General features: G+C 43.2%; 10 non-coding genes across 10 annotated transcripts; 5 read left to right on the top strand and 5 right to left on the bottom strand.

The window, feature by feature from the left end:
• The first annotated feature begins 16,567 nt into the window (after positions 1-16,567).
• TRNAT-AGU (transfer RNA threonine (anticodon AGU)) lies at positions 16,568-16,641 on the top strand. The gene has a single exon. It is a non-coding gene; the product is annotated as a tRNA-Thr (tRNA).
• A 9,482-nt stretch (positions 16,642-26,123) lies between these two features.
• Positions 26,124-26,195, bottom strand: TRNAQ-CUG (transfer RNA glutamine (anticodon CUG)). Its single transcript has one exon. It is a non-coding gene; the product is annotated as a tRNA-Gln (tRNA).
• A 2,612-nt stretch (positions 26,196-28,807) lies between these two features.
• TRNAL-AAG (transfer RNA leucine (anticodon AAG)) lies at positions 28,808-28,889 on the top strand. Its single transcript has one exon. It is a non-coding gene; the product is annotated as a tRNA-Leu (tRNA).
• A 3,665-nt stretch (positions 28,890-32,554) lies between these two features.
• Positions 32,555-32,636, bottom strand: TRNAL-AAG (transfer RNA leucine (anticodon AAG)). The gene has a single exon. It is a non-coding gene; the product is annotated as a tRNA-Leu (tRNA).
• Positions 32,637-33,069: 433 nt separating this feature from the next.
• Positions 33,070-33,143, bottom strand: TRNAI-AAU (transfer RNA isoleucine (anticodon AAU)). Its single transcript has one exon. It is a non-coding gene; the product is annotated as a tRNA-Ile (tRNA).
• Positions 33,144-35,241: 2,098 nt separating this feature from the next.
• TRNAQ-CUG (transfer RNA glutamine (anticodon CUG)) lies at positions 35,242-35,313 on the top strand. Its single transcript has one exon. It is a non-coding gene; the product is annotated as a tRNA-Gln (tRNA).
• Positions 35,314-36,581: 1,268 nt separating this feature from the next.
• TRNAI-AAU (transfer RNA isoleucine (anticodon AAU)) lies at positions 36,582-36,655 on the bottom strand. Its single transcript has one exon. It is a non-coding gene; the product is annotated as a tRNA-Ile (tRNA).
• A 1,530-nt stretch (positions 36,656-38,185) lies between these two features.
• Positions 38,186-38,257, top strand: TRNAQ-CUG (transfer RNA glutamine (anticodon CUG)). Its single transcript has one exon. It is a non-coding gene; the product is annotated as a tRNA-Gln (tRNA).
• Positions 38,258-38,718: 461 nt separating this feature from the next.
• On the bottom strand, positions 38,719-38,800 carry TRNAL-AAG (transfer RNA leucine (anticodon AAG)). Its single transcript has one exon. It is a non-coding gene; the product is annotated as a tRNA-Leu (tRNA).
• Positions 38,801-47,519: 8,719 nt separating this feature from the next.
• TRNAQ-CUG (transfer RNA glutamine (anticodon CUG)) lies at positions 47,520-47,591 on the top strand. Its single transcript has one exon. It is a non-coding gene; the product is annotated as a tRNA-Gln (tRNA).
• Positions 47,592-72,089: the final 24,498 nt, after the last annotated feature.

Below are 72,089 nucleotides of genomic sequence, written 5' to 3'. Positions count from 1 at the left end.
TTTAATAATTTCTTGTGAGGGATTATTTGTTAGTTTCTTATACGTGATTTGATCAGATAATAGTTCCAGCATTTTTTTCTGATAGTCCACTGTGTCCAATACCACTACCACCCCTCCCTTATCTGACATTTTAATTGTAAGATCTGGCATATTTTGTAGCTCTCTTATAGCGTTACGTTTTTTTATAGATATATTCTTAGGGTTGTATTTATTATTAGTTTTTATTTCCTTGTTTAATTGTCTGAGTTCCCTTTCTATGTTTTCTTGAAATTTGTCCATACACTCAGATCTGGCCTGGATTGGATAATAGTAGGGATTTTTTGTAGTAAAATTCTTGGAAACAAGATCTTGTAGCGCAATTAGTGCTACTTGTTCTTTGAAGTCCATCTGTGAGTACTCATTATCCACCATAGGTGGTGCTACAGATCCTTCCTGACTTAATTCCTCTTCAGTATTTTGCTCCTGATAAAAATGTTTTCTGATGGTCAGGTTGCGGATAAATTTATTAGTGGTGGATAATGAGTACTCACAGATGGACTTCAAAGAACAAATAGCACTAATTGCGCTACAAGATCTCAGCTCAGATACATTGCTGGATAGTGACCGGGTGCATGTTTCCAAGAATTTTACTACAAAAAATCCCTACTATTATCCAATCCAGGCCAGATCTGAGTGTATGGACAAATTTCAAGAAAACATAGAAAGGGAACTCAGACAATTAAACAAGGAAATAAAAACTAATAATAAATACAACCCTAAGAATATATCTATAAAAAAACGTAACGCTATAAGAGAGCTACAAAATATGCCAGATCTTACAATTAAAATGTCAGATAAGGGAGGGGTGGTAGTGGTATTGGACACAGTGGACTATCAGAAAAAAATGCTGGAACTATTATCTGATCAAATCACGTATAAGAAACTAACAAATAATCCCTCACAAGAAATTATTAAAAAGAGAGATGTCATTATCAAGGAGGGATTCGATCTGGGGGTATTAACTAAAACACAAATGGAATATCTAATAGTTGAATGTCCAGTCACTCCTATAATATATGGGGTCCCTAAAATACATAAAAAAGAGGGGATTCCCCCAATGCGACCCATAGTATCTGGAATCGGGTCCTGCAATGAAAGACTCTGTCAATGGGTAGACTCTCTCCTCCAGCCACTTGTAAAACGTTCCCCTGGATATATAAAAGACTCTAAGGAGGTATTACGTATTTTTGATGGTAAGATATGGCAAAAAAATTATTCCTGGCTCTGCTGCGACGTTATATCTTTATATACATGCATCCCGCACGATCTAGCAATAAGAGCGATCCAATATCACCTTGTCAAATTCAGTCAGTATTCTGAGGATTTGATTGAATATCTGCTGATGGTAATACATTTTTTGCTCACTAGTAATTTTTTTGCATTTGATAATCAATTTTATATGCAGCAAGCTGGAGTGGCCATGGGTGCGAAATACTCTCCCTCCCTTCCTAATTTGGTTATGTCCTTCTGGGAGATGGAGTGCGTTTTTTCCGTGAACAATCCGTATTTGGAATATGTGGCGTGGTATGGCAGATACATTGATGATACGCTCATGATATGGGAGGGGGATGTGTCTGCCATACCGCGCTTCATGGAGTACCTGAATCAGAATGAGTACAATATTAGATTCACGCATAGGGCAGATAGCAAAAGTATATCATTTCTAGATCTGGAGCTCACGGGGCAAATAGATTCAAATATCGTCACCAGAACACATCACAAGCCAGTGAGGGGTAACACAATACTGCATGCCAAAAGCAGCCATAGCAGGCATACAATTAAATCAATTCCGGTGGGTGAGTTCACCAGGATTAAAAGGAATTGCAGCTCAGAAAAAGATCTCAAGGGTGAAATCGAGCAAATAGCAAATAAATTAACACATCGACAATACCCTCAATGGACAATTAATCGGGCCAAAAAAATAGTAGCAGGAAAAGATCGTAAAGAACTAGTTACAGCACAAAAGCATAGAAATTTACAAATGGAACAAAAGCCATACATATGCTTCCAATATAGCCCGCAGTTCGCTAGAATTAGAGATATTGTCAACAGATATTTACCTATTTTATATGAAGATCCGCAGCTGTATAACATACTAAATTCTGGCATTAATGTGGTGTCGAGAAGAGCCCCGACCATTGGTAATAAAATAGCCCCTAGCTTGTTCTGCTCCAAAAATAAATCCATCAGAACCTGGTTAAATTATCCAGGATTTTTCAGGTGTGGCACACGAAATTGTAGCACATGTAAATTCGCCAGTATTGAAAAGACATTTTATAATGCGGATGAAACTATCAAATTTGATATAAAGCAGTACATCAATTGTAATTCTTGCAATGTGGTATACAAAATCAAATGTATAGAGTGTAACCTGTCGTATGTGGGCTGTACGTCCAGAAAATTGAAAACACGCATTAGGGAACATTTATATGACATAGGTAACACTCAGAATAATGACAGGAATATATCAGCAGCATCCAAACATTTTGTTAGGCACCATGCACGCAGCACTGTCACTCTTCAGGTTCAGGGCATAGAACGGGTTAATACCCCTAGTCGGGGTGGTGACATTAGACGCCGGCTTCTCACACGAGAAGCATATTGGATTTTCCAATTGAACACCTGTGTCCCAACAGGATTGAATAAAAGACATGAAGTTATGTTACATTATTGCTGAATGTGATTTTAATCCTTTATTTTTGTTATGTTGTTACATATAGAACAATGATTTTAGATGAAAGGACCTGTCAAATTGCCATGTGACTCAAATGAATGATCTGGTTGGGTGAGCCTCCTTATAAGTAGGAGAAGCTGCCTGATCCAGGTATGGCTTTGATAAAGATCACTCCGATCGAAACGCGTAGCCGTTTATCTCTGTCATCCCAGGCACTTACCGGTGGGAGGTTGCACACCATGGACATTTGGATTTTTTATTTGGATACAATAAACGTCATGTTTTAAGGAGCTGGAATTCAACTTTTTTTTTCTTTTCTCTGATGCACAGTGCATAACCTCGACTCTCACTCCCCTCCTTCCCTCTTCTTCAGACTGTGCGGTGTCACGGCCGTGGCATGCTAGGGATCAGCTGACGGCGCACAGTCTAAAGAAGGCGGAGGGAAATGAGCGAGAGCCCGAGGGGAAGATATGCACTGCGCATGCCCATGGATCCCAGGCCCGCAGTGTGACTCAATCAGAAGACACTGCGAGGCGGGATCTCTGGCAGCGCGGCCGCACAGGCGCAGCCAGCCTGACACCAAATTATGTCAGAAGACAGGCAGCGCAAATAGGGCATGCCCAAGGGATAACAGAACAGCGCAAGCTCCGTGACAGCTTAAAACAACGCTGAGGAGGCAGCGCATGGCACCAAGGGGGTAGGAATGACGGCTGTGCTGCGTCACATTACGAAGGAAAGTCCCAGCTCCGGGACGGTATAACGGTATCAGTGAACACATTTTATAAGTGTTAAGTTCTGCGTGTGCAAGGAGCTAAAAAAAAAGAGCTACCTTTTCCTTGTGCAGCATTACTGCTGCACAAGATGGCTCTTTCAGTAACAAACGACGGGGGGGGGGGGCGAGGTTCCCTTACATTTAGGTTGTTGTGCCAGCGTGGCGGTCGCAGGACACATTGCCGGCTACACAGCTGGGCATCAGCTGACGTTACTGAAACCCAATAACACTGGGTCGTATGTTTTTACTGTGCAGCCTGCACTTCTGAGCCGCAACTGGCGGTGTTGGAGCCCAGGAATAGCAGTTCAGGTGGTAGAAAGATGAACACAGCAGGAGACCTGGATGACACCCAATTACTTAATCAGGCAGAGGAGTGGCAAATTCCTGTGAGATCCAGGCCTGGTTCATTTTCAGGAAAGTAAGCCGGTCAACGTTATCGGAGGATAGTCGCATGCGACGGTCTGTTAGTACACCACCTGCGGCACTAAAGACACGTTCCGATAAGACACTAGCCGCAGGGCAAGCCAGCACCTCCAATGCATACTGGCTTAGCTCTGGCCATGTATCCAGCTTAGAGACCCAAAACTTGAACGGGGAAGAGCCGTCTGGGAGTACAGTAAGAGGGCAAGCCATGTAGTCTGTCACCATCTGACGGAACCGTTGCCTCCTGCTGACTGGAGCTGCCGGTGATGGTGTAGACATTTGGGGCGGGCACACAAAAGTGTGCCAGAGTTGTGCCATACTGGGCTTGCCTTGGGCAGAGGCACTGCTTCTGCTCCCTCTTTGGGCAGAGCCTCCCCCACTGCCTCGACGCACTGAGCTGCTTTGTAAAGCACTAGCAGCACTCCTCTCAGTTGGACAGGAGAAGATGATGGAATTCACCAGTGTGTCGTGGTACTCCCGCAATTTACGCTCCCGGGTCAACGCAGGGATGAGGTTTTGGATGTTGTCCCGGTAGCGAGGATCGAGGAGGGTGAACACCCAATAATCAGGCATGTTGAGAATGTGGTCGATGCGGCGGTCGTTTCTCAGGCACTGCAGCATGAAATCCACCATGTGCTGCAGAGTGCCAACTGGCCCAGAAACGCTGTCCCCTGCTTGAGACATGATCTCTGCCCGCTCGTCATCACCCCACCCTCGCTGTACACACTGACCACTGGACAATTGTGTCGCTCCCTCCTCTGGACGGAGCTCTTCCTCCTCCATTGACTCCTCCTCATCCTCCTCACAAATTGGCCCCTGCGTACCCCTTTGTGAGGAACCACGTGGCGCTGACTCTCCAGAAGCTGATGGAAAAGGTGACTCCTCATCCTCCACCTCTTCCACCACATCATCCCTTAACCCTTGCAAAGTTTGCTGAAGCAGGCAGATAAGGGGGACAGTCATGCTGACTAGTGCATCATCTGCACTTGCCATCCGCGTGGAATAATCAAAAGGACGCAAAACCTGGCAGACGTCCTTCATAGTGGCCCACTCTGTGGTTGTGAAGTCTGATCGGCGCTGACTGCGACTTCTTTGCGCCTGATGCAGCTGGTACTCCATAACTGCTTGCTGCTGCTCACACAACCGCTCCAACATATGTAACGTGGAATTCCACCGGGTAGGTAGGTCACATATGATGCGGTGTTCCGGAAGGCGGAATCGGCGCTGCAGAGCAGCAATGCGGGATCTGGCCAAGCTGGAACGCTGCAAGTGAGCACACTCTAGGCGGACCTTGTGCAGCAGGGCATCAAGATCCGGATAGTCCCTCAGAAAACTCTGCACAACCAAATTGAGCACATGTGCCAGACATGGGATGTGAGTGAGGTTGCCAAGGGCCAAAGCTGCCACCAGATTTCGGCCATTGTCACACACTACCATGCCTGGCTGGAGATTCGCTGGCAGTAACCACACATCGCTCTCCTGCTTGATGGCATTCCAGAGCTCCTGCGCTGTGTGGCTTCGATGCCCCAATGAAACTAGTTTCAAGACGGCCTGCTGACGTTTGGCCACGGCTGTGCTCATGTCGGTCATAGGTAAACGTTCACGGGTCCATGTGGAGGTGGACTGTGACGGATCCTGCAGAGAGGAATCAGAGGAACTGGTGTAAGAGGAGGAGTCGATGCGTACAGACTGGATTCCTGCAATCCTTGGAGTGGGCAGGACACGTCCTGCGCCACTCGCACGATCTGTACCTGGCTCAACAACATTAACCCAATGGGCAGTGAGGGAAACATATCGCCCCTGTCCATGCTGACTGGTCCACGCATCGGTGGTGAGGTGGACCTTGCTACTGACGGCGTTCAGTAGCGCATGTTTTATGTTTGCCTCAACATGCCTGTGCAGGGCAGGGACAGCCTGCCTGCTGAAGTAAAAGCGGCTGGGCACCTTGTACTGTGGGACTGCCAATGCCATCAAGTCACGGAAGCTGTCAGTCTCCACCAGCCTGAACGAGAGCATTTCCAGGGACAACAGTTTGGCAATGCCTGCATTCAGAGCCTGTGCTCGGGGGTGGTTGGCCGAGAATGCCCGCCTTTTCTCCCATGCCTGTACTACCGATGGCTGTAGAGTAGACTGGGAGTGTGAGGATGACTGGGAAGGTGGTGCTGTGGGTGGAATTACACTAGGTCTCTGGACAACAGTGGAGGAAGAGGCAACACGAGATGAAGAGGTGGTAGCTGCCGCTGTTGGTTGGCCTACGTCTTCACTGTGTTTCTGTAACTCCACCGCGTGCCTGTTCCGCACATGTTTCCACATATTTGTGGTATTGAGGTTGCTGACACTTTTACCTCTTTTTACTTTCTGATGACACAGCTTGCATTTGACAAAACAAATGTCATCTGCAACTGTGTCAAAAAAGGACCAGGCACTGCAAGTCTTGGGAGCGCCCTTTTTGGCTTTGGAAAGAGACAGGCTCCTAACGGGTGCCAAAGTGGAGGCTACAGGCTCCGCAGTCTTCCCCCTCCCTCTCCCTCTTTGGCCCGTAAGGGGAAGCTCTTCCTCAGAGCTGCTCCCACCACCTTCCTGTTCCTCACGCCACGATGGGTCAAGGACCTCATCATCTCCACTACCCTCTGCCACCAACTGCTCCTCCTGGGTAGTCTCGGCAGCACAGTACGCATCAAAAAGCGGCACCTGAGTTTCATCATCAGATGCGTACTGCGCTGTGGTCACCGGAGGCACTGGCCCACCTGCCTCTTCAGAGTCAGAGAGATAAAGCTTTTGGGCATCACTGCACACTGCCTCTTCTTCCATTTCTCCAATGCTGCTTGGCTGGCCCCCTGTTTCTAAGCCAAGAGATTCAGAGAACAGAAGTAGAGACGGCTCCTGTCCTGGGCTCTCTGACTGCCTGGCCAATTTGGCAGGTGGTGAAGAGACAGATGGCTGCTCTCCAGTGCTCTGTGCCTGGGAGGATGTGGCACTAACTGAAGTCGATGCCGAGGCGTTAGCTGCCATCCACCCGACAACGGCTTCAATTTGGTCTTCACGTAGCAGCGGTGCACGGCGCTCTCCGACAAAGCTGCGCATGAAGGACTGTTCCCTGCTGAAACTGAGTGACGACGAGTCACCGGCGCCCGCAGCAGGCACAGAATCACCACGTCCTCTCCCTGCTCCTCTCCCTGCTCCGCGCCCACGCCCACGTGCCTTACTCCCTGCCCTCTTCATCTTGGTTGACAGATAAAGATAAGCAGAAAAGTACTAAGGCCTTAGTGTGCTTATTCCTGAAATGCTCCTCCTAACAGGTGTAAGAAACACTAATGTTGTAAATTGTGGACTAAACTTTATTATTTTTCAAATGTGGCCTACACAAGTGTTAAGTTGTGTTTGGTGAACTTAACTTTTTTTTTGGTGCAGATCGGGCTACAGAGCTAGTTTAAATCACATGGAGACCGTGTAGACAGCCGTAAACGGCGCTGCAAGGCCAAAAAACCCTCCTCTCGGTTATCCTATATAGTGTTTTTCCACTATTTAGCTGGATACGAGTGGAAAGACACTAATAGGAATTTTTTTTTTCAAATTTTAAACTGGCTGCACTATTTGAAAAAAAGGAAATTGTTTTTCAAGGTATGAGGCAGTAACGCACCCTGAGCTGAATCCAACCGGCTATGGCTGCACACAGACTACAGGGCGAGCTGCGCTCACACAGAGACCGTGCAGACAGCCGTAAACGGCGCTGCAAGGCCAACAAACCCTCCTCTAGGTTATCCTATATAGTGTTTTTCCACTATTTAGCTGGATACGAGTGGAAAGACACTAATAGGAATTTTTTTTTTCAAATTTTAAACAGGCTGCACTATTTGAAAAAAAGTAAAATTTTTCTCAAGGTATGAGGCAGTAACGAACCCTGAGCTGAATCCAACCGGCTATGGCTGCACACAGACTACAGGGCGAGCTGGGCTCACACGGAGACCGTGCAGACAGCCGTAAACGGTGCTGCAAGGCCAAAAAAACCTCCTCTAGGTTATCCTATATAGTGTTTTTCCACTATTTAGCTGGATACGAGTGGAAAGACACTAATAGGAATTTTTTTTTTCAAATTTTAAACTGGCTGCACTATTTGAAAAAAAGGAAATTGTTTTTCAAGGTATGAGGCAGTAACGCACCCTGAGCTGAATCCAACCGGCTATGGCTGCACACAGACTACAGGGCGAGCTGCGCTCACACAGAGACCGTGCAGACAGCCGTAAACGGCGCTGCAAGGCCAAAAAACCCTCCTCTAGGTTATCCTATATAGTGTTTTTCCACTATTTAGCTGGATACGAGTGGAAAGACACTAATAGGAATTTTTGTTTTTCAAATTTTAAACAGGCTGCACTATTTGAAAAAAAGTTAAATTTTTCTCTAGGTATGAGCCAGTAACGAACCCTGAGCTGAATCCAACCGGCTATGGCTGCACACAGACTACAGGGCGAGCTGGGCTCACACGGAGACCGTGCAGACAGCCGTAAACGGCGCTGCAAGGCCAAAAAAACCTCCTCTAGGTTATCCTATATAGTGTTTTTCCACTATTTAGCTGGATACGAGTGGAAAGACACTAATAGGAATTTTTTTTTTTTAAATTTTAAACAGGCTGCACTATTTGAAAAAAAGTAAAATTTTTCTCAAGGTATGAGCCAGTAACGAACCCTGAGCTGAATCCAACCGGCTATGGCTGCACACAGACTACAGGCCGAGCTGGGCTCACACGGAGACCGTGCAGACAGACGTAAACGGCGCTGCAAGGCCCAAAAACCCCCCTCTAGGTTATCCTATGTAGTGTTTTTCCACAATAGAGCTGGAGACTGGTGGAAAAACACTAATAGGAAATTTGAGAAAAAATGTGCAGCAGGCTGCACTAAGAGCAAAAAAGGACAACTGTGTGAGGCAGTGTGAACCCCCCCTGAGCTGAATACAACCGGGTATATGGCTGCACACAGACTACAGAGTGAGCTGCACACACACACACACACAGAGACCTTGCAGAACGCTGTTAAAACAGCGCTGCAAGGCAAGAGCAAGGTGAACAGGGAAGAACACACAGCGTTTTGCTAAATTAGCCTTTGGAAAGGAAAATAAAGCAATTAGCTAGCTCGACTGGCCCTCAGTTAGAACACAGCGTCCTGTCCCTAACTGAAATCACAGCAGAGTGAGCGCAAAATAGCGGCAGCGTTTTTTATAGTGCAGAGTGACATCATTTCAGCAGCCAATCCAAGCCTTGCCAGTACTTACATGCCCACCATGCTAAACAGGATGTGCCCACACTTCCAATCATTCCTCATTGGCTGCTGCGTTCAGTTTGAATTCTGGGAACTTCCGATTCCGGTATCCGATACGCGGGAAGTATCGGAATTCGGTATCGGAATTCCGATACCGCAAATATCGGCCGATACCCGATACTTGCGGTATCGGAATGCTCAACACTAATTACAAGTTTACATTTCCTAAGTATTAAAAACCAAATAATGGCACCATACAGTGCACAAACAATGCCAGAAAAATAATAATACCAACTTATACCAAACTAATGTACTAATTTACAATACCCAAATAATACCGACATGCAGTGTCCAAGTAAGCTGGTTCAATTAATAAAACATCCTCTCTCTTCTATCCTGGTTCATATAAAAATCCTTGCAGATTCCCTTGGATCTATCTGCACCATTCAACACTCTTCTTCACTATGCTCCTCTTTATTGGTCTCAACTAGTGATGAGCGAGTGTACTCATTGCTCGGGTTTTCCTGAGCACGCTCGGGTGACCTCCGAGTATTTTTTAGTGCTTGGAGATTTAGTTTTCATCGCCTCAGCTGGATGATTTACAGCTACTAGCCAGACTGAGTACATGTGGGGGTTGCCTGGTTGCTAGGGAATCCGAGCGTGCTCAGGAAAACCCGAGCAACTAGTATACTCACTCATCACTAGTCTCAACATCTACAACTTTAATTTCTACATCTCTCACTGTGGAGGACCCAACACATCCATGTGTACAGACAACCCATTCACAGATACACAATACCGGCAACAAATACACAACACAAAAGACTTCAAATGCACAATCCACAAAACAAATACACAATAAAACATCAAAAGGTAATGCACACAACAAATACACAATAGAAAACCAAAAAGTAAACAAACAAAAACACTAAACAGTGGAAAAATAATAGCACTATATATATCTCAAATAACACCAACTTCTAGTGCTCAAATAACATGTAGCAAAAATTCCCAACCAAACAATGCCAAATACAGGACTCAAACCAATATAAAGAGCCCAGATAATACAGAACAAAACCACTCTACAAGGCTAAAGGTACCGTCACACTAAGCGACGCTGCAGCGATACCGACAACGATGTTGTTTGGTCGCTGGAGAGCTGTCACACAGACAGCGGCCCTGCGCTTAGTAACCCGATGTTTACCCTGGTTACCAGTGAAGACATCGCTGGATCGGTGTCACACACGCCGATTCAGCGATGTCAGCGGGAGATCCAGCGACAAAATAAAGTTCTGGACTTTGTTCAGCGACCAACGATCTCCCAGCAGGGGCCTGATCGTTGGTCGCTGTCACACATAACGATTTCGTTAACGATATCGTTATGTGTGAAGGTACCTTAATACAGTAACAAAACACAGAGCACAAATAATAGCAATATACGGTGCTCAAAAAAAATGTACAAAAAAATAAAACAATCAGAGTCAGTTTATGCCAACACACAGTGCCCAAATAATATCAACCAAAATATTGCATCTTGACTAAAGAAATTGAAAAATACAAGTGCCTAATAAATGATTAATGAAGATTTCAAAAGTTCCATCACTTCATAAATCTGTCTTTGAACTTCTGTCATCCATTACCTTCTCGACACAGGGAAAACTCGGTATACTGACTGTACCATGATACAAGGTTATATAATTGTCTGGAACCTGAACATTTTTCCTAATAATTTGCATTCACATTGATGTGGATTGTGTCCAGTGTGGCCTGAAAACCCCGGAGTCCTATTTTTGTCTTGTAAACTATTTTTGGAAGAACCAAGAAGGGTCAATGTCACGGATACATCAGCAGGTTACATGGTGTAATGGTTAGCACTCTGGACTCTGAATCCAGCGATCCGAGTTCAAATCTCGGTGGGACCTTAATTTATTTTTGTTGATAATTTCTTGAATTTGCCAATCTTCAATTTCTTTTAACATCAGAAGGGAAGATTGGATCTTTCTACTGCTTTTAAGATTTCTGGGGAAATTTGAATGCATGAAATGTTTAATTGAAAATATTGTATGATGATGATAAGTAATAGTGATGAGCGACTATACGCATTTCTCGAGCACGCTCGGGGGTCCTCCGAGTATTTTTTAGTGCTCGGAGATTTAGTTTTTGTTGCCGCAGCTGCATGATTTGCATCTGTTAGCCAGCTTGAGTACATGTGGGGGTTGCCTGGTTGTTAGGGAATCCCCACATGTATTTATGCTGGCTAACAGATGTAAATCATGCAGCTGCGGCAAGAAAAACTAAATCTCTGAGCACTAAAAAATACTCAGAGGACCCCCGAGCGTGCTCGAGAAATCTCGAGTAACGAGTATATTCGCACATCACTAATAACTAAGTTACGGGAATCGAGAGACCATATAGAAAAATTGTACCGTATTCTAAAAAATCAGTTGACAGCACTTTGCAATACTTGGCTACGCTACCTGATATGTTTCTACAATATTTCACCTGCTGAAGTAGTAGGCCACCGTTGATTAAAATGAATGAAAAATACATGTGGCTAATAGATGATTAAGAAAATTCCAAAACCTTCCATCACTCTCTTACCCTCTTCTTTGCATCCCTGAACTTCTGTCGTCCTTTGCCTTCTTGACACAGAAACCTGTTTTAACTCCCAATTGTATTGAGAGGTTGTCCCATTGGTTGACCAAAAGGATTTGGATGACGAGACAGGAGTTAGAGCATCCGATCATGTTGTCACTTCCTTGGGCACCTGATCTGATGATAGTTTGACACTAAATCAAGGAAGGATACTGTCCTTCCCGTCCTGCTGGAAAAGGACTAGAAGGGCGAAAGGTCTCGCCCACATGGACGTATAAATCAGATGACTGCAGTCCGATCTCCCCGCATGCCGGCAAAGGAGGCAATAGAGGAATAACTTTCATGCCAGAGAATCAGAGCACAGTCATCAGACAGTCGGCTCTAGCTCTGACAGTGCTTGAGCGGAGTGTCATTTGCATAATCGGTCCGATTCTCTCTCATGATACAACATATGTTCGTGTAACCCCGGTCTAATAGTAATGACAGTTACCGTTACATGTGGAATACAAATGTACATGTCAGTATGAATTTTCCCATGATTCATTTAAACTAGACTAGCTCCTGTCAGCAGAACAGGTGTGTGTATGTCTGGGCCTCCCTCTGCTCATCCTGCCTCCATAGACCTAAATCGGCAGCAGATATATGATCTCTGTGAGCCAGAAGTGTTACTTATTTTGACCAAGATGATTGCCATTAGCAAATTTTTTAGAACAGATGAAAAGTTAAAGAAGTTTGGGGATTGGAAGAAGTGGCTCATAAGTGGATAGTGGATATAGCAGTTTAGTTGCTTAAAGGGACACTGTCACCTGAATTTGGAGGGAACAATCTTCAGCCATGGAGGCGGGGTTTTTGGGTGTTTGATTCACCCTTTCCTTACCCGCTGGCTGCATGCTGGCTGCAATATTGGATTGAAGTTCATTCTCTGTCCTCCGTAGTACACGCCTGCACAAGGTAATCTTGCCTTGCACAGGTGTGTCCTATGGAGGACAGAGAATGAACTCCAATCCAATATTGCAGCCAGCATGCAGCCAGCGGGTAAGGAAAGGGTGAATCAAACACCCAAAAACCCCGCCTCCATGGCTGAAGATTGTTCCCTCCAAATTCAGGTGACAGATTCCCTTTAAAGCCACATTCACACATTTAGTATTTGGTCAGTATTTTACATGAGTATTTGTAAGCCAAAGCCTGGAGTGGATGAGAAATGCAGAAGTGGTGACGTGTCACGGAGTTACCGCAACAGAGTGGAGCCAGAAGACCGCAGCGTCTGGTGGCTCTTACTCCACTGCTGAGAAGAAGGGCTTCTCCAGTGTATTAAACGTGTTTGTTTCTTTCAGCAGAACAGGGGTTAATCAGCCATGTTGGAAATTCCTGCATTAAGCTGTGCTCAGTTAACCACTCCTCTTCCCTATAAAAGCTTGGCTTGTTGGGCAGGTCCTTGTTTGAGTTAGCATTAGCTACATAGATCAGGAGTGAGAGGAGCTGGTGTGGAAAAGGGGAGCTTGTGGAGTTTATTAGCGACTGTTGCTTGGTTTGTACACTTGGAAATTCCTTATCCTTTCCCATCTTACTTTTCTCCCCTCCCAACACACCCTGGTGAATACCTCTGTTATATGTGAGTGTATATTTTGTGTGTGTGTCATTTTGTTTGTACCCTTGTCTTTGTCCCCTAGTATGTCAGGTCATTGTACAGCGGTACACAGTAGCGCCTCTCTTCCCTGGGTGGGGTTGTGGGACAGACATAGTGCTATTGTAGGAGATAAGGCAAGGGCAGAGTATCCCGGGGAACAGGGCGAGTTAGGGTGCCCCCTAGTGTTAGGGTCAGGAAAGATGCCCCCTTGTCCCAGGTCACTCGCCAGTTGAATTTTGACAACATGTTCCTATAATAATTTTCATCTGATTGTTCCGCTTCCAATCTTGGCTACAAATAATGATGAAAAATGCTGAATGTGTGAACGTACCTTAAGAAGATATATTCCAACTTATATCATATTCCACACAATACTGCTGTCTGAAGCCAACAACACCACTAAAGTCTCCTTGACTGGTTGATTTCAGCCAAGTTTGTCTCCATTTCTCCAGGGGATTAACTGGTCATAATTAGTGTTGAGCGCGAGTGCTCGCTATTTAAGTTTGCATCAGGTGTATTGGAATGCTCTGAGTATCACATTTGCTCAACTGACATGCTCGAGTCCCCGCTTCACATATTTTGCACCTGTAGACAGCCAAAAAGCATGAGGCGATTGCTCATGTATGGCAAGCAATCCCCGCATGTTTTTTTGGCTGTCTATCAGATGTGAAACATGCGGGGGAGGGATTCAAGCACCCGCGATACTTGGTGAGTACTCAAGCACCCGATGCAAACTCAAGCAGGGAATGCTTGCACTCAACACTAGTTCTAATATGTCTTCATGTAGGATTTTAGGGTGTTTTAAAGTGGATTTGTAGGGCAGTAGCCAAAACTGGATCTTTTTGCCACTTTTAAGATTTCTGGTGAAATTTGAATAAATAAGAGTTTCAGCAAATATCTTTATTTTCATGGCAAAGCACGCAGAACATTAGGCATTAGGAGTATACTTGATAAGTGCTAAATAAGGGTACCGTCACACAGTGCCATTTTGATCGCTACGACGGTACGATTCGTGACGTTCCAGCGATATCCATACGATATCGCTGTGTCTGACACGCAGCAGCGATCAGGGATCCTGCTGAGAATCGTACGTCGTAGCAGATCGTTTGGAACATTCTTTCGTCGCTGGATCTCCCGCTGTCATCGCTAGATCGGTGTGTGTGACACCGATCTAGCGATGCGTTCGCTTGTAACCAGGGTAAACATCGGGTTACTAAGCGCAGGGCCGCGCTTAGTAACCCGATGTTTACCCTGGTTACCAGCGTAAATGTAAAAAAAACCAAACAGTACATACTTACATTCAGGTGTCCGTCAGGTCCCTTGCCGTCTGCTTCCCGCACTCACTGACTGCTGGCCGTAAAGTGAAAGCAGAGCACAGCGGTGACGTCACCGCTGTGCTGTGCTTTCACTTTACGGCCGGCAGTCAGTGAGTGCGGGAAGCAGACGGCAAGGGACAGACACCGGAATGTAAGTATGTACTGTTTGTTTTTTTTTACGCTGGTAACCAGGGTAAACATCGGGTTACTAAGCGCGGTCCTGCGCTTAGTAACCCGATGTTTACCCTGGTTACCCGGGGACCTCGGCATCGTTGGTCGCTGGAGAGCTGTCTGTGTGACAGCTCTCCAGCGACCACACTACGACTTACCAACGATCACGGCCAGGTCGTATCGCTGGTCGTGATCATTGGTAAATCGTATAGTGTGACAGTACCCTAAGTCACCGGAGACAATAGTGATAAAACTAATGTGTACAAACTGGAGAGAGGAAAAAATACACTTAGAAGTGGTAAAACCCAAAGAGACTGGAGCCTAAGTCCAGCCGTAGTGGGCCACCACTAGTATAAAGATGGCTGGACCGCACATGACAGCACGTTCTATTGTGTCCCCCCATTTCCTTACAGATTGTATCTCGTGATCAGGACCCTCGCTCCTCCTGTAAGGGTACCGTCACACATAACGATATTGTTAATGATATCGTTGCTTTTTGTGACGTAGCAACGATATCGTTAACTAAATCGTTATGTGTGACAGCGACCAATGATCAGGCCCCTGCTGGGAGATCGTTGGTCGCTGGGGAAAGTCCAGCACTTTATTTTGTCGCTGGATCTCCCGCTGACATCGCTGAATTGGCGTGTGTGACACCGATCCAGCGATGTCTTCAATGGTAACCAGGGTAAACATCAGGTTACTAAGCGCAGGGCCGCGCTTAGTAACCCAATGTTTACCCTGGTTACCGTTGTAAATGTAAAAAAACAAAAAGTACATACTTACATTCCCGGTGTCTGGTTATGTCCCTCGCTTTCAGCTTCCCGCATTGACTGGTGAGCGCCGGCCAGCCGTAAAGCACGCTGTGCAGCGGTGACATCACCGCTGTACTTTCCGGCCGGCGCTCAGTCAGTGCGGGAAGCTGAAGGCGAGGGACCTGACCAGACACCGGGAATGTAAGTATGTAGTGTTTGTTTTTTTACATTTACAACGGTAACCAGGGTAAACATCGGGTTACTAAGCGCGGCCCTGCGCTTAGTAACCCGATGTTTACCCTGGTTACCCGGGGACTTCGGCATCGTTGGTCGCTGGAGAGCGGTCTGTGTGACAGCTCTCCAGCGACCAAACAGCGATGCTGCAGCGATTGACATCGTTGTTGGTATCGCTGCAGTGTCGCTTAGTGTGACGGTACCTTAACTGGTGAATTATCAGTTCCTCTGTACTGTCTTCATTGTCTGTACATGTCCCCTCTTAATTGTACAGTTCTGCAGAATATGTTGGTGCTAGATAAATAAAATAATATTATAATACAATGACTTTTTTCGCTACCCTAAAACACTTGAAAAAATGCAATAAGAGGCAATCAGAACATTGCATCTACCCCATATTGACAGATACGGGGGTATTTGCACTTTTGTTTTTCAGTTTTGCCTCACTTGGAATTTCTATTCTTAGTCTCCAGCGCTGCATGATAAAATAAATGGTGTCATTCTAATGTACAATTTGCAGAATATGTCGTGATATGGCTATTTCTACCAAAAAATCCTAAAGTTATGACTGTTTGAATAAGGGGAGGAGAAAAGAAAAGTGTAAAAATGGAAAATTGCCATAACGAGAAGAAGTGAAATATTGTCATCACCGCCACCGGATTTGAACCCACAGTCTCCTGTTATACGATTATTTATAAGTGCAGCAGTGTCTGGCGCTGTGGCTTAGTTGGTTAAAGCGCCTGTCTAGTAAACAGGAGATCCTGAGTTCGAATCTCAGCAGTGCCTTGTCCTTTTCTTACTTTTCCATTTTCTTCAAACAAGTAAAATGTTTTCATCCTAACCATTGGCCTTTGTTTATTTCATTTATTTTATTGGCTTTTGACTCGATTTTGAGCTATGGTGACTTGATGCATGATTACTCAGTAGGAAGACCGATCTTCTGCAAGGCTAGGTCCACCAGGTCTTCTTTTGATAGTTTCAAGCCATCGGGTTGCTCGTCTTCCTCTTCACTTCTGTAACCTATTCAAACACAACTTTAAAGAAGGAAAAGTTATTTGTAGAGGTACAGATGTCAGGGGTAGTTTTTTCATGAACAGTGAGACCTGCGGTCGTTTAACGCCTTGCTGGAGCTTCTACGCGTCCATCAAGTTTTCCGGCAGGTCTCACTGTTCATGAAAAAAACTTCCCTGACACCTGTACCTCTGCAAATATCAATGTAACCAATTTTATGGATTAAAACCACATCTTGCGAGAAGGATCGGGTGAGTGCTGTTTTTCATGTTACCTTTTCCTTCTATAAAATTGTGTTTGAATAGGTTATAGAAGTGAAGAGGAAGACGAGCAACCTGATGGCTTGAAACTATCAAGATAATGGTGGAGAAGACCCTGGAGGACATAGACTTGCACAAGATCAGTCTTCCTACAGAGTAATCATGCATCAAGTCACCAAGGATTTTATGGATTAAAACCCCATCTTGAAGGAAGGATCGGGCGAGTGCTGTTTTTCTTGTTCCTTTTTCCGATATAATACATGTTCTTTATGTATGCACCACCCAGAAGAGATCCGATGAGGCTATTTCTGGGGATTTGGGTTGAAATAACACACAGGACAAAAAAATTAACTTGGTGCCGGGAATAACCCTTCTCTTTATTTTTAACAAACAATTTTAAAGAAACAGACTCACTATTTCCTTATACTAATTGATTTTTAAGATAAATGTACACATCCAAATTGCAAATTTTACCAGTGCCTTTACTACAGCATCATGTACGTCTTTGGCTCGAGAAGACTGAATTTATTGCGACTGTCACATTCATATACTTTGGATATATATGTCCGACTCATTTGAATGATTCTTTATATATATTTTATGACACTAGGTAAAGACACACACTGTACTATGGTACTGGGTCAGACAAAGAAAATAGGACAAAATACTAGCAGCCGTGGAAGGGGACCCACATCCCCAAGGAGAGAAAAGAATTCAATAATTGAGGACTAGAAATAGACAATAGTCATTCACTCTGTACTCTCTAATGACATTTTAAAATGTCTATGCAGTTTAAGCAGATCGCAAGATAGTGAAGTGGTGGGAATCGGGGGTCGACTGTTAGACACAGCCAGACACTTCACAGAGAAGATAAACATTTTTTTTACCATACTATTCTTCTTAACTCTTATATGTCCAGCACTGAACCAGCTATTGTGTAACAAAATAGGAAGCACTGACAGTGCTTCCTTCTCCAAACCAACACTCATGTGATTACCAGGAGGCAGAAGGGAACAGGAGCTGTTGAATCCTAGGAGACCCATTCAGCTATGCTATGCAGGACAATACAATTATACACTGCTCAAAAAATAAAGTGAACACTTAAACAACAGAATTTAACTCCAAGTAAATCAAACTTCTGTGAAATCAAACTGTCCACTTAGGAAGTAACACTGATTGATAATCAATTTCACATGCTGTTGTGCAAATGGAATAGACAACAGATGGAAATTATTGGCAATTATCAAGACACACTCTATAAAGGAGTGGTTCTGCAGGTGGGGATCACAGACCACATCTCAGTACCAATGCTTTCTGGCTGATGTTTTGGTCACTTTTGAATGTTGGTTGTGCTTTCACACTCATGGTAGCATGAGACAGACTCTACAACCCACACAGGTGGCTCAGGTAGTGCAGCTCATCCAAGATGGCACATCAATGCAAGCTGTGGCAAGAAGGTTTGCTGTGTCTGTCAGCGTAGTGTCCAGAGGCTGGAGGACCGCTACCTCAGCCTTTGTGCAAGGAGGAACAGGAGGAGCACTGCCAGAGCCCTGAAAAATGACCTCCAGCAGGCCACAAATGTGCATGTGTCTGCACATATGGTTTGAAACCGACTCCATGAGGATGGGTTGAGTACCCGACATCCACAGATAGGGTTGTGCTCACAGCCCAACACTGTGCAGGATGCTTGGCATTTGCCACAGAACACAAGGATTGGCAAATTCGCCACTGGCGCCCTGTGCTCTTCACAGATAAAAGCAGGTTCACACTGAGCACATGTGACAGATGTGACAGAGTCTGGAGACGCCGTGGAGAGCAACCTGCTGCCTGCAACATCCTTCAGCATGACCAGTTTGGCAGTGGGTCAGTAATGGTGTGGGGTGGCATTTCTTTGGAGGGCCACACAGCCCTCCATGTGCTCGCCAGAGATAGCCTGACTGCCATTAGGTACCAAGATGAGATCCTCAGACCCCTTGTGAGACCATATGCTGGTGCGGTTGGCCCTGGGTTCCTCCTAATGCAGGACAATGCCAGACCTCATGTGGCTGGAGTGTGTCAGCAGTTCCTGCAAGATGAAGGCATTGAAGCTATGGACTGGCCCGCCCGTTCCCCAGACCTGAATCCTATTGAACACCATCTGGGACATCATGTCTCGCTCCATCCAACAAAGTGAAGTAGCACCACAGACTGTCCAGGAATTGGCGGATGCTGTAGTCCAGGTCTGGGAGATCCCTCAGAAGACCATCAGCTGCCTCATCAGGAGCATGCCCAGGCGTTGTACAGTAGGGAGGTCATACAGGCATGTGGAGGCCACACACATTACTGAGCATCATTTCGTTATCTTTCCATTGAAGTTGGATAAGCCTGTAATTTGATTTTCCACTTTGATTTTGAGTATCATTCCAAATCCAGACCTCCATGGGATATTCTTTTTGATTTATCTTGATAACTGTTATGTTTTATTGTTCTGAACACATTCCACTATGTAATGAATAAAAATTTGCAATCAGGATATTTCATTCAGATATCTAGGATGTGGGAAACTTCCTGAAAGAATTAACTTGATGCAGATTTGTGTTGTGAATTCTGTGGCTGAGTTCACTTCTGTGGTCACAAGTGGTATTGCAGTCTCTGGGCTTCCTCCCTCAGGTGTTTTGGTGAGCTCGTTGGCTGCCTTGCTATTTAGCTCCACCTGAGTCTGTCTTCCTTGCTCCTTGTCAATGTTCCAGTGTTGGATCTGAGCTACTGCATCTTTCCTTGGGCCTGCTGCTCTGCTAGATAAGTGCTTCTAGTTTGTTTTCTGTTTTTTCTGTCCAGCTTGCTATTAACTTTTGCTGGAAGCTCTGAGAAGCAGAGGGGTGCACCGCCGTGCTGTTAGTTCGGCACGGTGGGTCTTTTTGCCCCTTTGCGTGGTTTTCGTTTTAGGGTTTTTTGTAGACTGCATAGTTCTCTTTGCTATCCTCGCTCTGTCTAGAATATCGGGCCTCACTTTGCTGAATCTATTTCATTCCTACGTTTGTCTTTTCATCTTGCTAACAGTCATTATATGTGGGGGGCTGCCTATTCCTTTGGGGTATTTCTCTGAGGTAAGTCAGGCTTGTATTTCTATCTTCAGGCTAGTCAGCTCCTCAGGCAGTGCCGAGTTGCATAGGTAGTTGATAGGCGCAATCCACTGCTGCTTATAGTTGTGTGAGGATAGATCAGGTACTGCAGTCTACAGAGATTCCACGTCTCAGAGCTCGTCCTATTGTTTTTGGTTATTGCCAGATCTCTGTATGTGCGCTGATTACTGCACGCTGTGTTGCCTGATTGCCAGCCATAACAGTACAAGGAGCCAAACCAATGATTCCCAATAGAGGGAAAAAAGAAATCCTGACATCATTTTTTTTCTTAGCTCTGTCTTCAGTCTTTTTTTTCCCCTAGACATTAGAGTGCTTCAGGACACAGCTGTGGACATGGATATTCAGGCTCTGTGCTCCTCAATGGATAATCTCGTTGTAAATGTACAAAAGATTCAAGATACTATTGATCAGAAATCGATGCTAGAACCAAGAATTCCGATTCCTGATTTGTTTTTTGGTGACAGAACTAAGTTCCTGAGCTTCAGAAATAATTGTAAGCTATTTTTGGCCTTGAAACCTCATTCTTCTGGTAATCCTATTCAACAGGTTTTGATTATTATTTCTTTTTTGCGCGGCGACCCACAGGACTGGGCGTTTTCTCTTGCACCAGGAGATTCTGCATTGAGTAATGTTGATGCATTTTTCCAGGCGCTGGGATTGCTTTACGATGAGCCTAATTCAGTGGATCAGGCTGAGCAAAATCTGCTGGCTTTATGCCAGGGTCAGGATGATGTAGAAGTATATTATCAGAAATTTAGGAAATGGTCAGTACTCACTCTGTGGAATGAATCTGCACTAGCGGCTTTGTTCAGAAAGGGTCTCTCTGAAGCTCTTAAGGATGTAATGGTGGGATTTCCTATGCCTGCTGGTTTGAATGAGTCTATGTCCTTGGCCATTCAGATCGGTCGTCGCTTGCGCGAGCGTAAATCTGTGCACCATCTGGCGGTACTGCCTGAGAGTAAACCTGAGCCTATGCAGTGCGACAGGACTATGACTAAAGTAGAACGGCAAGAACACAGACGTCTGAACAGACTGTGTTTCTATTGTGGTGATTCTACTCATGCTATTTCTAATTGTCCTAAACGCACTAGGCGGTTCGATAGCTCTGCCGTTATTGGTACTGTACAGTCCAAATTCCTTTTGTCCATTACCTTAATGTGCTCTTTGTCATCGTATTCTGTCATGGCGTTTGTGGATTCAGGCGCTGCCCTGAATCTGATGGATTTGGATTATGCTAAACGTTGTGGATTTTTCTTGGAGCCTTTGCGGTGTCCTATTCCGTTGAGAGGAATTGATGCTACACCTTTGGCCAAGAATAAGCCTCAGTACTGGGCCCAGCTGACCATGTGCATGGCTCCTGCACATCAGGAAGTTATTCGCTTTCTGGTACTGCATAATTTGCATGATGTGGTCGTGTTGGGGTTGCCATGGCTACAAACCCATAATCCAGTATTGGATTGGAACTCTATGTCGGTAACCAGCTGGGGTTGTCAGGGAGTACATGGTGATGTTCCATTTTTGTCTATTTCGTCATCCATTCCTTCTGACATCCCAGAGTTCTTGTCGGACTTTCAGGATGTATTTGAAGAGTCCAAGTCTGATGCCCTACCTCCGCATAGGAATTGTGATTGTGCTATCGATTTGATTCCTGGTAGTAAATTCCCTAAGGGTCGTTTATTTAATTTGTCCGTACCTGAACACACCGCTATGCGCAGTTATGTGAAGGAGTCCCTGGAGAAGGGACATATTCGCCCATCGTCGTCACCATTGGGAGCAGGGTTCTTTTTTGTAGCCAAGAAGGATGGTTCGCTAAGACCGTGTATTGATTACCGCCTTCTTAATAAGATCACTGTTAAGTTTCAGTATCCCTTGCCATTGATTTCTGACTTGTTTGCTCGGATTAAGGGGGCTAGTTGGTTTACTAAGATTGATCTTCGTGGTGCGTATAATCTGGTGAGAATCAGGCAGGGAGATGAATGGAAAACGGCATTTAATACGCCCGAGGGTCATTTTGAGTATCTGGTGATGCCGTTCGGACTTGCCAATGCTCCATCTGTTTTTCAGTCTTTTATGCATGACATTTTCCGTGAGTATCTGGATAAATTCTTGATTGTTTACTTGGATGACATTTTGATCTTCTCAGATGATTGGGAGTCTCATGTGAAGCAAGTCAGAATGGTTTTCCAGGTACTGCGTGCTAATTCCTTGTTCGTGAAGGGATCAAAGTGTCTCTTCGGTGTGCAGAAAGTTTCATTTTTGGGGTTCATCTTTTCCCCTTCTACTATCGAGATGGATCCGGTTAAGGTTCAGGCCATCCAGGATTGGACTCAGCCGACATCTCTAAAAAGTCTGCAGAAATTCCTGGGCTTTGCTAATTTTTATCGTCGCTTCATCTGTAATTTTTCTAGCATTGCCAGACCATTGACCGATTTGACCAAGAAGGGTGCTGATTTGGTTAATTGGTCTTCTGCTGCCGTGGAAGCTTTTCAGGAGTTGAAGCGTCGTTTTTGCTGTGCCCCTGTGTTGTGTCAACCTGATGTTTCTCTTCCGTTCCAGGTCGAGGTTGATGCTTCTGAGATTGGTGCAGGGGCGGTTTTGTCACAGAGAGGTTCTGGTTGCTCAGTGTTCAAACCATGTGCTTTCTTTTCCAGGAAATTTTCTGCTGCTGAGCGTAATTATGATGTGGGCAACCGAGAGTTGCTGGCCATGAAGTGGGCATTCGAGGAGTGGCGTCATTGGCTTGAGGGTGCTAAGCATCGCGTGGTGGTATTGACTGATCATAAGAACTTGACTTATCTCGAGTCTGCCAAGCGCTTGAATCCTAGACAGGCCCGTTGGTCGTTATTTTTTGCTCGTTTTGATTTTGTGATTTCATACCTTCCGGGCTCTAAAAATGTGAAGGCGGATGCTCTGTCTAGGAGTTTTGTGCCCGACTCTCCGGGGTTATCTGAGCCGGCGAGTATCCTCAAGGAAGGAGTCATTGTGTCTGCCATCTCCCCTGATTTGCGGAGAGTGTTGCAGAAATTTCAGGCTAATAAACCTGATCGTTGTCCGGCCGAGAAACTGTTCGTCCCTGATAGGTGGACTAGTAAAGTTATCTCTGAACTTCATTGTTCGGTGCTGGCCGGTCATCCAGGAATCTTTGGTACCAGGGAGTTGGTTGCTAGATCCTTCTGGTGGCCATCTCTGTCACGGGATGTGCGTGCTTTTGTGCAGTCCTGTGGAATTTGTGCTAGGGCTAAGCCCTGCTGTTCACGTGCCAGTGGGTTGCTTTTGCCCTTGCCGGTCCCGAAGAGGCCTTGGACACATATTTCGATGGATTTCATTTCTGACCTTCCCGTTTCTCAAAAAATGTCGGTCATTTGGGTGGTCTGTGATCGCTTTTCTAAAATGGTCCATCTGGTGCCCTTGGTTAAATTGCCTTCCTCCTCTGATTTGGTGCCTTTGTTCTTCCAGCATGTGGTTCGTTTACATGGCATTCCTGAGAATATTGTTTCTGACAGAGGTTCCCAGTTTGTCTCGAGGTTCTGGCGAGCCTTTTGTGGTAGGATGGGCATTGACCTATCTTTCTCCTCGGCCTTCCATCCTCAGACTAATGGCCAGACCGAACGAACCAATCAGACCTTGGAAACATATCTGAGATGTTTTGTTTCCGCTGACCAGGATGATTGGGTGTCATTTTTGCCGTTGGCTGAGTTCGCCCTTAATAATCGGGCCAGCTCGGCTACCTTGGTCTCTCCATTTTTCTGCAATTCTGGGTTCCATCCTCGTTTCTCTTCAGGACAGGTTGAGTCTTCGGACTGTCCTGGTGTGGATTCTGTGGTGGACAGGTTGCAGCAGATCTGGACTCAGGTAGTGGACAATTTGACCTTGTCCCAGGAGAAGGCTCAGCTTTTCGCTAATCGCAGACGCCGTGTGGGACCCCGACTTCATGTTGGGGATTTGGTTTGGTTATCTTCTCGTCATATTCCTATGAAGGTTTCCTCTCCTAAATTTAAACCTCGTTTTATTGGTCCGTATAGGATTTCTGAGATTCTCAATCCGGTGTCTTTTAGTCTGACCCTCCCAGACTCCTTTTCCATACATAATGTATTCCATAGGTCGTTGTTGAGGAGATACGTGGCACCTATGGTTCCATCTGTGGAGCCTCCTGCCCCTGTTTTGGTGGAGGGGGAATTGGAGTATATTGTGGAGAAGATTTTGGATTCTCGTGTCTCTAGACGGAAACTCCAGTATCTGGTCAAATGGAAGGGTTATGCTCAGGAAGATAATTCCTGGGTTTTTGCCTCTGATGTCCATGCCCCAGATCTTGTTCGTGCCTTTCATGTGGCTCATCCTGGTCGGCCTGGGGGTTCTGGTGAGGGTTCGGTGACCCCTCCTCAAGGGGGGGGTACTGTTGTGAATTCTGTGGCTGAGTTCACTTCTGTGGTCACAAGTGGTATTGCAGTCTCTGGGCTTCCTCCCTCAGGTGTTTTGGTGAGCTCGTTGGCTGCCTTGCTATTTAGCTCCACCTGAGTCTGTCTTCCTTGCTCCTTGTCAATGTTCCAGTGTTGGATCTGAGCTACTGCATCTTTCCTTGGGCCTGCTGCTCTGCTAGATAAGTGCTTCTAGTTTGTTTTCTGTTTTTTCTGTCCAGCTTGCTATTGTCTTTTGCTGGAAGTTCTGAGAAGCAGAGGGGTGCACCGCCGTGCTGTTAGTTCGGCACGGTGGGTCTTTTTGCCCCTTTGCGTGGTTTTCGTTTTAGGGTTTTTTGTAGACTGCATAGTTCTCTTTGCTATCCTCGCTCTGTCTAGACTATCGGGCCTCACTTTGCTGAATCTATTTCATTCCTACGTTTGTCTTTTCATCTTGCTAACAGTCATTATATGTGGGGGGCTGCCTATTCCTTTGGGGTATTTCTCTGAGGTAAGTCAGGCTTGTATTTCTATCTTTAGGCTAGTCAGCTCCTCAGGCAGTGCCGAGTTGCATAGGTAGTTGTTAGGCGCAATCCACTGCTGCTTATAGTTGTGTGAGGATAGATCAGGTACTGCAGTCTACAGAGATTCCACGTCTCAGAGCTCGTCCTATTGTTTTTGGTTATTGCCAGATCTCTGTATGTGCGCTGATTACTGCACGCTGTGTTGCCTGATTGCCAGCCATAACAGATTTGAAGGAAAGGAATGATTCATTAATTCAAATCAACAAATGCACGAGAAGCAGGAAATCTCATTTACTTTGCTGATACTGGAAAAAGGCAGGAAAAGGAAAAAGTCCTAAGTAGGAAAACTGCACGAGTGGTGATGTGAGCGCGCAGAGCGGAGTCCTGATGGTGAGGACATTACACGCTGTGAGGATTTGCTATCATACAGGGCTGAATTTCATCATTCCTAAACATGAGCGCAGGGACGTGGCACAGGTAGCGTGGCCGAGCGGTCTAAGGCGCTGGATTAAGGCTCCAGTCTCTTCGGGGGCGTGGGTTCTTTTGCCTTCCAGATATTTGTTCAGTCTCCCGTGATTTATTTTCCGTCGTCATCAATAATTTCTAATTGGTAACGTTATGTGTGTTTTCCTGCCAGTCTATTTTTGCACTTGAATATCAAAATTATTTGTATGGCAATGTAAAGATAAATATTATCTATTTTAACATTATTTCCTTTTTTTATTTAGGATCACAAATGACTGATACAAAACTATTTCAATTGCATTACAATGAATTATTTTACACTCATCATCCGTATTTCTAATTGCTGATGTGATGCGTTTTTTGCCATTACTGAAATTGTTATTTATTCATATTTCACCAGAAATCTTAAAAGTGGCAAAATGATGCAATTTGCTAGTTTGTATTATTGAGATTTGTGAATAAAAAAAAAAAATCAACAAATTATAAAAGTTCAGGTCCCACCGAGATTTGAACTCGGATCGCTGGATTCAGAGTCCAGAGTGCTAACCATTACACCATGGAACCAACTATATGACCCTGTTCATGATGATATTTATGTATGGTCGGGTCCACATGTATGTAGTGTGATATGAAATTCATATATATCAATATTTGCATCTATACTTATTTATATATTTTTCTTGTGTTGTCGCTATTTTTCATTATTTTATGTATTTACATATTTTGATCTACATGATCTACATTAATGTTTTGTGATTCCGCACTCCTTAACATTCTGTTTTTACTTTGTTTTCATATCTTTTGATATATTCACATGCATTCATATTTTATTATATTTATCATAAGTTAATTTAGATTGATTTTCTTTCTCACATTCAGTCATATGATTTTTACTTTAGGCTTCACGTTCCTCAGCATTTTCATTGTTTATAATTGGTCAGCTGTGCACATATAGAGTCTCCTCTACAGGTTTGATACAACCCTCACGTGTATGCATTGCGCTTGAACGCGCGTCGGGGTTTGGCACCGCATCCTGCAGGCTGTAATGTCTATTCTGTTAGGCAACTTTCACACTAGCGTCGTAGTCCCAGTGCGTCGGGCCGACGTACCGACGCATACTGTGGAAGTGCCGCACAACGGGGGCAGTGGATGCATTTTTCCAGCACATCCGCTGTCCCATTTTGAGTTGCGGGGAGGTGGGGATGGAGTTCCGGCCGCAAATGCACGGTCAGAAATGTCGGACACGACGCTCAAAAAAAGCAACGTTTTTTTTTTATTCGGACGGTCCGCCACAACAAGACGCAACTGTCGCATGACGGTTGTGACGTGTGGCAATGCGCAGCAATGCGTCATTAATGTTGGGGAAAAAACGCATCCTGGAGACAACTTTGCAAGATACGTTTTTTACCCAAAACTACGCATTGTGACGTATCCCAAACGACGCTAGTGTGAAAGTAGCCTTAAAGTCTCCTCTGCAGGTTTGATACAACCCTCACGTGTATGCATTGCGCTTGAACGCGCGTCGGGGTTTGGCACCGCATCCTGCAGGCTGTAATGTCTATTCTGTTACTCTGATTTTCATCTCAGCACTTTCTTATTCATTTACTTGGCTGTCTCCACTGTTTCGGTCTCGGTCTGTCATTCAACATATTGTAAGCAGTAGGCTTGTGTTACCATATAACCCTTTACATACTTTTATCCTGTTAATATATTCTTTGTGTTTTTTTTATTTTGATAAGACATTGTTTCATATTGTATTTACATTATCTGCTGTCCTAATGGTTTCAGGTTTTTATTGCACATGTGACATGATGTTGAATTTGGCTTCTTACTTCCTTGTGTGGAATTATTATTATTACCGAGTTTCCTCCTTATCTCCTGCTCTTTCTGTTTGTTTTTGTGGTGTGGCGCCACCTGCTGGTTCCCCATTTGTTAATCATTTTTATGTAATATTTTATTAAGAACTTTAAATGCCATTATGTTCGAGCCCTTCTTTGATTTTCTGGTCTTTGTATCCTTCCACAGATTAGTATCAAAATATTATCTGAATCAGTGACCAGTGGAGTTATCACATAATCCCCCAGATGATCTTTCTCCTGTTTCATTATCCAAACTGTTTTGGTCAATTAGGGTACGTTCACACACACGACTTTTTTGCTGCGTATTTTTGCTGATTTTTTTATGCTAATTTTCAGCTGCTTTTTACAGTACCAGCAAAGCCTATGAGATTTCAGACATCTCATGCCCACACATTGGGTTTTTGTTTGATCAGTATTTTCTGCTTTGCTGCGTTTTTTGGACACAGGGCATGTCACTTCTTTCAGCGTTTTTGCTGCGTTTTTGCAGCGTTTTTTCACCCATTGACTTGAATGGGTGATGGAAAAAACGCTACAAAAATGCAGCAAAAACGCATGTAGCATCATGGCCAGCAGGAAGTGATGTCACAGCCAAGAGATTAGGGGTGTGGTTAGTGAGGTGTCCATAGTGACAGTGAGCCATTGTGAGGTGTCCTGTCCAACTGATCTTTTTTTGGCGGGAAATGTACTTCATGAGGCTAAATATATGACGACAGACCATGTTGTACTGTAGAAAAAAAAAATAAAGTCTCCTGACAGCACTGGGAATCAAACCCACGGCCTCATAGAGACTGGAATAATCAAACATTGAACGGCCGGTTAGCTCAGTTGGTTAGAGCGTGGTGCTAATAACGCCAAGGTCGCGGGTTCGATCCCAGTACGGGCCAGGTGACTTTTGTTTACCAACATAAATAAAGTGTAATTATTTTTTAATATTTATATAGCATCAAAAAATTCTGGAGCACTTTACAATTGAGCGTGATATGTACAGAGAATAAAGGCATTACAGAGTGACACAGATCACCAGTTACAGGAGGAGCGAGGGTCCTGCTCAAAAACTACAATCTGTAAGGAAATAGGGGGGACACATTAGGGAGAAAGTGCTGACATGTGTCGTCCGGCCATCATCAGGGCATTTTAAATAATAAATAATAATACGGAGAACGATCAGTAATATGAAGGTTCTGGGCGCAGGTGCCGGCGGTTACATACAGCAGGACTCTCACTCATGGTGTTTAACTCATTATTTATGCAGTTTTTAATTATGTAAAAACATTCTGCAAAATTCCTGAAAGAATTAACTTGATTCCAATTTGTAGCGGTAGCGTGGCCGAGCGGTCTAAGGCGCTGGATTAAGGCTCCAGTCTCTTCGGGGGCGTGGGTTCGAATCCCACCGCTGCCAAAATGCTTTTTATCCAATATAGTCTCCCGTGATTTATTTAACATTGTCATTAATCCTTATGTGTGTTTTCCCGCCAGTCTTGTTTCTCACTTAGAAAATAAATATCATCTATTTTCACATTATAATTTATTTTTTATTTTTATTTTATGACCGCAAAGGAAGGCTAGAAAATGTTTGAAATTGCATTCGCTTTTTCCGTTAAAAATGTTTCTAGATATTCAACATATTTTTTTTTCAACATGAGTGGGACTAGAAACAACTAATTGCACTGGCAGTATCTCCCTTTTTTAGGCCTTATTTTCTATTTTGGATTCTGCTATTTATTTAGTTTTTTTATTTAGCCCTCACATTGTGCACCTGTAAGGTTTTTATAGATTTTTGGGGGCTTAACATATGAATACAGTCTTTTTTTATTGCTGATCTCTAGTGATGATCGAGTGCTCTGTACGGGAATCGAACAGGTCGGACGCTCGGACGGCCTCAACTCGAGTACCGAACATGATCGCAGTCAATGGGAACTCAAGCATTTTCCCCGAGATCCTAACAGGAGGGCAGAGGGGGAACTAAAATCACTGAAATAGATGGAAACAGCATGTGGAAGACCCCTGGAAGCATCTCTGACTCCCAGGTCGCTGATGGGAACAATGGTGTCAGAGTATTACTCCACTTTTGCAGATTCACAATAAAACATCTAAAAACAAAGAGAGAAAATAGATTTTGCAGGAAAAAATTATATAGAGACTATATAATGTATACAAGACAAAAGAAAAAGCCCCCAAAAAATCACCTTCTTCGCCCCATAATAGCCGGGCAATCTCTCACTGTTTTTCCCCATTGCCTATGACTACAGTCATGGCCAAAATTTTTGAGGATGACACCAAAATTATATTTTCACATGATCTGCTGCCCTCTGGTTTTTATTAGTGTTTGTCTGATGTTTATATCACATACAGAAATATAATTGCAATCATATTATGAGTACCAATAGGTTATATGGACAGTTAGAATGAGTTAATGCAGCAAGTCAATATTTGCAGTGTTGACCCTTCTTCTTCAAGACCTCTGCAATTCTCCCTGGCATGCTCTCAATCAACTTCTGGACCAAATCCTGACTGATAGCAGTCCATTCTTGCATAATCAATGCTTGCATTTTGCCAGAATTTGTTGGTTTTTGTTTGTCCACCTGTCTCTTGATGATTGACCACAAGTTCTCAATGGGATTAAGATCTGGGGAGTTTCCAGGCCATGGACCCAAAATCTCTATGTTTTGTTCCGTGAGCCATTTAGTTATCACCTTTGCTTTATGGCAAGGTGCTCCATCATGCTGGAAAAGGCATTGTTGGGCGCTAAACTGCTCTTGGACGGTTGGGAGAAGTTGCTCTTGGAGGACATTCTGGAAACATTCTTTATTCATGGCTGTGTTTTTAGGCAAGACTGTGAGTGAACCGATTCCTTTGGGTGAGAAGCAACCCCACACATGAATGGTTTCAGGATGCTTTACAGTCGGCATGAGACAAGACTGGTGGTAGCGCTCACCTCTTCTTCTCCGAATAAGCTGTTTTCCAGATGTCCCAAACAATCGAAAAGGGGATTCATCAGAGAAAATGACTTTGCCCCAGTCCTCAGCAGTCCACTCCCTGTACCTTTTGCAGAATATCAGTCGGTCCCTGATGTTTTTTCTGGAGAGAAGTGGCTTCTTTGCTGCCCTCCTTGATACCAGGCCTTGCTCAAAGAGTCTCCGCCTCACAGTTCGTGCAGGAGCACTCACACCAGCCCGCTGCCATTCCTGAGCAAGCTCGGCACTGCTGGTAGTCCGATCCCGCAGCTGAAACAGTTTTAAGATCCGGTCCTGGCGCTTGCTGGTCTTTCTTGGGCGCCCTGGAGCCTTTTTGACAACAATGGAAGCTCTCTCCTTGAAGTTCTTGATGATGCGATAGATTGTTGACTGAGGTGCAATCTTTGTAGCTGCGATACTCTTCCCTGTTAGGCCATCTTTGTGCAGTACAATGATGGCTGCACGTGTTTCTTTAGAGATAACCATGGTTAACTGAAGAGAAACAATGATACCAAGCACCAGCCTCCTTTTAAAGTGTCCAGTGATGTCATTCTTACTTAATCATGACTGATCGCCAGCCCTGTCCTCATCAACACCCACACCTGTGTTAATGGATCAATCACTAAAACGATGTTAGCTGCTCCTTTTAAGGCAGGACTGCAATGAGGTTGAAAAGTGTTTTGGGGGTTAAAGTTCATTTTCTGGACAAATATTGACTTTGCAAGTACAGTAATTGCTGTTAGGCTGATCACTCTGACATTCAGGAGTATATGCAAATTGCCATTAGAAAAAATGAAGCAGTAGACTTTGGAAAAATTAATATTTGTCTCATTCTCAAAATTTTTGTCCATGACTGTACAGTAGATGAAATAGTAGAGGGGAGAATAAAACGTCACCCCCCCCGATAGTCATCGATAAATGTAATTCTAACATTTTACTACCTTATCTCGGACATATCATAGACATAAAGGAGGGCCTCATGCATGTTCTGTTAGAAGTATCAGATGGACTCATAGAGCCCTAAAGCCAATGCGCTATGTGGATGGGCTGCCAAAAATTAGAAGGAGGGACTGCAATACATCCTGGAAGACACATAGATGAGGATATGAGGGCCTCTTAAAACATTGTGGAAGACAGGGTGGTGCTGAGAAACATAATGGAAGCATTATCATCCATCTAACTGACCACCTATTCACATTATTCTGGCTTCAAGAGTGGTGTCCCGCGTCTCCCTGCAAAGTGGGACAGGAAGCTAGGTCTCATGGATGAGCGTGTTTGTTGTGCTCTCACAGGAGGCACAGTTTCACCTGGCCAATGGCTTTACCCTCTGCATGGGGGCTTTTTCTTTTCTCTTGTCTACATTATATAGTCTCTATATAATTTTTTCCTGCAAAATCTATTTTCTCTCTTTGTTTTTAGATGTTTTATTGTGAATCTGCAAAAGTGGAGTAATACTCTGACACCATTGTTCCCATCAGCGACCTGGGAGTCAGAGATGCTTCCAGGGGTCTTCCACATGCTGTTTCCATCTATTTCAGTGATTTTAGTTCCCCCTCTGCCCTCCTGTTAGGATCTCGGGGAAAATGCTTGAGTTCCCATTGACTGCGATCATGTTCGGTACTCGAGTTGAGGCCGTCCGAGCGTCCGACCTGTTCGATTCCCGTACAGAGCACTCGATCATCACTAGAGATCAGCAATAAAAAAAGACTGTATTCATATGTTAAGCCCCCAAAAATCTATAAAAACCTTACAGGTGCACAATGTGAGGGCTAAATAAAAAAACTAAATAAATAGCAGAATCCAAAATAGAAAATAAGGCCTAAAAAAGGGAGATACTGCCAGTGCAATTAGTTGTTTCTAGTCCCACTCATGTTGAAAAAAAAATATGTTGAATATCTAGAAATATTTTTAACGGAAAAAGCAAATGCAATTTCAAACATTTTCTAGCCTTCCTTTGCGGTCATAAAATAAAAATAAAAAATAAATTATAATGTGAAAATAGATGATATTTATTTTTTAAGTGAGAAACAAGACTGGCGGGAAAACACACATAAGGATTAATGACAATGTTAAATAAATCACGGGAGACTATATTGGATAAAAAGCATTTTGGCAGCGGTGGGATTCGAACCCACGCCCCCGAAGAGACTGGAGCCTTAATCCAGCGCCTTAGACCGCTCGGCCACGCTACCGGATTGAATTGGTATCCAGTTAATTACTTCAGGAATTTTGCAGAATGTTTTTACATAATTAAAAACTGCATAAATAATGAGTTAACCACCATGAGTGAGAGTCCTGCTGTATGTAACCGCCGGCACCTGCGCCCAGAACCTTCATATTAATGATCGTTCTCCGTATTATTATTTATTATTTGAAATGCCCTGATGATGGCCGGACGACACATGTCAGCACTTTCTCCCTAATGTGTCCCCCCTATTTCCTTACAGATTGTAGTTTTTGAGCAGGACCCTCGCTCCTCCTGTAACTGGTGATTTGTGTCACTCTGTAATGCCTTTATTCTCTGTACATGTCACGCTCAATTGTAAAGTGCTCCAGAATTTTTTGATGCTATATAAATAATAAAAAATAATTACACTTTATTTATGTTGGTAAACAAAAGTCACCTGGCCCGTACGGGGATCGAACCCGCGACCTTGGCGTTATTAGCACCACGCTCTAACCAACTGAGCTAACCGGCCGTTCAATGTTTGATTATTCCAGTCTCTTTGGGGTCGTGGGTTTGATTCCCAGTACTGTCAGGAGACTTTATTTTTTCTTCTACAGTACAACATGGTCTGTCGTCATATATTTAGCCTCATGAAGTACATTTCCCCCCCAAAAAGATCAGTTGGACAGGACACCTCACAATAGCTCACTGTCACTATGGACACCTCACTAACCACACCCCTAATCTCTTGGCTGTGACATCACTTCCTGCTGGCCATGATGCTACATGCGTTTTTGCTGCGTTTTTGTAGCGTTTTTTCCATCACCCATTCAAGTCAATGGGTGAAAAAACGCTGCAAAAACGCAGCAAAAACGCTGAAAGAAGTGACATGCCCTGTGTCCAAAAAACGCAGCAAAGCAGAAAATACTGATCAAACAAAAACCCAATGTGTGGGCATGAGATTTATGAAATCTCACAGGCTTTGCTGGTACTGTAAAAAGCAGCTGAAAATTAGCATAAAAAAAGCAGCAAAAATACGCAGCAAAAAAGTCGTGTGTGTGAACGTACCCTAATTGACCAAAACAGTTTGGATAATGAAACAGGAGAAAGATCATCTGGGGGATTATTTGATAACTCCATTGGTCACTGATTCAGATAATATTTTGATACTAATCTGTGGAAGGATACAAAGACCAGAAAATCAAAGAAGGGCTCAAACATAATGGCATTTAAAGTTCTTAATAAAATATTACATAAAAATGATTAACAAATGGGGAACCAGCAGGTGGCGCCACACCACAAAAACAAACAGAAAGAGCAGGAGATAAGGAGGAAACTCGGTAATAATAATAATTCCACACAAGGAAGTAAGAAGCCAAATTCAACAGCATGTCACATGTGCAATAAAAACCTGAAACCATTAGGACGGCAGATAATGTAAATACAATATAAAACAATGTCTTATCAAAATAAAAAAACACAAAGAATATATTAACAGGATAAAAGTATGCAAAGGGTTATATGGTAACACAAGCCTACTGCTTGCGATATGTTGTATGACAGACCGAGACCGAAACAGTGGAGACAGCCAAGTAAATGAATAAGAAAGTGCTGAGATGAAAATCAGAGTAACAGAATAGACATTACAGCCTGCAGGATGCGGTGCCAAACCCCGACGCGCGTTCAAGCGCAATGCATACACGTGAGGGTTGTATCAAACCTGCAGAGGAGACTCTAAGGCTACTTTCACACTAGCGTCGTTTGGGATACATGACAATGCGTCATTTTGGGTAAAAAACGTATCCTGCAAAGTTGTCTCCAGGATGCGTTTTTTCCCCATTGACTAACATTAATGACGCATTGCGGCGCATTGCCACACGTCGCAACCATCGTGCGACAGTTGCGTCGTGTTGTGGCGGACCGTCCGAACAAAAAAAACATTGCTTTTTTTGAGGGTCATGTCCGACATTTCTGACCGTGCATTTGCGGCCGGAACTCCGCCCCCACCTCCCCGCAACTCAAAATGGGGCAGCGGATGTGCTGGAAAAATGCATCCGCTGCCCCCGTTGTGCGGCACTTCCACAGTATGCATCGGTACGTTGGCCCGACGCACTGCGACTACGACGCTAGTGTGAAAGTAGCCTAACAGAATAGACATTACAGCCTGCAGGATGCGGTGCCAAACCCCGACGCGCGTTCAAGCACAATGCATACACGTGAGGGTTGTATCAAACCTGCAGAGGAGACTCTATATGTGCACAGCTGACCAATTATAAACAATGAAAATGCTGAGGAACGTGAAGCCTAAAGGAAAAATCATATGACTGAATGTGAGAAAGAAAATCAATCTAAATTAACTTATGATAAATATAATAAAATATGAATGCATGTGAATATATCAAAAGATATGAAAACAAAGTAGAAACAAAATGTTAAGGAGTGCAGAATCACAAAACATTAATGTAGAGCAAAATATGTAAATACATAAAATAATGAAAAATAGCGAAAACACAAGAAAAATATATAAATAAGTATAGATGCAAATATTGATATATATGAATTTCATATCACAGTACATACATGTGGACCCGACCACATATAAATATCATCGTGAACAGAGTCACATAGCTGGTTCCATGGTGTAATGGTTAGCACTCTGGACTCTGAATCCAGCGATCCGAGTTCAAATCTCGGTGGGACCTAAAGTTTTGCAAATTTCTTAACTTTATATTTTGGTGATTTATTTTATTCACAAACCTCAATAATACAAACTAGCAATGCTCAGAAGTAGGGAAAATTGCATCATTTTGCCACTTTTAAGATTTCTGGTGAAATATGTATAAATGAGAATTTCAGTAAATATATTTTAATGGCAAAAAAAAACATAAAATCAGCAATTAGAAATATAGTTGATGAGTCAGTAAAATAATTCACGGGAATGCAACTGAAATAGTTTTGTAGCAGTCATTTGTGGTCCTAAATAAAAAAAGGAAATAATGTTAAAATAGATAATATTTAGATTTATATATCCATATAAATAATTTTGATATTCAAGTGCAAAGATAGACTGGCAGGAAAACACACATAATGTTACAGATTAGAAATTATTGATGACGACGGAAAATAAATCACGGGAGACTGAACAAATATCTGGAAGGCAAAAGAGCTTGTTGGCAGCGGTGGGATTCAAACCCACACCCCCGAAGAGACTGGAGTCTTAATCCAGCGCCTTAGACCGCTCGGCCACGCTACCTGTACTGGGACATAAGTCATTGTGCCGCCTGACAAGGAGAGAACTCCTATCCCTGCGCTCATATTTATCAATTATGGAATTCAGCCCTGTATGTTGGCAAATCCTCAAAGCGTGTAATGTCCTCACCGTCAGGACTCCGCTCCACACGCTCACATCACCACTCGTGCAGTTTTCCTATTTGGGACTTTTTCCTTTTCCTGCCTTTTTCCAGTATCAGCAATGTAATTGAGATTTCCTACTTCTCGCGCATTTGTTGATTTGAATTAATGAATCATTCCTTTCCTTCAAATCTGCATCAAGTTAATTATTTCAGGAATTTTGCAGAGTTTTTTTTACACAATTAAAAACTGCATAAAATAATGAGTTAAACACCATGAGTGAGAGTCCAGCTGTATGTAACCGCCGGCCCCTGCGCCCAGAACCTTCATATTACTGATCGTTCTCCGTATTATTATTATTTATTATTTGAAATGCCCTGATGATGGCCGGACGACACATGACAGCACTTTCTCCCTAATGTGACCCCCTATTTCCTTACAGATTGTAGCTTGTGAGCAGGACCCTCGCTCCTCCTGTAACTGTTGATCTGTGTCACTCTCTAATGCCTTTATTCTCTGTACATGTCACGCTCAATTGTAGAGTGCTGCAGAATTTGTTGATGTTATATTAATAATAAAAATAATTACACTTTATTTGTTTTGGTAAACAAAAGTCACCTGGCCCGTACGGGGATCGAACCCGCGACCTTGGCGTTATTAGCACCACGCTCTAACCAACTGAGCTAACCGGCCAACTGATGTTTGACTATTCCAGTCTCTTTGGGGCCGTGGGTTTGATTCCCAGTGCTGTCAGGAGACTTTATGGTGGGCTGCTTTCTTTTTCTACAGTACAACATGGTCTGTCGTCATATATTTAGCCTCATGAAGTACATTTCCCCCAAAAAACATCAGTTGGCAGCAGATTGTAAGTCAGCACCTTTGAACGTCCAACCGCTCTACCTGATATTTCTCAACAGTATTTGATTTGCTGAAGGAATTGTCCGATCGGTGGAAAAATTGCACCTTGGCTAATGTGATTGAAAAATATATGTGGTCAATAGATGATTAAGAAAAAATACAGAAGATTTCACCACATTCTTATTCTCTCCTTTGTGTCCTTGATCTTCTCTCATCCTTTGCCTTCTTGACTCAATGAAAACTTTTTCTACTCTTTTCTATTTCGAGATGTCATCACATTAATTAACCAAAACACTTTGGATAATGAAACAGAAGAAAGATCATCTGGGGGATTATGTGATAACTCCATTGGTCACTGATTCAGATAATATTTTGGTACTAATCTGTGGAAGGATACTTTTCTCCCTGTCGGTGTGGCAAAAGACCAGAAAATCAAAGAAGGGCTCAAACATAATGGCATTCAAAGTTCTTAATAAAATATTACATAAAAATGATTAACAAATGGGGAACCAGCAGGTGGCGCCACACCACAACAAAAAACAAACAGAAAGAGCAGGAGATAAAGAGGAAACTCAGTAATTATAATAATTCCAAGCAAGGGAAGTAAGAAGCAAAATTCACTATCATGTCACATGTACAATAAAAACATGAAACCATTAGGATGGCAGATTACATAAATACAATATGAAACAATTTCTTATCAAAATAAAAAAAACACAAATAATTTATTAACAGGATAAAAGTATGTAAAGGCTTACATGGTAACACAAGCCTACTGCTTACAATATGTTGTATGACAGACCGAGCCCGAAACAGCGGAGACAGCCAAGTAAATGAATAAGAAAGTGCTGAGATGAAAATCAGAGTAACAGAATAGACATTACAGCCTGCAGGATGCGGTGCCAAACCCCGACGCGCGTTCAAGCACGATCCATGCACGTGAGGGTTGTATCAAACCTGCAGAGGAGACTCTATATGTGCACAGCTGACCAATTATAAACAATGAAAATGCTGAGGAACGTGAAACCTAAAGTAAAAATCATATGACTGAATGTGAGAAAGAAAATCATTCTAAATTAACATATGATAATTATAATAAAATATGAATGCATGTGAATATATCAAAAGATATGAAAACAAAGTAAAAATAAATTGTTAAAGAGTGCGGAATCAGAAAACAATAATGTAGATCAAAATATGTAAATACATAAAATAATGAAAAGTAGTGAAAATACAAGAAAAATACATAAATAAGTATAGATGCAAATATTGATATATGTGAATTTCTTATCACACTACATACCTGTGGACAGGACGATATGTCAATAGCATCATGAAGAAGGTCAGTGATTGGGAACATCAGTTGGTTCCATGGTGTAATGGTTAGCACTCTGGACTCTGAATCCAGCGATCCGAGTTCAAATCTCGGTGGGATTTTGCGAATTTCTTAACTTTATATTTTGGTGATTTTTTTTAATTCACAAACCTCAATAATACAAACTAGCAATGCTCAGAAGTAGGGAAAATTGCATCATTTTGCCACTTTTAAGATTTCTGGTGAAATATGTATAAATGAGAATTTCAGTAAATATATTTTAATGGCAAAAAAAAACAAAATCAGCAATTAGAAATATAGTTGATGAGTCAGTAAAATAATTCACGGTAATGCAATTGAAATAGTTTTGTAGCAGTCATTTGTGGTCCTAAATGAAAATAGGAAATAATGTTAAAATAGATAATATTTAGCTTTATTTTGCCATATAATTAATTTTGATATTCAAGTGCAAAAACAGACTGGCAGGAAAACACACATAACATTACCAATGAGAAATTATTGATGACGACGGAAAATAAATCATGGGAGACTGAACAAATATCTGGAAGCCAAAAGAGCTTGCTGGCAGCGGTGGGATTCGAACCCACGCCCCCGAAGAGACTGGAGCCTTAATCCAGCGCCTTAGACCGCTCGGCCACGCTACCTGTGCCACGTCATGAGCTGTTGTGCCATCTGACAAGGAGATAACTCCTATCCCTGCGCTGAAGTTTATCATGTTTATTTTAGGAATTTTGCAGTTTTTTACACAATTAAAAACTGCATAAAATAATGAGTTAAACACCATGAGTGAGAGTCCTGCTGTATGTAACCGCCGGCTCCTGTGCACAGAACCTTCATATTAACCCCTTTACCCCCAAGGGTGGTTTGCACGTTAATGACCAGGCCAATTTTTATAATTCTGACCACTGTCCCTTTATGAGGTAATAACTCTGGAACGCTTCAACGGATCCCGGTGATTCTGACATTGTTTTCTCGTGACATATTGTACTTCATGACAGTGGTAATATTTCTTTGATAGTACTTGCGTTTATATGTGAAAAAAGGGAAATTTGGTGAAAATTTTGAAAATTGCACAATTTTCCAAATTTGAATTTTTATGCAATTAAATCACAGATATATGTCACACAAAATACTTAATAAGTAACATTTCCCACATGTCTACTTTACATCAGCACAATTTTGGAACCAACATTTTTTTTGTTAGGGAGTTATAAGGGTTAAAAGTTGACCAGCAATTTCTCATTTTTACAACACCATTTTTTTAGGGACCACATCTCATTTGAAGTCATTTTGAGGGGTCTATATGATAGAAAATAACCAAGTGTGACACCATTCTAAGAACTGCACATCTCAAGGTGCTCAAAACCACATTTAAGAAGTTTTTTAACCCTTCAGATGTTTCACAGGAATTTTTGGAATGTTTAAATAAAAATGAACATTTAACTTTTTTTCACAAAAAATCTACTTCAGCTCCAATTTGTTTTATTTTACCAAGTGTAACAGGAGAAAATGGACCCCAAAGTTTTTGTACAATTTGTCCTGAGTACGCTGATACCCCATATGTGGGGGTAAACCACTGTTTGGGCACATGACAGAGCTCGGAAGCGAAGGAGCGCCATTTGACTTTTCAATGCAAAATTGACAGGAATTGAGATGGGATGCCATGTTGCGTTTGGAGAGCCACTGATGTGCCTAAACATTGAAACCCCCCACAAGTGACACCATTTTGGAAAGTAGACCCCCTAAGGAACTTATCTAGAGGTGTGTTGAGCACTTTGACCCACCAAGTGCTTCACAGAAGTTTATAATGCAGAACCGTAAAAATAAAAAATCATATTTTTAAACAAAAATTATATTTTCGCCCACAATTTTTTATTTTCCCAAGGGTAAGAGAAGAAATTGGGCCCCAAAAGTTGTTGTACAATTTGTTCTGAGTACACTGATACCCCATACATGGGGGTAAACCACTGTTTGGGCGCATGGCAGAGCTCGGAAGGGAAGGAGCGCCGTTTGACTTTTCAATGCAAAATTAACAGGAATTGAGATGGGACGCCATGTTGCGTTTGGAGAGCCACTGATGTGCCTAAACATTGAAACCCCCCACAATTGACACCATTTTGGAAAGTAGACCCCCAAAGGAACTTATCTAGAGGTGTGGTGAGCACTTTGACCCACCAAGTGCTTCACAGAAGTTTATAATGCAGAACCGTAAAAATAAAAAATAGTTTTTTTCACAAAAATTATATTTTCGCCCCCAATTTCTTATTTTCCCAAGGGTAAGAGAATAAATTGGACCCCAAAAGTTGGACAATTTGTCCTGAGTATGCTGATACCCCATATGTGGGGGGACCACCGTTTGGGCGCATGGGAGGGCTCGGAAGGAGTGCCATTTGGAATGCAGACTTAGATGGAATGGTCTGCAGGCGTCACATTGCGTTTGCAGAGCCCCTAATGTACCTAAACAGTAGAAACCCCCCACAAGTGACACCATTTTGGAAAGTAGACCCCCTAAGGAACTTATCTAGATGTGTTGTGAGAGCTTTGAACCCCCAAGTGTTTCACTACAGTTTATAACGCAGAACCGTGCAAATAAAAAAATAATTTTTTTACACAAAATTATTTTTTAGCCCCCAGTTTTGTATTTTTCCAAGGGTCACAGGAGAAATTGGACCCTAAATGTTGTTGTCCAATTTGTCCTAAGTACGCTGATACCCAATATGTGGGGGGACCCACCGTTTGGGCACATGGGAGGGCTCAGAAGGGAAAGAGCATCATTTGGAATGCAGACTTAGATGGATTGGTCTGCAGGCGTCACATTGCGTTTACAGAGCCCCTAATGTACCTAAACAGTAGAAACCCCCCACAAGTGACCCTATATTGGAAACTAGACCCCCCAAAGAACTCATCTTGATGTGTTGTGAGAACTTGGAACCCCCAAGTGTTTCACTACAGTTTATAACGCAGAGCCGTGAAAATAAAAAAAAAAAATTCCCCCAAAATTATTTTTTAGCCCGCAGTTTTGTATTTTCCCAAGGGTAACAGGAGAAATTGGATGCTAAATGTTATTGTCCAATTTGTCCTGAGTACGCTGATACCCAATATGTGGGGGGAACCACCGTTTGAGCACACGGGAGAGCTCAGAAGGGAAAGAGCATCATTTGGAATGCAGACTTAGATGGATTGGTCTGCATGTATCACATTGCGTTTGCAGAGCCCCTAATGTACCTAAACAGTAAAACAACCCCCACAAGTGACCCCATATTGGAAAATCAACCCCCCAAGGAACTTACCTAGATGTGTTGTGAAAACTTTGAACCCCCAAGTATTTCACTAAAGTTTATAACCCAGAGCCGTGAAAATAAAAAATATTTTTTTCCTCACAAAAATTATTTTTTAGCCCCCAGTTTTGTATTTTCCCAAGAGTAACAGGAGAAATTGGACCCCAAATGTTGTTGTCCAATTTGTCCTGAGTAGGCTGATACACCATATATTGGGGTAAACCCCTGTTTGGGCACACGGGAGAGCTCGGAAGGGAAGGAGCACTGTTTTACTTTTTCAACGCAGAATTGGCTGGAATTGAGATCGGACGCCATGTCGCGTTTGGAGAGCCCCTGATGTGCCTAAACAGTGGAAACCCCCCAATTATAACTGAAACCCTAATCCAAACACACCCCTAACCCTAATCCCAACGGTAACCCTAATCACACCCCTAACCCTGACACACCCCTAACCCTAATCCCAACCCTATTCCCAACTGTAAATGTAATCCAAACCCTAAATTTAGCCCCAACCCTAACCCTAACTTTAGCCCCAACCCTAACCCTAACTTTAGCCCCAACCCTAGCCCCAACCCTAACCCTAGCCCTAACCCTAGCCCTAAGCCTAACCCTAGCCCTAACCCTAGCCCTAACCCTAATGGGAAAATGGAAATAAATAAATTTTTTTAATTGTTTAATTTTTCCCTAACTAAGGGGGTGATGAAGGGGGGTTTGATTTACTTTTATAGCGGGTTTTTTACCGGATTTTTATGATTGGCAGCTGTCACACACTGAAAGACGCTTTTTATTGCAAAAAATATTTTCTGCGTTACCACAATTTGAGAGCTATAATTTTTCCATATTTAAGTCTACAGAGTCTTGTGAGGTCTTGATTTTTGCGGGACGAGTTAACGTTTTTATTGGTAACATTTTTGGGCACGTGAAATTTTTTGATCGCTTTTTATTCCGATTTTTGTGAGGCAGAATGACCAAGAACCAGCTATTCATGAATTTCTTTTGGGGGGAGGCGTTTATACCGTTCCGCGTTTGGTAAAATTGATAAAGCAGTTTAATTCTTCGGGTCAGTACGATTACAGCGATACCTCATTTATATCATTTTTGTATGTTTTGGCACTTTTATACGATAAAAACTATTTTATAGAAAAAATAATTTTTTTGGCATCGCTTTATTCTCAGGACTATTACTTTTTTATTTTTTTGCTGATGATGCTGTGTCATGGCTCGTTTTTTGCGGGACAAGATGCCGTTTTCAGCAGTACCATGGTTATTTATATCTGTTTTTTTGATCGCGTGTTATTCCACTTTTTGTTCAGCAGTATGATAATAAAGCGTTGTTTTTTGCCTCGTTTTTTTTTTCTTACGGTGTTTACTGAAGGGGTTAACTAGTGGGACAGTTTTATAGGTTGGGTCGTTACGGACGCGGCGATACTAAATATGTGTATTTATATTGTTTGTTTTTTTATTTAGATAAAGAAATGTATTTATGGGAATAATATTTTTTTTTCTTTATTTAGGTATTTTTTTTTTTTTTTTACACATGTGGAATTTTTTTTTTTACTTTTTAACTTTGTCCCAGGGGGGGACATCACAGATCGCTGATCTGACAGTTTGCACAGCACTCTGTCAAATCTGACTTGCAGCACTGCAGGCTTACCGAGCGCCTGCTCTGAGCAGGCTCTGTGAAGCCACCTCCCTCCCTGCAGGACCCGGATGCCGCGGCCATTTTGGATCCAGGCTTGGAGCAGGGAGGGAGGTAGGGAGACCCTCGCAGCAACGCGATCACATCGCGTTGCTCCTGGGGTCTCAGGGAAGCCCGCAGGGAGCCCCCTCCCTGCGCGATTCTTCCCTATACAGCCGGCACACCGCGATCGTGTTTGATCGTGGTGTGGCGGGGGTTAATGCACTGGGGCGGTCCGTGACCACTCCTGGCACATAGTGCCGGATGTCAGCTGTGATAGGCAGCTGACACCCGGCCGCTATCGGCCACGCTCCCCCCGTGAGCGTGTCCGTTCGCGTATACGTACTATCCCGTCAGTGGTCATACGGGCCCACCCCACCTCGACGGGATAGTACGTCATATGTCAGAAAGGGGTTAATGATCGTTCTCCATATTATTATTATTTATTATTGGAAATGCCCTATTGATGGCCGGACGACACATGTCAGCACTTTCTCCCTAATGTGACCCCTTATTTCCTTACAGATTGTAGCTTGTGAGCAGGACCCTCGCTCCTCCTGTAACTGGTGATATGTGTTATTCTATAATGTCTTTATTGTCTGTACATGTCACGCTCAATTGTAAAGTGCTGAAAAATTTGTTGATAAAATATAACTATTAAAATTAGTTTTGTTGCACTTTATTTATGGTTGTGAAAGAAAGAATGCTCTGGCCCATACCGGGATCGAAGCCGTGACCTTGGTGTTATTAGCACCACGCTCTAACCAACTGAGCTAACCGGCCATGCAAAGTCTTTCTGCTCTGGCCTCTTTGGGGGCGAGCGTGTGAATCCCACTGCTGTCGGGAGACTATTTTGCACTTTGTTTTTTTCTCTTTACACTACAATGTGGTCTCTCGTGATATATTTCGCATCTTCATCAAGTATATTTCCTCCCCAAAGATATTGGCAGCAGATGGTAATTCAGCTCCTTGGAAAACTTGGCCGGACTACCTGATGTGTTTCCACAATATTTCATTTGCTGAAGGCGTTGTCCTGCGTGCGAAAAATTTCACCTTGGCCAAAGTGATTGAAAAATACATGTGTTCGATAGATGATTAAGAAAAGTTACAAAAGTTCCATCAGTTTCTTACTCTCTCCTTTGTCACCTTGAACTTCTGCCATCCTTTGCTTTCTTGACCCACAAGAAATAGTTTCGAATCTGTTTTATAACGGGATGTCATCACATTAGTTGACCAAGCGGGTGAAAAGTTTTGCTACTCTTTTCTATAAGGAGATGTTTTCCCATTAGTTGACCAGAACATTTTGCATGAGGAAACAGGAGAAAGATCATCCGGGCGATCGTGTGATAACTCCACTGGTCACTTATTCAGAAGACATTTTGATACTAAATGGTGGAAGGATACTTTTCTCCCAATCGGTTGGCAAAGGAGTAGAAAACCAAAGAAGGGCTCAAATAGTAATGACACTTACAGCTCTGAAGCAAATATTCCATAAAAATGATTAATAAATGGGGAACTAGCAGGTGGCGCCACTCCATAAAAGCAAACAGAAAGAGCAGGAGAAAAGGAGGAAACTCAGTAATAATAATAATTCCAAACAAGGGAAGATGCAAAATTCTCTATCATGTCACATGCACAATAAAAACATGGTATCATCAGGATGGCAGATTAGGTAAATACAATATGAAGAAATGTCTTAGCAAAACAAAAGAAAGACAAAGAATGTATTGATAGGATATAAGTATATAAAGGATTATATGGTAACACAAGTTTACTGCTTAATAATAATAATAATCTTTATTTATATAGCGCCAACATATTCCGCAGCGCTTTACAGTTTAGCAGTTTCAAACACAACAGTCATAAGTAACAACGTTAACAATACAATAATAAAGCAAAATAAGACAAAATAAGCCGCTCCTGCTGGTGAGAGCTTACAATCTACAATGAGGAGGGGGAGATACAAAGTACAGGTGTGTATTTACAATGATGTATTTACAATGATGGCCGAGCCATCTTCAGGGGGTGGGGGATAGATGGAGAGAGTGAATGGGCCACACACACACACACACATACAGTTATATGAAAAAGTCTGGGCACCCCTTTTTATCTTAAGCTTAATGTTTTATAAAAATTGTTTTTTTTTGCAACAGCTATTTCAGTTTCATATATCTAATAACTGTTGGACACAGTAATGTTTCTGCCTTGAAATGAGGTTTATTGTACTAACAGAAAATGTGCAATCTGCATTCAAACATAATTTGACAGGTGCATAAGTATGGGCACCCCACCAGAAAAGTGACATTAATATTTAGTAGATCCTCCTTTTGCCAAAATAACAGCCTCTAGTCGCTTCCTGTAGCTTTTAATGAGTTCCTGGATCCTGGATGAAGGTATTTTTGACCATTCCTCTTTACAAAACAATTCCAGTTCAGTTAAGTTGGATGGTCGCCGAGCATGGACAGCCCTCTTCAAATGATCCCACAGATGTTCAATGATATTCCGGTCTGGGGACTGGGATGGCCATTCCAGAACAGTGTCATTGTTCCTCTGCATGAATGCCTGAGGAGATTTGGAGCGGTGTTTTGGATCATTGTCTTGCTGAAAGATCCATCCCCTGCGTAACTTCAACTTTGTCACTGATTCATGAACATTATTGTCAAGAATCTGCTGATACTGATACTGAGAGGAATCCATGCATCCCTCAACTTTAACAAGATTCCCAGTGCCGGCATTGGCCACACAGCCCCAAAGCATGATGGAACCTCCACCAAATTTTACTGTGGGTAGCAAGTGGAATGCTGTGTTTTTTGGCCACCATGCATAACGCCTTTTTGTATGACCAAACAACTCAATCTTGGTTTCATCCGTCCACAGGACCTTCTTCCAAAAAGAAATTGGCTTCTCCAAATGTGCTTTTGCATACCTCAGCCGACTCTGTTTGTGGCATGCTTGCAGAAACGGCTTCTTTCGCATCACTCTCCCATACAGCTTCTCCTTGTGCAAAGTGCATTGTATAGTTGACCGATGCACAGTGACACCATCTGCAGCTCTCTGGAGGTGGTCTGAGGATTGTCCTTGACTGATATCACCATTCTTCTTTGCCTTTCTGATGTTTTTCTTGGCCTGCCACTTCTGGCCTTAACAAGAACTGTACCTGTGTTCTTCCATTTCCTTACTATGTTCCTCACAGTGGAAATTGACAGGTTAAATCTCTGAGACAGCTTTTTGTATCCTTCCCCTGAACAACTATGTTGAATAATCTTTGTTTTCAGATCATTACACAGTTGTTTTGAGTAGCCCATGATGCCACTCTTCAGAGGAGATTCAAACAGGAGAACAACTTGCAAGTGGTCACTTTAAGTAGCTTTTCTCATGATTGCATACACCTGGCTATGAAGTTCAAATCTCAATTAGGTTAGAAAACCAAAAAAAGTGCTTTAGTAAGTCAGTAAAAAGTAGGTAGGAGTATTTAAAACAAGAAAATGATAAGGGTGCCCATACTTATGCACCTGTCTAATTTTGTTTGAACGCAGATTGCACATTTTCTGTTAGTACAATAAACCTCATTTCAAGGCAGAAACATTACTGTGTCCAAGGCAGAAACATTACTGTGTCCAACAGTTATTAGATATATGAAACTGAAATAGCTGTTGCAAAAAAAACAATTTTTATAAAACATTAAGTTTATGATTAAAAGGGGTGCCCAAACTTTTTCATATAACTGTAACATGACTTTGATTACTGAATGTGATAGGCCGCTCTGAGCAAATGTGTTTTGAGCGAGCGCCTAAAACTATGAAAATTGTGGATGGTCCTAATATCTTGGGGTAGAGCATTCCAGAGGATTGGCGCAGCACGGGAGAAGTCTTGGAGTTGGGAGTGGGAGGTACGGATTAGTGCAGAGGTTAGTCAAAAGTCATTTGCAGAGCGCAGCGGTCGGTTAGGCCGATAGACAGAAATGAGGGAGGAGATGTAAGGGGGTGCCGAACTGTGGAGACCTTTGTGGGTGAGAACAAGTACTTTGAATTGTATCCTGTAATAAATGGGCAACCAGTGTAACGACTGTCGAAAAGCGGACGCGTCCGAGTAACGATTAGCCAGATGGACGACCCTGGCTGCTGCATTAAGGATGGACTGGAGAGGGGAAAGTCGAGTAAGGGAGAGGCCAATTAATATAGCGTTGCAGTAGTCTAGGCAGGAGTGGATCAGGGCGACAGTGAGGGTTTTTGTTGTTTCCATGGTGAGGAATGGGCGGATTCTAGAGATGTTCTTTAGGTGTAGGTGGCACGAGCGGGCAAGAGATTGTATGTGGGAGGTGAAGGAGAGATCGGAGTCAAACATAACACCCAGACAGCGCGCCTGCTGCCGGGGTGTTATTAGGGTGCCACTCACAGAGAAGGAAATGGTTCCATGGTGTAATGGTTAGCACTCTGGACTCTGAATCCAGCGATCCGAGTTCAAATCTCGGTGGGACCTGCAGTTTTGCTAATTTCTTTTCTTTATAATTAGTTGATTTTTTTTATTCACAAATCTCAATAATACAAACTGGCAATACTCAGAAGTAGGGAAAATTGCATATTTTTGCCAATTTTAAGATTTCTGGTGAAGTATGTATAAATGAGAATTTCAGTAAACATATTTTAATGGCAAAAAAACATAATATTAGCAATTAGAAATATAGTTGATGAGTCAGTAAAATAATTCACGGTAATGCAATTGAAATAGTTTTGTAGCAGTCATTTGTGGTCCTAAATAAAAATAATGTTAAAATAGATAATATTTATGGTTATATTTCCATATAAATTATTTTGATATTCAAGTGCAAAAACAGACTGGCAGGAAAACAGACATAACTTTACCAATGAGAAATGATTAATGACAATGGTAAATAAATCATGGAAGACTATATTGAAAAAAAAAAAAAAAAGCATTTCTGGCAGCAGGATTCAAACCCACACCCCCAAAGAGACTGGAGCCTTAATCCAGCGCCATAGACCGCTCAGCCACACTACCTATGACTATGTTATTAGGATGTTGTGAAAGAACAGGAGATTAGGAAATAACATGATCATTTATAAAAATGTTGAACAACACTGAGGCCAGGACAGAGCCTTGTTGTACCTCGCTTCAAACACTCTTCTAATTGGATGTGCAGCCATTTTTTATCACTCTTTGAGTATGATCACTAAGGCAGTTATGAATCCACCTAACCGTATCCTTGTTAATCCCATACTTGGTAATTTTTTCAATAAGGACAGTATGAGATACTTTATCAAATGCTTTGCTAAAGTTGAGATGTACTATATCTACCGCATTTCCCTGATCCACACAGTCAGTGAGTCCATCATAGAAGGAAATTAGCTTAGCCTGGCATGACTTGTTTGTTGCAAACCCCTGGCTCTGGTTACTTACATACATGTTGTATAATAACACAGGTCTGCGACTAAAAAGCTGTTTTAATTATTTTTATCTAATTTCCATGTATTTTGGTGTGGTGAAAACAAAAAAAATATTGAAAAAAAAATCCTGGACGTCAGGATTTGCCACAAAATGCAATATTCTCTTCAAATTTAGTATATTTTTCTCAATTTTTGGTATTTTTTTAAATTAGGGTTTTGAAAGTCAAAATTACTATTAATTAATTCACATCAATGCATTGAAGATATACAAGACTCTGACTACAAAAAAAATCGTCGGACGAATTTCAAGCTTTAGGTTGCCTGATGAGTTTGAAAGTGCATTTCCTCCATTCCCATCTTGACAACTTTCCTGAAAATTTGGGAGCTGTGAGTGAAGAGCAAGGTGAACGATTCCACCAGGACATTAAGGAGATGGAAAGAAGATACCGGGGAAGATGGAGCATTACAATGATGGCAGAATACTGTTGGAGGCTTCAGAGAGACATTCCAGATGCTACTCGCAAGCGTAAATGTACCGAGAAGCTTCACAGGGAAGAAGAATCGATTTTAGTGTGTGTTAGTGAGCTCATTGCAGTTAAAAAATTACTTTCATGAAACATTTGTAATAAAAAATTAATTGTATGAGTCTATTTTCATTTATTTTGAGGTATTGTCTTATTTAACATAGTTACTTAAATTGTCAGAAAACGTGATGTCCTATGACAAAACGGAGGTCATTTTCGGGTTTCAGCGCACTTAAAAACATAAAGATTACGTGGAATAACCAAAACAGCTCTTGAAATTTTTTTTTTTTGCAGACCTGTGTAATTTGTTCAAAGGTCTTTCTTGGTATAAAATTATTAATCCTGTAAAAATCCTATAGCATCTTTGAATTTTATTTTGCTTTTGACATACCCCTAATCCTTTTTTGCTGCTTTGGTCTCCCTTGCAAGCCTCACTACATTACTGGCTTTAGCTCTTCTGACTTCATTCCTTGCAGGCAGCATTATATTCTTCTTTAGATATGCTATCTTTCCTTTAATTAATATACATTTCTTATTTCCTTTTTAAGAAGTAATTCACTTCTATGTTCATCCATCCTGGTCTCTCTAAATGCTTCCAATTCTTCTTTCTTTCCGGTATTGTTACCAATTGAACTGTGAGAATTTTATACCCTCAGGATCCTGATCGCTGCTGCGTGTCAAACTAAACAATATCGCTAGCCAGGACGCTGCAACGAGATGTAAGAATGAACCGGTATCTAATAGAAATGATTTTGACCTCTGAATGAGTGGGGGAAGTACATTTCTCCAAAAAAATCAGATGGCAGCAGATTGTAAGTCAGCACCATTGAACGTCCAACCGCTCTACCTGATATTTCTCAACAGTATTTCATTTGCTGAAGGAATTGTCCGGTCGGTGGAAAAATTGCACCTTGGCTAATGTGATTGAAAAATACATGTGGTCAATAGATGATTAAGAAAAATTACAGAAGATTTCACCACATTCTTATTCTCTCCTTTGTGTCCTTGATCTTCTCTCATCCTTTGCCTTCTTGACTCAATGAAAACTTTTTCTACTCTTTTCTATTTCGAGATGTCATCACATTAATTGACCAAAACAGTCTGGATAATGAAACAGGAGAAAGATCATCTGGGGGATTATGTGTGTCACGCACACGCCCAGACTGGTTGGCGCGGGCATGCGGGGGTGTGGCCCCACTGGACCACAGACCAAACTTCCCTGGAAGGGGCATAACTAAGTAGCTTCCTAGGTGTTCGCTGGAGCCTCTGATGGTGAGGTCAGACTTGTGCAATAGGAAGCTACCAGGTGCCACTCCAGGGTGATGTCCGGCTGTGGCTGCTGATCCCACTAAGGAACGGAGCGGGCACGGCTGGCACTCTGGCTGACAGGTGGGCACGGCTGGGACACAGGCAGGCAGACAGGTACAACAGAGACACTGGCGGGCAGGCGGACACGGCTGGCTCTCTGGTAGGCAGGTGGGTACGGCTGGAACATAGGAAGAACCGGTAGGGACCGGTCTGCAGGCAGGTATGTGAAACAGGTAGGAACCTGTTCAGACAGGAGGACTAAGTAACAAGTAGAGAAAGACCGCAAGAGCGGATGCAGAGCGAAAGCACAAGAGCTAGAACCAAGAACAGAAACGCAGGAGGCTAAGTACGAGTAGAAGGTGGAACTAAGAGAAGAGAAAGAGAAGGCAGAGCCAAGGGCGGAGCCGCAAGAGGCGGAGCCAAGGGCAGAGACGCTGGAGGTGGAGCCAAGAGCGGAGACGCTGGAGGCGGAGCCAAGAGCGGAGACGCTGGAGGCGGAGCCAAGAGCACAGATGCTGGAGGCGGAGCCAAGAGTGGAGATGCTGGAGGCGGAGTCAAGAGCGGAGATGCTGGAGGCGGAGCGAAGAGCGGAGACGCTAGAGGCGGAGCCAAGAGCGGAGACGCTGGAGGTGGAGCCAAGAGCGGAGACGCTGGAGGCGGAGCCAAGTGCTGAGACGCTGGAGGCGGAGCCAAGAGCAGAGACGCTGAAGGCGGAGCCAAGAGCAGAGACGGAGCCAAGTGTAGAAACAGGAGGCGGAGCCAGATAGAACCGCAAAGAGCGGAGCCAGATAGAACCGCAAAGAGCGGAGCCACAGAGCAAAGCCAGAGAGTGCGAAGCAAGGTCAGAGTGCAGAGCCGCAAGAGTGCGGAGTGTAAGCAGACTGAGAACACAAGGTAAGACAAAGCACAGGCCCAGACCACAGGGTGGAGCTGCACTATATACAGGAGGTCTCCTGGCAATTGGTCAGGAACTGATTAGACAGATGCACCTGATTCCTATAAGAACTAGAGAGTTCAGGCGCCGGCCCCCTATACACATAGCCATGAGGCATGCAGAGAGCAGAGACACAGAACATGGAGCTGGCATTAAAGAGAAAGCACATCATGGCCTGGAGCAGTGGGTAAGATTGTGTGAGAGATGTGAGGCCATGACGTGATGCCAGCAGAGTTGTTACAATGTGATAACTCCACTGGCCACTGATTCAGATAATATTTTGATACTAGTCTGTGGAAGGATACTTTTCTCCCTGTCGGTGTGGCAAAAGACCAGAAAATCAAAGAAGGGCTCAAACATAATGGCATTTAAAGTTCTTAATAAAATATTACATAAAAATGAATAACAAATGGGGAACCAGCAGGTGGCGCCACACCACACAAAAAAAACAGAAAGAGCAGGAGCTAAGGAGGAAACTCAGTAATAATAATAATTCCAAGCAAGGGAAGTAAGAAGCAAAATTCACTATCATGTCACATGTACAATAAAAACATGATATCATTAGGATGGCAGATTATGTAAATACAATATGAAACAATGTCTTATCAAAATAAAAAAACACAAATAATTTATTAACAGGATAAAAATATGTAAAGGGTTATATGGTAACACAAGTCTACTGCTTACAATATGTTGTATGACAGACCGAGCCCGAAACAGCGGAGACAGCCAGGTAAATGAATAAGAAAGTGCTGAGATGAAAATCAGAGTAACAGAATAGGCATTACAGCCTGCAGGATGCGGTGCCAAGCCCCGACGCGCGTTCAAGCACAATCCATACATCTGAGGGTTGTATCAAACCTGCAGAGGAGACTCTATTTGTGCACAGATAACCAATTATAAACAATGAAAATGCTGAGGAACGTGAAACCTAAAGTAAAAATCATATGACTGAATGTGAGAAAGAAAATCAATCTAAATTAACATATGATAAATATAATAAAATATGAATGCATGTGAACATATCAAAAGATATGAAAACAAAGTAAAAATAAAATGTTAAGGAGTGCGGAATCTCAAAACATTAATGTAGATCAAAATATGTAATTACGTAAAATAATGAAAAGTTGTGAAAATACAAGAAAAATACATAAATAAGTATAGATGCAAATATTGATATATGTGAATGTCTTATCACACTACATACCTGTGGACAAGACCATATGTCAATAGCGTCATGAAGAAGGTCAGTGATTGGGCACATCAGCTGGTTCCATGGTGTAATGCTACACTCATCAGGAGGGCGTTAAACTAGAAGAAGAGGGGACGGGAAGAAAAACATTAGACTCGAACAAAGACGACCCAGGAAAACATACTCAGAAGGGAGGTAAGAACATTTCTAAAACAATCCACAGTGAGGAGATTGGAACAAAACAAAATCCTCTAAACTGCATGCTCGCAAACGCCAGAAGCCTGACAAACAAGATGGAAGAACTAGAAGCAGAAATATCTACAGGTAACTTTGACATAGTGGGAATAACCGAGACATGGTTAGATGAAAGCTATGACTGGGCAGTTAACTTACAGGGTTACAGTCTGTTTAGAAAGGATCGTAAAAATCGGAGAGGAGGAGGGGTTTGTCTCTATGTAAAGTCTTGTCTAAAGTCCACTTTAAGGGAGGATATTAGCGAAGGGAATGAGGATGTCGAGTCCATATGGGTTGAAATTCATGGAGGGAAAAATGGTAACAAAATTCTCATTGGGGTCTGTTACAAACCCCCAAATATAACAGAAAGCATGGAAAGTCTACTTCTAAAGCAGATAGATGAAGCTGCAACCCATAATGAGGTCCTGGTTATGGGGGACTTTAACTACCCGGATATTAACTGGGAAACAGAAACCTGTGAAACCCATAAAGGCAACAGGTTTCTGCTAATAACCAAGAAAAATTATCTTTCACAATTGGTGCAGAATCCAACCAGAGGAGCAGCACTTTTAGACCTAATACTATCTAATAGACCTGACAGAATAACAAATCTGCAGGTGGTTGGGCATTTAGGAAATAGCGACCACAATATTGTACAGTTTCACCTGTCTTTCACTAGGGGGACTTGTCAGGGAGTCACAAAAACATTGAACTTTAGGAAGGCAAAGTTTGAACAGCTTAGAGATGCCCTTAATCTGGTAGACTGGGACAATATCCTCAGAAATGAGAATACAGATAATAAATGGGAAATGTTTAAGAACATCCTAAATAGGCAGTGTAAGCGGTTTATACCTTGTGGGAATAAAAGGACTAGAAATAGGAAAAACCCAATGTGGCTAAACAAAGAAGTAAGACAGGCAATTAACAGTAAAAAGAAAGCATTTGCACTACTAAAGCAGGATGGCACCATTGAAGCTCTAAAAAACTATAGGGAGAAAAATACTTTATCTAAAAAACTAATTAAAGCTGCCAAAAAGGAAACAGAGAAGCACATTGCTAAGGAGAGTAAAACTAATCCCAAACTGTTCTTCAACTATATCAATAGTAAAAGAATAAAAACTGAAAATGTAGGCCCCTTAAAAAATAGTGAGGAAAGAATGGTTGTAGATGACGAGGAAAAAGCTAACATATTAAACACCTTCTTCTCCACGGTATTCACGGTGGAAAATGAAATGCTAGGTGAAATCCCAAGAAACAATGAAAACCCTATATTAAGGGTCACCAATCTAACCCAAGAAGAGGTGCGAAACCGGCTAAATAAGATTAAAATAGATAAATCTCCGGGTCCGGATGGCATACACCCACGAGTACTAAGAGAACTAAGTAATGTAATAGATAAACCATTATTTCTTATTTTTAGTGACTCTATAGCGACAGGGTCTGTTCCGCAGGACTGGCGCATAGCAAATGTGGTGCCAATATTCAAAAAGGGCTCTAAAAGTGAACCTGGAAATTATAGGCCAGTAAGTCTAACCTCTATTGTTGGTAAAATATTTGAAGGGTTTCTGAGGGATGTTATTCTGGATTATCTCAATGAGAATAACTGTTTAACTCCATATCAGCATGAGTTTATGAGAAATCGCTCCTGTCAAACCAATCTAATCAGTTTTTATGAAGAGGTAAGCTATAGACTGGACCACGGTGAGTCATTGGACGTGGTATATCTCGATTTTTCCAAAGCGTTTGATACCGTGCCGCACAAGAGGTTGCTACACAAAATGAGAATGCTTGGTCTGGGGGAAAATGTGTGTAAATGGGTTAGTAACTGGCTTAGTGATAGAAAGCAGAGGGTGGTTATAAATGGTATAGTCTCTAACTGGGTCGCTGTGACCAGTGGGGTACCACAGGGGTCAGTATTGGGACCTGTTCTCTTCAACATATTCATTAATGATCTGGTAGAAGGTTTACACAGTAAAATATCGATATTTGCAGATGATACAAAACTATGTAAAGCAGTTAATACAAGAGAAGATAGTATTCTGCTACAGATGGATCTGGATAAGTTGGAAACTTGGGCTGAAAGGTGGCAGATGAGGTTTAACAATGATAAATGTAAGGTTATACACATGGGAAGAGGGAATCAATATCACCATTACACACTGAACGGGAAACCACTGGGTAAATCTGACAGGGAGAAGGACTTGGGGATCCTAGTTAATGATAAACTTACCTGGAGCAGCCAGTGCCAGGCAGCAGCTGCCAAGGCAAACAGGATCATGGGGTGCATTAAAAGAGGTCTGGATACACATGATGAGAGCATTATACTGCCTCTGTACAAATCCCTAGTTAGACCGCACATGGAGTACTGTGTCCAGTTTTGGGCACCGGTGCTCAGGAAGGATATAATGGAACTAGAGAGAGTACAAAGGAGGGCAACAAAATTAATAAAGGGGATGGGAGAACTACAATACCCAGATAGATTAGCGAAATTAGGATTATTTAGTCTAGAAAAAAGACGACTGAGGGGCGATCTAATAACCATGTATAAGTATATAAGGGGACAATACAAATATCTCGCTGAGGATCTGTTTATACCAAGGAAGGTGACGGGCACAAGGGGGCATTCTTTGCGTCTGGAGGAGAGAAGGTTTTTCCACCAACATAGAAGAGGATTCTTTACTGTTAGGGCAGTGAGAATCTGGAATTGCTTGCCTGAGGAGGTGGTGATGGCGAACTCAGTCGAGGGGTTCAAGAGAGGCCTGGATGTCTTCCTGGAGCAGAACAATATTGTATCATACAATTATTAGGTTCTGTAGAAGGACGTAGATCTGGGTATTTATTATGATGGAATATAGGCTGAACTGGATGGACAAATGTCTTTTTTCGGCCTTACTAACTATGTTACTATGTTACTATGTTAATGGTTAGCACTCTGGACTCTGAAACTGAACTCAGGAACTGAAGTTTTGCGAATTTCTTAACTTTAAAATTTGTTGATTTTTTTTAATTCACAAACCTCAATAATACAAACTAGCAATGCTCAGAAGTAGGGAAAATTGCATCATTTTGCCACTTTTAAGATTTCTGGTGAAATATGAGTAGGGGATGCACGAGAGAAAAGGTTGCCTGATGAGTTTGAAAGTGCATTTCCTCCATTCCATTCCCATCTTGACAACTTTCCTGAAAATTTGGGAGCTGTGAGTAAAGAGCAAGGTGAACGATTCCACCATGACATTAAGGAGATGGAAAGAAGATACCAGGAAAGATGGAGCATTACAATGATGGCAGAATGCTGTTGGAGGCTTCAGAGAGACATTCCAGATGCTACTCGCAAGCGTAAATGTACCGAGAAGCTTCACAGGGAAGAATAATCGATTTTAGTGTGTGTTAGTGAGCTCATTGCAGTTAAAAAATGACTTTCATGAAACATTAGTAATAAAAAAATAATTTTATGAGTCTATTTTCATTTATTTTGAGGTATTGTCTTATTTAACATAGTTACTTAAATTGCCAGAAAACATGATGTCCTATGACATCCATCCTGGTCTCTTTAAATGCTTCAAATTCCAATTGAACTGTGAGAATTTTATTTACCAAAATCTCCCATCCTTCTTGGATATTTCTGTCCTTTAGAACATCCATCCATTGGACCTTTCTTACCCTCTTCTGAGTCCGTTAAAATCTGCGTTTCTGAAGTCCAACTTTAAAGTGTGAATCCTCTCTGGTCCTGGTCTTGTAATCCAAAATTCGAGGATAGCATGATCGCTGCTTCCTAAATTCCCAGCCACCTTTACTTCCTCAACCATTTCCTCCCTGTTGGTAAGAATTAGTTCTATGATCGCAGATCCTCTTCTACCTTTTCTGGATTCATTACTTTTGCCTGAGAGAGATTCCCAACAAATATCTAGATAGATAGATTTCTGGAGAAATTGCAATAAGCAAGAATATCAGCAAATTAATTTTTACGACAAAACACACATAACATGAGAAATTCGAAATTTACCTGAGTCTGTAAAATAAGTCATGAGAGGCCTTAATGATAATACCGATGCAGAAAAACTGTAGAAAAATTAATGATGGCTGAACCGTACATGACAAGCACTTTCTACTTATTGTGTCCCCTATTTCCTTAAAGATTGTAGTTAGTGATCCGGACTCTCGCTCCTCCTGTAACTGGTGAATTATTGTACGGTGTTGCATATTTTGGTGCTATATAAATAAAATAAAAAATTATTAATATACAAGCAATGCAACTAAGGCTACTTTCACACTTGCGTTTTTAGAAATCTGTCACAATCCATCGTTTTGGGAAAAAATGGATCCGGCAAATGTTCTCGCAGGATGCGTTTTTTACCCATAGACTTGTATTAGCGACGGATCGTGACAGATGGCCACACGTCGCGTATGTCGTGCAAGGGATCCTTCGTGTTTTGGCAGACCGTCAGCAAGAAAAAAACGTTCAAGTGAACGTTTTTTTGTCCGTCGCGTCCGCCATTTTCTACCACGCATGCGCGGCTGAAACTCTGCCCCCTCCTCCCTAGACTTCAGAATGGGCAGCGGATGCGTTGAAAAACTGCATCCACTGCCCACGTCGTGCACAAATTTCTCAACGTACGTCGGTACGTTGGCCCGATGCATAGCAACGGACCCGTACCGCTGCAAGTGTGAAAGAGGCTATATACATATCCAAGTCGCCTAGATAAAATACTAAGTACAGTAAAAAAAAAAATGTTTATAAAAATAGGAAAAAATAAAAAAAAAGTTTAAATCATCCACCTTTTCCCCCCATAAAATTGTGCATATTTAATGAAATCATGTCCATAAAAGTCCAATCTATCCAAACATAAATCTAATAAACAAAATTGGTAAATGGCATAATGAGGAAAAAATTAAAAGGCACATTGCAATTTTACAAGAGTCAATCAAAGCAATGTATCTACTCCATGATGGCAGATATGGGGGTAAATGCCCTTTTTTTAGAATTTTGCCTCACTTGGGAATTTGCTTCTTAAGGTACCGTCACATTAAGCGACGCTGCAGAGATATAGACAACGATGCCGATCGCTGCAGCGTCGCTGTTTCGTCGTTGTGTGGTCGCTGGAGAGCTGTCACACAGACAGCTCTCCAGCGACCAACGATGCCGAAGTCCCCTGGTAACCAGGGTAAACATCGGGTTACTAAGTGCAGGGCCGCGCTTAGTAACCCGATGTTTACCCTGGTTACCATTGTAAATGTAAAAAAAAAAAACACTACATACTTACATTCCGGTGTCTGTCGCGTCCCCCGCCTTCAGCTTCCCTGCACTGTGTAAGCGCCGGCCGTAAAGCAGAGCGGTGATGTCACCGCTGTGCTCTGCTTTACGGCTGGCCGGCGCTGACACAGTGCAGGGAAGCTGACGCCGGGGGACGCGACAGACATCGGAATGTAAGTATGTAGTGTTTTGTTTTTTTACATTTACAATGGTAACCAGGGTAAATATCGGGTTACATGCGCGGCCCTGCGCTTAATAACCCGATGTTTACCCTGGTTACAAGTGAAGACATCGCTAAATCGGTGTCACACACGCCGATTCAGCGATGTCAGCGGGAGATCCAGCGACGAAATAAAGTTCTGGCCTTCTAGCTCCGACCAGCGATCTCACAGCAGGATCCAGATCCCTGCTGCCTGTCAAACACAACGATATCGCTATTCAGGACGCTGCAACGTCACGGATTGCTATCGTTCTAAAGTCGCTCAGTGTGAAGGTGCCTTTAGTTTGTATATCCTATTGACTTCCATTATGTTCAGTACTCGAGTTGAGTATGACATCGAGTTGAGTCTGAGCATCTGACCTGCTCGATTCCAGCATTGAGCACTCCCAGCATTTTAATGCTCCACCATCATTAGAGGTCAGCAATAGAAAGAGTGTGTTCATATGTTAATACACTCCTTTTCAGACAATAGCCCATTGTTACACCTGAACATAAGCCCAACTGGGAGCCTTGGAACAGAGAGGGGCATCAGAGAGGGTTATAAATGGTATAGTCTCTAACTGGGTCGCTGTGACCAGTGGGGTACCGCAGGGGTCAGTATTGGGACCTGTTCTCTTCAACATATTCATTAATGATCTGGTAGAAGGTTTACACAGTAAAATATCGATATTTGCAGATGATACAAAACTATGTAAAGCAGTTAATACAAGAGAAGATAGTATTCTGCTACAGATGGATCTGGATAAGTTGGAAACTTGGGCTGAAAGGTGGCAGATGAGGTTTAACAATGATAAATGTAAGGTTATACACATGGGAAGAGGGAATCAATATCACCATTACACACTGAACGGGAAACCACTGGGTAAATCTGACAGGGAGAAGGACTTGGGGATCCTAGTTAATGATAAACTTACCTGGAGCAGCCAGTGCCAGGCAGCAGCTGCCAAGGCAAACAGGATCATGGGGTGCATTAAAAGAGGTCTGGATACACATGATGAGAGCATTATACTGCCTCTGTACAAATCCCTAGTTAGACCGCACATGGAATACTGTGTCCAGTTTTGGGCACCGGTGCTCAGGAAGGATATAATGGAACTAGAGAGAGTACAAAGGAGGGCAACAAAATTAATAAAGGGGATGGGAGAACTACAATACCCAGATAGATTAGCGAAATTAGGATTATTTAGTCTAGAAAAAAGACGACTGAGGGGCGATCTAATAACCATGTATAAGTATATAAGGGGACAATACAAATATCTCGCTGAGGATCTGTTTATACCAAGGAAGGTGACGGGCACAAGGGGGCATTCTTTGCGTCTGGAGGAGAGAAGGTTTTTCCACCAACATAGAAGAGGATTCTTTAATGTTAGGGCAGTGAGAATCTGGAATTGCTTGCCTGAGGAGGTGGTGATGGCGAACTCAGTCGAGGGGTTGAAGAGAGGCCTGGATGTCTTCCTGGAGCAGAACAATATTGTATCATACAATTATTAGGTTCTGTAGAAGGACGTAGATCTGGGGATTTATTATGATGGAATATAGGCTGAACTGGATGGACAAATGTCTTTTTTCGGCCTTACTAACTATGTTACTATGTTACTATGTTACTATCATGACTGGCAAATTAGCAATTCATTACCAAATACAGAGCAGGGAAATCTAACACCAATGCTAACATGCTGTCCATGCTTCCTACTGGTAAAGAGCCTGAAGGTGAGGAATGGGAAGAAGTAGAGAAGCCAGATTTCCACCAATTGTTTGTAAAGCAAGTAACTCCTGCAATGAGGTGACATCCTCAGCCTTGTCTGACCAGCAAGAGAAACAGTTCCAAAGTGACAATATATCCAAATCCAGGAAGAGAGCAGAATGTTGTATACTTCAAAAACATCGTCACTATGAAGAGTGGACCCCATAGAGACCAAGGCAGCCACAGGAACATTGAGATGAGCAGACTGTTGAGACAGTCTAAATGGCCATCCTTTGAAAGAGGACTACTGCTTTGAAGAACCATTGATCCAACTACCTGTGAGTGAGTAATCATGATCTTTGGACTGAGGCAACATGCCAACATAGGCTTCAAAGACAATCATAACCAATCTGAACATTTTAGTTTCCACAAGACTGAGGCCAAAATCAGAACAAGATTCTATTGGATCAGGATGAGAGATGCCATAGGCTATGTGCACATATTGCAGATTTGTTGCGGATCCGTAGCGTTTTCACCAAATCCGCAAAGGATTGTTCAAGCAAGGTTAATCAATGAGATTCCAGAATTGGTGAGCTCATGCTGTGGAAAATTCTAACCTGATTCACAACGTTTTATTTTCCACAGCATGTCAGTTCTTTTTCTGGATCTGCAGCGTTTCTGCACCATTGACTTACACCGAGTCAGTCAAATCCACAGCCAAACCAGACGTGTAAAAAGGTTTGCGGATTTACATTCCAAAAATGCTGCCGAAAGGAAATGATGTCAGGAGGAAGAGTGTGTGGGTGGACAATATGTGTGAGCGGAGAATATGTGTGAGTGGAGAATATGTGTGGGCGGAGAATATGTGTGGGCGGAGAATATGTGTGAGCGGAGAATATGTGTGAGCGGAGAATATGTGTGAGCGGAGAATATGTGTGAGCGGAGAATATGCGTGAGCGGAGAATATGTGTGAGCGGAGAATATGTGTGAGCGGAGAATATGTGTGAGCGGAGAATATATGTGAGCGGAGAATATGTGTGAGGGGAGAATATGTGTGAGCGGAGAATATGTGTGAGCGGAAAATATATGTGAGCGGAGAATATGTGTGAGGGGAGAATATGTGTGAGCGGAGAATATGTGTGAGGGGAGAATATGTGTGAGCGGAGAATACTGTATGTGTGGGTGGAGAATATGTGTGAGCGGAGAATATGTATGAGCGGAGAATATGTGTGAGCGGAGAATATGTGTGAGCGGAGAATACTGTATGTGTGGGTGGAGAATATGTGTGGGCGGAGAATATGTGTAAGCGGAGAATATGTGTGAGCGGAGAATATGTGTGAGTGGAGAATATGTGTGAGGGGAGAATATGTGTGAGCGGAGAATATGTGTGAGCGGAAAATATATGTGAGCGGAGAATATGTGTGAGGGGAGAATATGTGTGAGCGGAGAATATGTGTGAGGGGAGAATATGTGTGAGCGGAGAATACTGTATGTGTGGGTGGAGAATATGTGTGAGCGGAGAATATGTGTGAGCGGAGAATATGTGTGAGCGGAGAATATGTGTGAGCGGAGAATACTGTATGTGTGGGTGGAGAATATGTGTGGGCGGAGAATATGTGTGAGCGGAGAATATGTGTGAGCGGAGAATATGTGTGAGTGGAGAATATGTGTGGGCGGAGAATATGTGTGAGGGGAGAATATGTGTGAGCGGAGAATATGTGTGAGGGGAGAATATGTGTGAGCGGAGAATACTGTATGTGTGGGTGGAGAATATGTGTGAGCGGAGAATATGTGTGAGCGGAGAATATGTGTGATGGGAGAATATGTGTGAGCGGAGAATACTGTATGTGTGGGTGGAGAATATGTGTGGGCGGAGAATATGTGTGAGCGGAGAATATGTGTGAGCGGAGAATATGTGTGAGGGGAGAATATGTGTGAGCGGAGAATACTGTATGTGTGGGCGGAGAATATGTGTGAGCGGAGAATATGTGTGAGCGGAGAATATGTGTGAGCGGAGAATACTGTATGTGTGGGTGGAGAATATGTGTGGGCGGAGAATATGTGTGAGCGGAGAATATGTGTGAACGGAGAATATGTGTGAGCGGAGAATATGTGTGAGCGGAGAATATGTGTGAGCGGAGAATATGTGTGAGCGGAGAATATGTGTGAGCGGAGAATATGTGTGAGCGGAGAATATGTGTGAGCGGAGAATATGTGTGAGCGGAGAATACTGTATGTGTGGGTGGAGAATATGTGTGGGCGGAGAATATGTGTGAGCGGAGAATATGTGTGAGCGGAGAATATGTGTGAGTGGAGAATATGTGTGGGCGGAGAATATGTGTGAGGGGAGAATATGTGTGAGCGGAGAATATGTGTGAGGGGAGAATATGTGTGAGCGGAGAATACTGTATGTGTGGGTGGAGAATATGTGTGAGCGGAGAATATGTGTGAGCGGAGAATATGTGTGATGGGAGAATATGTGTGAGCGGAGAATACTGTATGTGTGGGTGGAGAATATGTGTGGGCGGAGAATATGTGTGAGCGGAGAATATGTGTGAGCGGAGAATATGTGTGAGGGGAGAATATGTGTGAGCGGAGAATACTGTATGTGTGGGCGGAGAATATGTGTGAGCGGAGAATATGTGTGAGCGGAGAATATGTGTGAGCGGAGAATACTGTATGTGTGGGTGGAGAATATGTGTGGGCGGAGAATATGTGTGAGCGGAGAATATGTGTGAACGGAGAATATGTGTGAGCGGAGAATATGTGTGAGCGGAGAATATGTGTGAGCGGAGAATATGTGTGAGCGGAGAATATGTGTGAGCGGAGAATATGTGTGAGCGGAGAATATGTGTGAGCGGAGAATATGTGTGAGCGGAGAATATGTGTGAGCGGAGAATATGTGTGAGCGGAGAATATGTGTGAGGGGAGAATATGTGCGAGCGGAGAATATGTGTGAGCGGAAAATATATGTGAGCGGAGAATATGTGTGAGGGGAGAATATGTGTGAGCGGAGAATATGTGTGAGGGGAGAATATGTGTGAGCGGAGAATACTGTATGTGTGGGTGGAGAATATGTGTGAGCGGAGAATATGTGTGAGCGGAGAATATGTGTGAGCGGAGAATACTGTATGTGTGGGTGGAGAATATGTGTGGGCGGAGAATATGTGTGAGCGGAGAATATGTGTGAGCGGAGAATATGTGTGAGTGGAGAATATGTGTGGGCGGAGAATATGTGTGAGTGGAGAATATGTGTGAGCGGAGAATATGTGTGAATGGAGAATATGTGTGGGCGGAGAATATGTGTGAGCGGAGAATATGTGTGAGCAGAGAATATGTGTGAATGGAGAATATGTGTGAGCGGAGAATATGTGTGAGCGGAGAATATGTGTGGGCGGAGAATATGTGTGAGCGGAGAATATGTGTGAGCGGAGAATATGTGTGAGCGGAGAATATATGTGAGCGGAGAATATGTGTGAGGGGAGAATACTGTATTAGTGGGCGGAGAATATGTGTGAGCGGAGAATATGTGTGAGCGGAGAATATGTGTGGGTGGAGAATATGTGTGAGCAGAGAATATGTGTGGGCGGAGAATATGTGTGAGCGGAGAATATGTGTGAGCGGAGAATATGTGTGGGCGGAGAATATGTGTGAGCGGAGAATATGTGTGAGCGGAGAATATGTGTGAGCGGAGAATACTGTATGTGTGGGTGGAGAATATGTGTGGGCGGAGAATATGTGTGAGCGGAGAATATGTGTGAGCGGAGAATATGTGTGGGCGAAGAATATGTGTGAGCGGAGAATATGTGTGAGCGGAGAATATGTGTGAGCGGAGAATATGTGTGAGCAGAGAATATGTGTGGGCGGAGAATATGTGTGAGCGGAGAATATGTGTGAGGGGAGAATATGTGTAGGTGGAGAATATGTGTGAGCAGAGAATATGTGTGGGCGGAGAATATGTGTGAGCGGAGAATATGTGTGAGGGGAGAATATGTGTAGGTGGAGAATATGTGTGAGCGGAGAATATGTGTGAGCGGAGAATATGTGTGAGCGGAGAATACTGTATGTGTGGGTGGAGAATATGTGTGGGCGGAGAATATGTGTGAGCGGAGAATATGTGTGAGCGGAGAATATGTGTGGGCGAAGAATATGTGTGAGCGGAGAATATGTGTGAGCGGAGAATATGTGTGAGCGGAGAATACTGTATGTGTGGGTGGAGAATATGTGTGGGCGGAGAATATGTGTGAGCGGAGAATATGTGTGAGTGGAGAATATGTGTGAGCGGAGAATATGTGTGGGCGGAGAATATGTGTGAGCGGAGAATATGTGTGAGCGGAGAATATATGTGAGCGGAGAATATGTGTGAGGGGAGAATACTGTATTAGTGGGCGGAGAATATGTGTAAGCGGAGAATATGTGTGAGCGGAGAATATGTGTGAGCGGAGAATATGTGTGGGTGGAGAATATGTGTGAGCGGAGAATATGTGTGAGCGGAGAATATGTGTGGGTGGAGAATATGTGTGAGCGGAGAATATGTGTGAGCGGAGAATATGTGTGAGCGGAGAATATATGTGAGCGGAGAATATGTGTGAGGGGAGAATACTGTATTAGTGGGCGGAGAATATGTGTGAGCGGAGAATATGTGTGAGCGGAGAATATGTGTGAGCGGAGAATATGTGTGAGCGGAGAATATATGTGAGCGGAGAATATGTGTGAGTGGAGAATATGTGTGAGCGGAGAATATGTGTGAGCGGAGAATATATGTGAGCGGAGAATATGTGTGAGGGGAGAATACTGTATTAGTGGGCGGAGAATATGTGTGAGCGGAGAATATGTGTGAGCGGAGAATATGTGTGAGCGGAGAATATGTGTGGGTGGAGAATATGTGTGAGCGGAGAATATGTGTGAGCGGAGAATATGTGTGGGTAGAGAATATGTGTGAGCGGAGAATATGTGTGAGCGGAGAATATGTGTGAGCGGAGAATATATGTGAGCGGAGAATATGTGTGAGGGGAGAATACTGTATTAGTGGGCGGAGAATATGTGTGAGCGGAGAATATGTGTGAGCGGAGAATATGTGTGAGCGGAGAATATGTGTGGGTGGAGAATATGTGTGAGCAGAGAATATGTGTGAGCGGAGAATATGTGTGAGCGGAGAATATGTGTGAGCGGAGAATATGTGTGGGTGGAGAATATGTGTGAGCGGAGAATATGTGTGAGCGGAGAATATGTGTGGGTGGAGAATATGTGTGAGCAGAGAATATGTGTGAGCGGAGAATATGTGTGGGCGGAGAATATATGTGAGCGGAGAATATGTGTGAGGGGAGAATACTGTATTAGTGGGCGGAGAATATGTGTGAGCGGAGAATATGTGTGAGCGGAGAATATGTGTGGGCGGAGAATATGTGTGAGCGGAGAATATGTGTGGGCGGAGAATATGTGTGAGCGGAGAATATGTGTGAGCGGAGAATATGTGTGAGCGGAGAATATATGTGAGCGGAGAATATGTGTGAGGGGAGAATACTGTATTAGTGGGCGGAGAATATGTGTGAGCGGAGAATATGTGTGAGCGAAGAATATGTGTGAGCGGAGAATATGTGTGAGGGGAGAATATGTGTGAGCAGAGAATATGTGTGAGCGGAGAATATATGTGAGCGGAGAATATGTGTGAGGGGAGAATACTGTATTAGTGGGCGGAGAATATGTGTGAGCGGAGAATATGTGTGGGCGGAGAATATGTGTGAGCGGAGAATATGTGTGAGGGGAGAATATGTGTAGGTGGAGAATATGTGTGAGCAGAGAATATGTGTGGGCGGAGAATATGTGTGAGCGGAGAATATGTGTGAGGGGAGAATATGTGTAGGTGGAGAATATGTGTGAGCGGAGAATATGTGTGAGCGGAGAATATGTGTGAGCGGAGAATACTGTATGTGTGGGTGGAGAATATGTGTGGGCGGAGAATATGTGTGAGCGGAGAATATGTGTGAGCGGAGAATATGTGTGGGCGAAGAATATGTGTGAGCGGAGAATATGTGTGAGCGGAGAATATGTGTGAGCGGAGAATACTGTATGTGTGGGTGGAGAATATGTGTGGGCGGAGAATATGTGTGAGCGGAGAATATGTGTGAGTGGAGAATATGTGTGAGCGGAGAATATGTGTGGGCGGAGAATATGTGTGAGCGGAGAATATGTGTGAGCGGAGAATATATGTGAGCGGAGAATATGTGTGAGGGGAGAATACTGTATTAGTGGGCGGAGAATATGTGTGAGCGGAGAATATGTGTGAGCGGAGAATATGTGTGAGCGGAGAATATGTGTGGGTGGAGAATATGTGTGAGCGGAGAATATGTGTGAGCGGAGAATATGTGTGGGTGGAGAATATGTGTGAGCGGAGAATATGTGTGAGCGGAGAATATGTGTGAGCGGAGAATATATGTGAGCGGAGAATATGTGTGAGGGGAGAATACTGTATTAGTGGGCGGAGAATATGTGTGAGCGGAGAATATGTGTGAGCGGAGAATATGTGTGAGTGGAGAATATGTGTGAGCGGAGAATATGTGTGGGCGGAGAATATGTGTGAGCGGAGAATATGTGTGGGCGGAGAATATGTGTGAGCGGAGAATATGTGTGAGCGGAGAATATATGTGAGCGGAGAATATGTGTGAGTGGAGAATATGTGTGAGCGGAGAATATGTGTGAGCGGAGAATATATGTGAGCGGAGAATATGTGTGAGGGGAGAATACTGTATTAGTGGGCGGAGAATATGTGTGAGCGGAGAATATGTGTGAGCGGAGAATATGTGTGAGCGGAGAATATGTGTGGGTGGAGAATATGTGTGAGCGGAGAATATGTGTGAGCGGAGAATATGTGTGGGTAGAGAATATGTGTGAGCGGAGAATATGTGTGAGCGGAGAATATGTGTGAGCGGAGAATATATGTGAGCGGAGAATATGTGTGAGGGGAGAATACTGTATTAGTGGGCGGAGAATATGTGTGAGCGGAGAATATGTGTGAGCGGAGAATATGTGTGAGCGGAGAATATGTGTGGGTGGAGAATATGTGTGAGCAGAGAATATGTGTGAGCGGAGAATATGTGTGAGCGGAGAATATGTGTGAGCGGAGAATATGTGTGGGTGGAGAATATGTGTGAGCGGAGAATATGTGTGAGCGGAGAATATGTGTGGGTGGAGAATATGTGTGAGCAGAGAATATGTGTGAGCGGAGAATATGTGTGGGCGGAGAATATATGTGAGCGGAGAATATGTGTGAGGGGAGAATACTGTATTAGTGGGCGGAGAATATGTGTGAGCGGAGAATATGTGTGAGCGGAGAATATGTGTGGGCGGAGAATATGTGTGAGCGGAGAATATGTGTGGGCGGAGAATATGTGTGAGCGGAGAATATGTGTGAGCGGAGAATATGTGTGAGCGGAGAATATATGTGAGCGGAGAATATGTGTGAGGGGAGAATACTGTATTAGTGGGCGGAGAATATGTGTGAGCGGAGAATATGTGTGAGCGAAGAATATGTGTGAGCGGAGAATATGTGTGGGCGAAGAATATGTGTGAGCGGAGAATATGTGTGGGTGGAGAATATGTGTGAGCAGAGAATATGTGTGGGCGGAGAATATGTGTGAGCGGAGAATATGTGTGAGCGGAGAATATGTGTGGGCGGAGAATATGTGTGAGCGGAGAATTTGTGTGAGCGGAGAATACTGTATGTGTGGGTGGAGAATATGTGTGAGCGGATAATATGTGTGAGGGGAGAATATGTGTAGGTGGAGAATATGTGTGGGCGGAGAATATGTGTGAGCGGAGAATATGTGTGAGCGGAGAATATGTGCGAGGGGAGAATACTGTATTAGTGGGCGGAGAATATGTGTGAGCGGAGAATATGTGTGAGCGGAGAATATGTGTGGGTGGAGAATATGTGTGAGCAGAGAATATGTGTGGGCGGAGAATATGTGTGGGTGGAGAATATGTGTGAGCAGAGAATATGTGTGGGCGGAGAATATGTGTGAGCGGAGAATATGTGTGGGTGGAGAATATGTGTGGGTGGAGAATATGTGTGAGCAGAGAATATGTGTGGGCGGAGAATATGTGTGAGCGGAGAATATGTGTGGGTGGAGAATATGTGTGAGCAGAGAATATGTGTGGGCGGAGAATATGTGTGAGCGGAGAATATGTGTGAGCGGAGAATATGTGTGGGCGGAGAATATGTGTGAGCGGAGAATTTGTGTGAGCGGAGAATACTGTATGTGTGGGTGGAGAATATGTGTGAGCGGATAATATGTGTGAGGGGAGAATATGTGTAGGTGGAGAATATGTGTGGGCGGAGAATATGTGTGAGCGGAGAATATGTGTGAGCGGAGAATATGTGTGGGCGAAGAATATGTGTGAGCGGAGAATATGTGTGAGCGAAGAATATGTGTGAGCGGAGAATATGTGTGGGCGAAGAATATGTGTGAGCGGAGAATATGTGTGGGTGGAGAATATGTGTGAGCAGAGAATATGTGTGGGCGGAGAATATGTGTGAGCGGAGAATATGTGTGAGCGGAGAATATGTGTGGGCGGAGAATATGTGTGAGCGGAGAATTTGTGTGAGCGGAGAATACTGTATGTGTGGGTGGAGAATATGTGTGAGCGGATAATATGTGTGAGGGGAGAATATGTGTAGGTGGAGAATATGTGTGGGCGGAGAATATGTGTGAGCGGAGAATATGTGTGAGCGGAGAATATGTGCGAGGGGAGAATACTGTATTAGTGGGCGGAGAATATGTGTGAGCGGAGAATATGTGTGAGCGGAGAATATGTGTGGGTGGAGAATATGTGTGAGCAGAGAATATGTGTGGGCGGAGAATATGTGTGGGTGGAGAATATGTGTGAGCAGAGAATATGTGTGGGCGGAGAATATGTGTGAGCGGAGAATATGTGTGGGTGGAGAATATGTGTGGGTGGAGAATATGTGTGGGTGGAGAATATGTGTGAGCAGAGAATATGTGTGAGCGGAGAATATGTGTGAGCGGAGAATATGTGTGGGTGGAGAATATGTGTGAGCAGAGAATATGTGTGAGGGGAGAATATGTGTGGGCGGAGAATATGTGTGAGCGGAGAATATGTGTGAGGGGAGAATATGTGTGGGCGGAGAATATGTGTGAGCGGAGAATATGTGTGAGCGGAGAATATGTGTGGGCGGAGAATATGTGTGAGCGGAGAATTTGTGTGAGCGGAGAATATGTGTGGGTGGAGAATATGTGTGAGCGGAGAATTTGTGTGAGCAGAGAATACTGTATGTGTGGGTGGAGAATATGTGTGAGCGGATAATATGTGTGAGGGGAGAATATGTGTAGGTGGAGAATATGTGTGGGCGGAGAATATGTGTGAGCGGAGAATATGTGTGAGCGGAGAATATGTGCGTGTCTGTCTGTATCTATCTACGGGTGTCTGTGTGTCTCTGTGGGTGTCTGCGTCTGTCTTCGGGTGTGTCTGCATCTGTTTTTGGGTGTCTGTGGGTGTGTGTCTGTGGGTGTGTCTGCCTGTGAGTGTCTGTCTGCGGGTGTCTGCAGGTGTCTGTGTGGGTGTACCCAGGTGTAGTCTCATGGGACTACTACTACCATCCAGCTATGTCTACTGTCACATATAACAGTGACAGCATGAGCCGATGATGAGAGAGTAGTCCCAGCATCTGGCGCCTGTGTTCAATTATAAAAAACCATTTACATAATTACATACAATATAAATATTCACCAAACACCTAGTCCTGACGCCCTCGTCTCCTGCAAGCAATTGTCACGATTGGACTGGCGAGTAAACTGGGACCAGGGGCACCTTCCCTGGCGCTAGCACTATGGGGCGCCCTAACTCACCCTGTTCCCCGGGATACCTCAGATGGCGAGGATGCCGGAGCCTTCACCCTTGCCCTGTTTGCAGCCCTGCGTCTGTCCCCTTCTCTCACCCGGGGAAGAGAGGTGCTACCGTGTACCGCAGTACAACAACCTGACAGACAGGGGAACAAAGACAAGGGTAAAAGAAAATTTCACTTACACAAATATACTCTCACAAATAGCAAAAGGTTTTCACCAGGGTGTGAAGGACGGGGAAAGAAAATAAGGCAGGTAATGATGAGGAATTTCCAAGCGTACAAACCAAGCAACAGTCGCACAATAAACTCCTCCAGCTCTCCAGACACCCACTCTCCAGATCTATCTCTGACAAGTGCAAACTCAGACAAGGACCTGGCCAGAAGGCCTAGCTTTTATAGGAATGTGGAGTGGCTTATGGAGCACAGCTGAAAACAGGGATTTCCACATGGCTGATTAACCCCTGTCCTGCTGAATGAAAACAAACACATTTAATACACTGGAGAAGTGCTTCTTCTCAGTGGCGAAGCAGGAGCCAACAGACGCTTCGGTCTTCTGGTACTCCTCTGTCGCTGTAACTCCGTGACAGCAATCAAAAATAATAAACCAATATATACTTACCTGTCCGCAGTAGTCAATTTAATAATGAGTGTCCCACCACAATCTCATATGTAGAACAGTCACATCTGGAGATGTGACTGCTCTACCCGGCCTCCGGCGATACATTGACAGGAAGTAATCGCTCCCGCAATGTATCACTGAGTCGCCGCGAGAGTTCACCGGAATTCTCATGTCAGTGTATCGCCAGAGGCTGGTTAGAGCAGTCACATCTCTGTAAATGGACTACGTCAGACAGGGAGCATTATATGTTGGTTTATTATTTTATTTTTGTTGCAGGAGATGAGGGCATCCGGGATTAGGCATTCAGTAATATGGTAAATTATGATTCAATGAATGAGTCATTTTTTTTCTCCTCTGACCTGGTGGAGCTTTACTATGATCATTTAACTGTGTTGCAGCCTGAATTTTGTTCTGTTCCACTATATGTATGGACTTGATTCCCTATTTTTTCTATACCTCATACATGTCTTGCGGTACACACGGTTCATGCTATCTTTATATTTGTATGTTAATATCTCGAATAAAGATTTACTTTTTTTATTATTTCTTTGTTAAGTGGTGTTTTTTGGATAATGTTTTATCCTTTTTTGATGTCATATTAATATCGGCCTGCAGCTGTCTGCCTAGCCTTTGCTGGTTCGATTTTATAGGGGGACCCCATGTCAATTTTTGGGGGGTTTCCCCTATAAACTAGCCAGTAAAGGCTAAGCAAACAGCTGTGAGCTGATATTAATAGCCTGTGGACCTTTATGACTATTGGCTCCTTCCCAGAATATTAACATCTGCTCTCAGTCATCGGCTTTCCCTCTGCTGGCTAGAGCATGGGAGAACGGATAACAGCCGGCTTCAGCACCCCACGCAGGGGAACAGCGCTTACTGTAGCGCTGCTTCCCAGCAGCTGTCCGTGTGGTCCTGATGCGGCGCAGGGGCGGTACATGGTTGCTACACGTGTGCCACATGGATGTGTCACACGGACACGGATATCAAGAAGTGTGAAACCGGCCTTATACTGTATGGCTGAGAAACATGACCCTACAACATTTTAAATACTTTTTCTCAGTTTTATAGATCACAAAAATGTACCCAGCCCATGTTATACCGTATGGCTGAGAAATGTTATGGACCCATCAGCATTGGTAACTGTACTGATACAGATACTGGCTTTTGTCCAGATAATGAGGCTTATTTGAAATGCCCTATTAATTATAATGATGGGTGGCTCATACATGACAGCACTTTCTCCCTAATGTGTCCCCCCTATTTCTTTACAGATTGTAGCTTGTGAGCAGGACCCTCGCTCCTCCTGTAACTGTTGATTTGTGTGTTACTCTGATTTATTGTCTGTACATGTCACTCTCAATTGTAAAGTGCTGCAGAATTTGTTGATGCAGTATAAATAATAAAAATATTACACTTTATTCATGTTATTAAAAATAAAAAGACACCTGGCCAATACGGGGATCGAACCCGCGACCTTGGCGTTATTAGCACCACGCTCTAGCCAACTGAGCTAACCGGCCATATCGCGTTTGACTATTCCAGTCTATTTGGGGCCGTGGGTTTGATTCCCAGTACTGTCAGGAGACTTTATGGTGGGCTGGTTTCTTTTTCTACAGTACAACATGGTCTGTCGTCATATATTTAGCCTCATGAAGTACATTTCCCCCCAAAAAACATCAGTTGGCAGCAGAATGTAAGTCAGCACCATTGAACGTCCAACTGCTCTTCCTGATATTTATCAACAGTA

This window comes from Ranitomeya imitator, chromosome 4 (assembly GCF_032444005.1).
Source record: "Ranitomeya imitator isolate aRanImi1 chromosome 4, aRanImi1.pri, whole genome shotgun sequence".
NCBI classification, from domain to species: Eukaryota; Metazoa; Chordata; class Amphibia; order Anura; family Dendrobatidae; genus Ranitomeya; species Ranitomeya imitator.
Note: the sequence above shows the minus strand (reverse complement) of the source record. Positions and strands in the feature narration are given on the sequence as shown.